Source organism: Gordionus sp. m RMFG-2023, chromosome 1, assembly GCF_954871325.1.
Source record: "Gordionus sp. m RMFG-2023 chromosome 1, tfGorSpeb1-WG-v2, whole genome shotgun sequence".
In the NCBI taxonomy this organism is placed as follows: Eukaryota; Metazoa; Nematomorpha; class Gordioida; order Chordodea; family Parachordodidae; genus Gordionus; species Gordionus sp. m RMFG-2023.
This window is the reverse complement of record NC_088775.1, coordinates 66130816-66202904: the sequence shown is the minus strand read 5'-3', so window position 1 is coordinate 66202904 and position 72089 is coordinate 66130816. Positions and strand designations below refer to the sequence as shown.

The following is a 72089-nucleotide window of genomic DNA, read 5'->3' as shown; positions in this document are numbered from 1 at the left end:
ATCTTCCATTATTATACCTTGTTTGCTATCATGTATGGCATTAATATTCTAGATAGATAAATATTAAGAAAAAGAATATAATAAATATGCAATAATTATTACCTTATTAATGGTGAATATCATTAGGTTTTTGCGGTTCCATCGCGTTGGCAGCAAGAGTTATTTTTGTTACCCCACCTCAGGATTTATAAAATTGCATATATTTAGGTGAGCTATGTAATTTAGATACTATCTGTTCTATATTTTCCAATTTAGCCTCAAAACAATTACCCTTACTATAGAATTAATGATGTGGACCCAACGATGCCAATATAAAATTGTTGAAAAATGTGATTCATAAAAATCTTGCAGAAGTTGTATTGCTTTGATCTCGTTAGACCAGTTAACATGCATATTTACAATATCCTATCTTTTATTTTGAAATCATCTAAGGATGATAAAATAATTTTGCTTATTTCATCTCCTGTGTGTGGATGATAAATTGAAATCATATCCAAAACCAGATTGTTACACACCCAATTTTTATCTATATAATGCAAAGTAAGGGCACAAAAGGACATGTTATTATTTGCTGTCCAAATATCTGTAGTAAATAGACGATTAGTTTGATTATTTAATTTTTCAATGAAATTGTTTTTGGCCAAATATACATTATGGTTTTTTTTAATCGTCTGTCTATACCATAACTTAATGTTCTTATTTGTATAATAGAATATTTTTTTGAAGGCTTGGTTATCTATTGTGTTAAAAGAAATATTTGTCTTTATTAAGAAAATTAAGATGAGTTTATTTATAGTTGTTAAATAGTCGAGTTTTTACGACTCGGAACTCAAGATGGAGTCGCAAAAACTCATTTCAAATTGAGCGGCTCAATGAGCCGCATGAGTTGGCTCGATGAGTCGGCTTCAGAGTCGGTTCGATGAGTCGGCTTCAGAGTTGGCTCGATGAGTCGACTAGAGTTTATTTTGAATTGGCCTGCTCTTATTATTTACTCCACGATGAAAATATTTAAAAAAATTAACTACCTTGTACGTGAATTTAAATATTTTTAAATTGGAAATGACTTGTGATTATTTTACGAATATGATCATGCTATCAATAATATTATCTAAACCTCGACATTTCGCTGTTAAATATCCAAACCTTTGTGCCATCTATGACCATATTTTCAAGGCTTACATAATAGCTTAGTGGATAAAATGTTGAGTTAGTCGTTTTTAAAAATTGGCTCAAATCGAGCATTTGGAACCATTTTCAAAGTATATTTTAACAACTCTGCTAATCCATAAAAAATTGTACCTATTAAGAATCTGTAAAACACGACCTGGGTTGGGTATTTTTTATATAATTTTAGTTCGGGTTAGGTATAAAAAATTATTTTACCAGATGGAATTCAAAAAATAAAGAGAACTAGCCATCAAACATTTAAAAAAACACATTTCCTTATTTAATGAATTTCAATTAGTTATTATAAAGGATTTTTTTTTAATTTCAGCCTGACTAGGATTCTTTTAAATATTTCTACTATTAACAGCTAACTTTTTCCCATCGCGTTCGATTTTTTTTAGAAATGTTTACAGCACTAGCAAAATGTAAAAAGAAATTTAACTAGCTGGTATGACAATGGATTTCATCTGCTTTTTTGCGAAACGATATGAACATGAATTATTAAAAAAAACAATACTATATCATATACTAATCAGGCAAATTTTATTCATTTAATCATATCTTTATCTATAGATTCCTTATTAACCTTATTACATTAAAATCTACAAGATAATAATTTTGGAAAATTACATATCATTTATATTACCAACTTTTCTATCTCATACATAATTAAAATTGAATTTTATACTATAATTAATATTCTTAATATTTACATTTCAAAACCTAAAATTTTAAAAAAATGATAAAACACTAAAATATTAAAACAATTATATAAAAAAATATGTAAAAATATATAAAATTACTAAATAAAAATATATATTATTAGTATCGAAGGCTCTAAAAAGATTTTTATATAATTGTTTTAATATTTTAGTGTTTTATCATTTTTTTAAAAAAATTATACCAATTCAATATTATCAAAATAAAATTTTAAAATATTATATAAACATAAAATAAATAATCCACCAAGTAACATAACAAAAACATTAAATTTATTATTAACTTTACATACTATACTTCTATATGTATATCATATATTCCTTTCTTACACACATATATCTTTAATAATTCAATACTATATAAAAATTATTTGCCCCTTACCTTCATAGCAATATTTTTATTACTATTGATTAATGGATAATAGCTTATTTATAAATGATATCATCAATATTTTCCAGAGACCTGCAAGCCCGGCCCTCCGTATTTTAAATTTTTAAAATAAACCCGGGCCGGGCCGCGCCTATTTTTTTTTTAAAATACCCAGGCCGGGCCGTAAATATTTTTTAAAAAATTTATACAACATGAATTATTATATTCGTCAATTAGATATGGTTATATTGATTATATATAGTTATGATTAATATAATGTTGGGTGAAAGTTAACACTAGCTAACACTCATAGCAGGCGCGTACGCAGGAATTTGGTCTGGGGGGGGATAATAAAAATTTTTAAGAAATATCATTGAGCATAAATTTATTAGAACTAATAACTTTTCTAATACACAATTTTAAATTAATGTGAATTAAAAAATATTAAATGAATATAACTGGCGGCATTGAAAAACTATAAAAAATTTTAAAATATAAAGTGAATATAACCACCATATGAATCACTTGAATGACTCTATTACATAATATAATTATAGTTTTCCTGCCATGGAATAAATATGCAAAAGGATAATAGGTAATAAACATTATTATATAATATCGTTATATTTGTAATCAATTAAAATATCAGTTTTATTTTTTTTTTATAAATACAATTAATTTTTATAGTATCAATTTGTAATATACAGGCGCGTACGCAGTGTGGGGGGAGTCAGGGGGACAAATCCCCCCCCCCCCCCTCATCAAAGCCAAAAAATGCAGATGCTGGATTATATTTTTCAAAAATATTATTGTTAAAATTAATTTACATTTGTTAATATTTATTCCTATCTCATATATATATATTTAATTATATTTATTTATCACATTCATCTACTAAGTTATTTTATCAATTAATTTCGATTTCAAGTTTTTCTTGGCGTAATTTACCTATTATTTTCAAATTTTAGTGACGTATTATTTATCTAAATTTCTAGACAAATAATAATTATCTCTGAAACTCCATGTCCATCAGGGAGAAAGAAATTGCAAGCTTGTTCAACGAGATCGAGTCTCCACCAGTAACAGCTTTTATGGAGTTAGAAGAACCGATTATTAATGCTATTACTGAAATATAATGGCTTGAAAAAAATATTTCCTCAGTAGCAAGAAAATTATTGGATTCAATACCTATTCCAAATTTTTTTTCTCATTGGAATGTATTATTTAATTATACAAATATTTTATGTAATACTTTTCAAAAACATGACATTGACTAGATTAAGAAGATGAGAATAGCGGAGAGCATTTTATTAGAACTCAAAGAAATTGGAGCTAATGTTGATGAAGAATTTTATATTTTATATGTTATTGTTGAGTCAAAAGCAGAGCTATACGTGTTTAATATTTGTCCCCCTCGACTTTCAGCAAGCAAGCTCTTATCAGTAGAAGAGTATTAAAAAAACAAATGTCCCCTCTCTTAGATAAATTTATAACCCAAATAAATGAATGGTTTAATTCATCATGCAACACTTACAAATCCGCAGATATTACTTCCACAAAAGCCTTTCCATCCTTTTTCAGATGGTGATACAAAAATAATATTTGTTGGATTTTTATCATGAAGATGTTAAAGTATCTTATGATGCCTTATTAGCTGAATATGTTTATAAGATTAACAATGGTTGATATAGCCCCAAAAAATGCTATGGATGCGTTGCATTATTTCAAACACATTTTAATTATATTCCCAATGTATTAAAATGGTTATATATATATATTAGCAACTGTTCCCATTAGTAAACTAATGAGAGAACATTCTCTTTTTTAAAGAATAACAGAGCCATGCAGAGGTACCATTTGCAGGGCACGGTTCAGATTTTTTTTTAAAATTTTTTTCGGCCCGGGTTTTTTTTTAAAAAAATTTTCAGGCCCGGTCCGAATTTTTTTTAAATAAATTATATTTATTTTTGATTTTTATAGCTAATAATGGAGATTTCAAATATTTGGTTTTAAAATATACAGTTCGGCCCGGATATTTTTTTAAAAATTATTTTCAGGCCCAACCCGGGTTTTTTTTTTAAAAAAAATTTGAGCCCGGCCCGGGTATGTTTAAAAAAATTAAAATACGGTCCGGCTCTGGGCCTGCAAGTCTCTGAAAAACATACCTATAAAATACAACTTCTGAAAGTTAATTGAATGATTTGTATATTTTGAATATTCATAGGCATTTAACGCCAAGCAAGGATAGATAATTGAAAAATTAGCTCAAAACATACAAAATACAATTATTCCTAAGAAACTTTTTGTGTATTAATTTATATTTCCAACATTTAAATTTTTTATACTTTATACATTTTAAAGGCTCATAAAATTCAAATTTCGGTCATTTAAGTGAATCATATCGTTATTATATTCACTTTATATTTTATAATTCACATTTATTTTATAGTTTTTCAATGCTGGTTTATATATATAATCTTTTTATAATTCACATTAATTTAAAATTGTGTATTAGAAAAGTTATTAGTCCTAAATGGTAATATACTAAATATCTGTTTAGAATAAAAAAAAAATATGTAATATGTAGTGTTGTTAAACGGCTTGTTTTGAGCCGATTTTTAAAAACAGCTAACACAGTATTTTATTCAGAAAAATATTACGCAAGCCTGAAAATTTTGAGAAGGAGCAAAGGTCTAGACATATAGTATCGAAATTTCAAGGCTTAGTCAATATTTTTCTGGCGAAAATATTGAGTTAGCCGTTTTTAAAAATCGGCTCAAAACGAGCCGTTTAACAACATTAGCTAATATGCTTGCTTATTAAATGATAATACTCGCCAAAAAATATGATAAATACCTAATAGGTGAATTTTTTGTATATACCAGGTCGAATATAATTTTAAAAAATTCCAAGCAGGGCCTAAAAATTTTTTTTTTTAATCCGGGCCAGGTCCAAAAAAATTTTTTTTTAAATATCCGCAGGGCTTAAAATTTTTAAACCCAGGCCGGGCCTTAAAAAAATTTGAAAAAAAATCCGGGTCGGGCCGTGAAAATGGTACCTCTGCAGGTCTCTGATATTTTTAAATAAATCAGACCCTGTTAACAAGGTAATCTATATTGCCAAATTAATGATTTATAAACCCACTGCATTGGCAACAACACTCTATAAAGCATTACAAATTATTTACATATAAAATCTTCTGCTTTTTAATTTTTCTTTGCAAACATAAAATCATTTGCTTTTTAATTTTTTCCTTTCAACCATAATAAAATAAATCTTAAAATGCCTCTTAAAGACAAAAAAAATACTACTTCCTTGACACACTATGGAACTCAAACATTATTTCAAAATTCATATTTTTCAAAATCTTTATAATATCACCTCTAACGTCTGATATTGAAACCTGGGGAAATAACAAATCAAATCTAAATTAACTCAAGTTTTTATTTTTATTAATAAATGTCTTAGAAATATCTAAACATTAAATATCCTATTATAATATCTAACATAAATCTTTGGCAACTATATCATATACTTCCATTAAACATATTATTAAATTATAGAAAAATACAACTATTATATCACACCTTAAGATATAATTTTTTTATTATTTAAAAATATTTTCCAGATTAAAAACTATATTTTTATTCCCCTTTCCCTCTTTTTTTCCAAAAATTAGATTGTACAATGAAGTATTTCTATAAAGATTTTATACATATTGGCCATCTTTAAAACTGGCTAGGACCAGTTTCAAGTGAATAAATTATAACGTGTTTTTATAAATTATAATGTCTTGTAAAAAAAGTAAAGAACAATGATAGACACAAAAACAAATGGAATTAATAAATGACAAACAATGAAGGAGGGAGGGGGGAGGGGCTTTGAAATAAATACTATTTATACATATTGGCCATCCTTGAAATTGGTTTGGTCTAGTTTTAAGTGAAGAAAATGAATATATCATAACAAGGTATTGTATAGTCGTATAGAAATAAAAATGTTCAAAAACACAACATTATTTTATTGCGTCTTTTATTTATATTTAAAAGAAAATAAAAAAGTTTATTTTTAATTGCATTAAAAAAATATGTTTTAATTTGTAGACTCTGATTTAAATCTTTCTTCAGACTCGCTTTTCTATATGACAGTCTAAATAATGATTTTGATGAGGTATATTTATTAAAAAGAAATTATATTGATTAAATATACGAGATAGAAATACTATTGATTTTATTTTTTTAAATGTCTAAACCCAAATCCGGTTTAATCCCACCAAGGAATTAGAAGATGAAACAACTTTTCGATTAGATAGTCTCCATTATTAAATCCAACTTTACAGATACGCCAAAAAAACTAGGAGAAAATGCAAACTTTGAGGTACATTACAAGGTTAGTACCGCAACAAGTATACTACGCTTCAATAATATATTTTTAATTATAGCTAATTTAAAAAACCATATAAGAAAAGTGCATCCCAAAGTATTAGAAAGTGAAAATCTAAAGATGGTAGCAGAAACCTTGTATGGTGCAAGAAAACTGACAAATAATAAAAATACCCATTTAAATAAACGAATTCTTAGATGTTTTATAAAAAATAACATGGTGTTTCATATATTCGATAGTGAAACCTTTGGAGATATATTTAAATATGTTAACATAAACATTAAAGTATGGTGTCGACAGACATCCTCTAAACATTTATCTAATATTTATAATTTGGCTAAAAAACAAATTATCTTAAACTTAAATAATATAAAAAACCAATTGTCGATTATCATCTATGTTGAATATGACATATTATATTTATATTTTTTGAAAGTTTTTATATTATATGATATTCAAAATATCTTTTACAAATTGTCTTTTAAAAATTGTCTTTAACAAACCTTATTTTTATTTTGTGAATAGTTAAAAAAACTCATTATTGAAAATGTATATAAAGTGTAATATATTTTTGTAAAAAACAGTCATATAAATTTAAAATGTTAAATTAAATAAAATAAATATTTTCCCTAATAATCCACCTGCCTTCCTAGAAATATCATGGTGGCAGAGAAGTGAAACGCTACAAATTATACTGAAACATGGTGAAGCTAGACGAAAGAGTATTATGGAAAATGATTTTAATATTATTCTAAAAACACGTAAGAGATGATTAAAATATAAAATTGAATAAAAATATAATAAAATTTTAATGATGAAATATTTAAAACAAGACAATAATGATAAAATAAAATTCATAGATTAATTAGAAGATTATTTAGTATAAAAATTTAAGGATGATGAAATATGATGAGCACGATAAAGGGATGAAGTCGCACGTACACAGATATCAGTGGAAACCGAGATACGATAATTATGAAGATTCGAGATATACAAATAATTATGAACCAAGATATCGGAATAATTATAATCCTAGAGTTAATAGTGGGTATAATGGACCGAGACCTTATAATAATTTTACAAGATTTAACAATAAAAATAATTATAACTACGATAACTATAGATATAATAATAATGAAAATTACAAATATAATGATAATTACAAATATAATGATAATTACAAATATAATGAAAATAATTATAGATATTATAGACATCAGAACGAATCGAGATACATACCTAGATACAATGATAATCAGAACAATAATCAGTCATACAAGAACAGATTTGACGTAAATAGAATGGATGATGATGACAAGGAAAATGATGATTACAGAGTTACAATATACCTTAACGATATACCGGTAGACATGCAGATCAACACCGGGTCACAATTTTCGATATTGCCGATTAATATTGCTAGAAAGATAGGAATCAAAGTCTTAAATAAATCGGATACGAAATTGACTGGCTATGATGGGGGAAGAATAGAGGTGCTAGGAATCGTTAAAATAAAAGTGAGATATGAAGACAAAACTCAAAACTTAGATGCTTTTATAGTCCAAAATGACAAAATTGCAATTCTGGGAAGGACGTGGATAAAAGTTTTTGGGAACATACTTAATAAAATTGTAAATGTAATCGAGGATAATGGAAAAGTAGATAGTAAAAATTATGAAGGTACATATTACAATAAAAAGCATGAAAATTATAATTATAAATTTCATAATAATAAAAACTTGAATAAAATTGAATTGTGTAAATTAAATGTTAAAAAAGAAATAAATTCTTATAAATTAGAAGAAATAAATCATTTGATAACAATTGAAGAAATAATAGTTATTAAAAACAATAATGAAATAAAAATTGAAGAAAATAATAAAATAAAAAATTTTATAATTAATAAAAAATTTAAAAAAACTTTGAAAATGAAAATTAAAACAAAGATGATTAAATATCATAATATTGAAAGAGAGATTAGGAGTACGAAATGGAGATCGTATGTTGTAGGTGGAAGGAGAAGGAGAAATTTTTTTATAAGTTGAAGAGAAATTATGATATAAAAAAAGTGTATAAATTGAAAAATAAAGGAGTAAAATTTAAAAATAAAAATAATTTAATAATAAATAAAAAAAGTATAAACAATTCCAAATATTCTATTATTCTATATTCCATGATTCTTATTCTTATGATAAATTATTTATTCCATTATCATTTCAATTAATCCAAAATTATTTTATTTGAGATCATAATATATATTTACAAACATTGATAAAAATGATAATAAATAACGAGATGAACAAGCTAATGGGAGGATGATATTCAAAAAAAATGATTATACGATAAAATTTTACTACAAACAAATAAAAAAAAATTTTAGAGGAGGAAGAAGTGAACAAGTTCAAGTTCAAAATTCGAAAATTCAAAGTCAAGTTCAAAATTCGAATATTCAAAGTCAAGTTCAAAAGCGAGAATATGACCTACGACATAGAAAATGATTGTTATAAATAAATAAAATTTTGTAAAAAAAAATATTTATATAAAATTTTGAAAGAGAAATGGGATGATCAATACAAACAGCAAATCAACAGCAATGTTCAACCAACGACGTTTCAACAATGATGCTCAACCAACGATGTTTCATGATGTTCGATAATCGATTCAACTAACGATAATCAGTTGATCAAACAAACAATCAAAGATATATGACAAATGATTAATGGAGCTATGACAAATGGAGGAAGAGTTCACTTAGAAAAAGGGGGAGATGTTGAATATGACATATTATATTTATATTTTTTGAAGGTTTTTATATTATATGATATTCAAAATATCTTTTACAAATTGTCTTTTAAAAATTGTCTTTAACAAACCTTATTTTTATTTTGTGAATAGTTAAAAAAACTCATTATTGAAAATGTATAAGTGTAATATATTTTTGTAAAAAACAGTCATATAAATTTAAAATGTTAAATTAAATAAAATAAATATTTTCCCTAATAATCCACCTGCCTTCCTAGAAATATCAATCTATATCTGGACGGAGTTAAATTTATTATCTTATCTCGCAACAACTGTTCATTACATAGATAATAAATGGGCCATGATAAGTTTTTTATTGGACCTGATCGAATTCCCTTACACACACACGGGTGAGATTCTTAGTGAAATTTTAATAACCTCTCTTAAATAATTAATAGAAGCCAAAATAATGATAACGCCTCTAACATAATATTAGCTGCCGAATTCTTGAAAGAACATTTTATTACAAAATATAAAAATTTTTTTTATAGCAATAGGTGCTTAGCACATATAATTAATTTGGTGAGGAAAGCTTTGGATTCATTTTAATCAAAATTAGAAAAAAATGATATATAAAAAAGCTACATAGAAGTTCTAAACTAATGCAAGAATACATGCTTATATGTGGTGCAACTAGAATTCCAATAAGCGTCGCAAAGAGGTGGAATAGTAAATATTTAATGATATTTGCTATTATCAAGGTAATAAATATTAAAGCATATTCTTTTGTTGATTTCATAATTTGGATTTTTTTTAATTTCTAGAATATAGAGGCCATAAACATATTATGAAGAAAATGTTTAGTCGAATTTATTATAAACAAGAAGATTTAAAATTCTTAAAGGAACTAGAGGCGTTCTTACATCCTATTTACAAGATAACTTGTGATATTAGCTCGGAATCTCTTATAACTATAGGATTAGCTGTATTGTACATTGAAAGTATTTCCAAAACTTTAGAGCGTTGATATCCATTGTAAGTGATACCATTGTTAGCAACGAGTGACATGTTGGACAAATATAAAATATATGCAGGTTTTAAATTTTTATTCTACTTTTCATATTAATCTTAATAACTATTTTGAATTCATTTTTATATTTATGTATTATATTACACAGATCACTTGAATACATTCTCAAACTATGTTGTAGTTTCTTGAGCCCAGGTATCAAAAAAAATATATTATATACCCTCTTTTGTTAATCTATCGACATCTTATTACGAATTAAAATAATTATATAATGAATACAATAATACTATTGATAAAACAGGAATATTTGGTGGGAGGAAAATCAATTTCAACCTTTTGTCTCTATTTTAAATGAATTAAAAAAGCAATGATAGATATATTATGGTGTATTCGATACTCCTAAACCCGCTGAAGAAGAAATAGAAGAGTATAGAGGAGAACCGGTTGCTATAACAACAAACGTCTTAGTTTGGTGGAGTCACAATGCAAATCGTTTTCCGATTTTGGCAACGATAGCAAAGGATTTCTTGTCCCAACAGACAACATCAGTGGCAAGTGAAAGAGTTTTTCCACGTACTGTCGACCCTGGCAAAAAAAATCACACATCTTCACGGACATTTAGGGAATGTGATTCCCTTAATTCTTGGGACAATAATATTCTAACATTAACGGATAATTTTTGGATATAATTTTATTCGTTTTTATAGAATATTTATTATCGCTATTATATCATACAATTTTATATTACGCTTATAATGTTGAAATAAAAATAATATTTATACTCTTGTTTTTTTTAAATTTTAGCGTTATAATATATATCTGGATATATATATGGGAAGGGGGGATGGAAATAAATATAGTTTTTAATCTGGAAAAATAATTTTAAATAAAAAAAAGGATTGGGAAAAATTGGATATTAATAGTAGAAATATTAAAAATATAAATAATATATTTTAAAAAAATCATACCCAGGCCAGAATTATTTTTTTTAAAAAAATCCTTTTTTTATATATAATATTATAAATAATTGTATTTTAATTTGTGATCTTGCTAAACGGCTCGATTGAGCCAATTTTTAAAAACGGCTAACTGAACATTTTATCTAGAAAGCTATTATGCAAGCCTTAAGATTGTGGTCATAGATGGCACGAAGGTTTGGATATTTATCAGCGAAATGTCGAGGTTTAGATAATATTATTAATTGCATGGTAATATTCATAAAATAATACACATAAGTCATTTCGAATTTAAAAATATTTAAATTGACGAACAAGGTGGTTAAATCTTTTTAATATTTTCATCGTGGAGTAAATAATAATAGCAGGCCGATTCAAAATAAACTTTAGCCGACTCATCGAGCCCACCCATGCTGCTCATTTAGCCGCTCAATTTGAAATGAGTTTTGCGATTCAAAACTTGACTAGAATTTAGGCTAAGTCGACTCAACTTAGCGATTAACAACACTATTTTATTATCATCATATTTTCATGGAATAAAGGCTTCCGCATCCCAGGCATCGTGCATAAATAGATCCCTGTGGATCTCCTTAAATATGTTTGGATGTACTGATTTCAGATGTTTTTTCAAATTCGCTAAATAGAAAAAATATTATTCGCACAAATTGAACTTTGCAACGTAGCCTTATAAAACGGAAACAAATTTTAAATGCATTCTTTCAAATTGAGAACATTTTTCATTTTAAATTATTTTTTAAAATACAAACTTGCTTGCCGTTTTTCAAAACTTTTTAAATTTTGAAGTGATAAAATTCCTCTAAATTGTAAGAATAATTATTATCAAATGATATAATAATAGATTTAGGTTATGGAACGATGAAATAAACAAAAGGTTTACAGAAATCCTGGACTACCATAAAAAAAAGTTTCATTGTTATGGAACATTTATCAGTTATTGGTTCCAGGTATAAATATATAAGAATATTAAATATAATAATATAATTAGATTAGCATTGTAATTCCCTGGTTTTGATAACAGTCCTCTTTATCTCAAGAAAAATTGAGAAACTTCAAGGATCAGCTGAAGGAGAAAATAGGAAATCCTACTTAATTAAATATTCATGTTATTTATTTTATTGGTAAGTTGATAATAACTACTTGGAAAATAAAGAGTAGGGCTGTGTCAATCCTCAAATTCTGTTCTGATATTATTATAAAGCCTATACAATACTGATCCAAAATTAATATTGATTTTATTTACCATCTATATTTGAATAAATCCCACAAAATATTTTACTATTCATAAAAAATTATAAGTGTATTTTGTTTCTTTATTCTCAAAAAGTTAATTTCCTCATTTAAAAATTGATAAATGTTAATTTTCATGTGGAACTCTCAACAACAACAAAAACCTAAAGTACTGAATGTTAATTGGTTGTTAAATTTTGGAAGAAAAGCCATCTGGGTTGCAGTAAAGCTAATTTTTATCTATAATTTATTTATATTTTATTTAGACTTTTTATGGATAGACTTGTATAGTTTAGACAACCAAGTACTGTTTAAAACTGAGGTTTTAAAATTTCTACACTATCTAAGACAAATGGTACCTTACCGACACCTACAAATCAATCTGTATTGACATGTTATATAGCATTATATAAATTATTTATTTATTATAAAAATATATTAAGTATTTTATATTAATTTTTATATTTACATTATATTCTTTTAATAAAATTTTTATATATTTATATTTGTCTCTATTTTCATATTTCAATTTAATTTTTCTTAACATTCAAATTATATTAGTGTCCAAATTAACATTTAGTAGAAATTAAGGGATATGTCAATTTAATTTTTCTTAATATTCAATTAATTTAGTTATATCATTTAATTACAAATTGGCTGGGAAGTTGAAGGGGGTTGGGTTGTTCCCAATTGGAATTTGTGGCTATAGAAAAATCATGGTGAGGGAGCTTAAATTTTATTAACCCTTTTCGCAATACAACCCTAAGTAGAATAAATGAAAATATTCATCGAATTTTTTTTATATTTAATATTTAGAATTTTTAGAATTTAAAAAAACAACTTTAAAAAAAACAAATCTTTGGATATAGGGCTAAAAATAGGTTGTCTACATTACTTTTTAAAGAAGGGGTTTTATTTTGTCTTACTCTCCAGAAATAGTATCGTCGTTACTTTAACATTTTTTTTAAAGGTAACGTTGGAAACACTTTAACGAAATTGTTATTATGAAAATACAAATTGTCCCTTCACCAATCGATTCATATTTGTATTATTACGTGTTGTGTTTTAACTAGTTTATAATTTATATTATGCTTTGTTTGTACGATATTCGCTTATAGTGATGTGTTTTTCTTATTACCATTTATATTTTTTTTCTTTGTTTGTACAATATTCGTTTATAAGTGATGTGTTTTTCTTATACTACCATTTATATTTTTCTTTGTTCACTTATACCGAGCCTGTTTTGATTTCATCCTCAAAACTGGTTCTAGCCAGTTTTCGAGATGGACATCGACATGAAAATAATATTTGTTTATTATTGTTTGACTGAAAAAGGGGACTATATAAAGATCTCGGAAAATGAATTGCGATCATTAAATATTTTATTTTGTTTTACTGCTTATGATATTTTATGAAATTGATGTTTTACTGATTGATTACCTATTAAAATAAATTCGTGTTTCATTAATATATGGTCTTAGTTCTTGTGATTCCATGATAAAAATGATATCCAAATCCGGTCCCTCGGTCCCTATTATCGACCATCCCGGACCCCCGAACTAATTTCTTCCCCTCTCCGACGGTGGGACCCGTCTGTCGAACCACAAAATTACGCAAATCTAATTCATATTTGTAATATTTCGCAAATCCAATTCATACAAATAAATATCTATATTATAATTTTCTGATGTCCTCACTACGTCATGTCATCGGTACGTATTTATTTATTTTTTGATTTATTTTTTGTTTATTTTTTTTTGTTTATTTTTTTTGTTTATTTTTTTTTGTAATATCTTTAGAATAACATCCACCATCTACAGCCAAGAGACGCAAATAAAAATGAAAAATGTAGTAATATTGGAAGAAATTATCAAACCAGATCATTAATGTTTATAAAATATTCATATGGTCAGAAAGATCAATAATTACAGAATCAGGCAAAAATTTTTATTTAACTATTTTTTAATTTACAGATTTCCTATTAACCTTACAATTCCTACCACTATTACTTTTTTCTCACATCCTCCAACCACAAAAAAATTAATTTAATAATCTGTTTTCTGCAATTAACAATCCAGAAGATCAAATAAATATATTTATCGATCATTGTAGGAACACTTTCAAATGTAAAATATCCCTCACTAAATCTTTAACTTCTCAACAACTAAACACACATACTCCTTTTCACTTAAAACGTGATGATATCATAAAAGCTATAAACTGCCTCAATCCAAATTACAACATCAAAATTCTATTTCCAGTTTTAAAAATATTTGGTTAACAGTAAACGTACCTCCTGAAATTTGCAAATCAACCATCATTAATTTACCTAAAATACCTTCCCCCTAAATCACCAAATGATTATAGAGATATAACACTTTCATCATTAACTTCCCCAGACCAAAGGCAGGGTTTTGACAATTAATTATAAATTTAACTATCTCAGCTTGAAAAATATTTCAAAATTATTATGAGTTTGGCTGGGCTTGGAAAATATTCCTCAAAAATGATAGAGGATTGGACCTGGCTTGGGAAAAATTTTTCAAAATTATTATGGGTTCGACCAGGTTTGAGAAAAAATTTCGAAATTATAATGGGTTGGGCTGGGTTTGGGAAAAATCAAAATTGTTAAGGTCTTTGACGCTTGGAAATTTTCTAATATATAATATGGGCCAGATATTGACCTAAAAAAAATTTTGCAGGCCTGGACTAGGCCTGATCAAAAAAAGAACCATGAAGATCTCTGATTAATACATTTTTTTTTAAAATTTTATTTTTGAACTATCAATATTATGGTCTTGAACCGGGCTTGGGGAAATTTTTTCAAAATTATTGTGGGCTTTGACCTGGCTTGGGATTTTTTAATATTAAATATTAGCCATTAGGTAATCAATAATATTTTAACAAAGAATTTTGATATGGGTTTCAAGTAAAAGCTAATTTAAATATATTTTTAATCAAAAATAGTACTCACTTAGTATTAATTGGTTGATCTTGGCCTTAGGAGGGGGGGGGGTGATAAAAAGTATAAAAATTGGATATGGTTTATAAATAAAAGGTAACATCCAATGTAAGAGAACGAATAAAATTATCATTCCCCGTCATTTTTGACGGGTTTTCTACTAGTTTCATTGAAATAGTGTATAATTTTTTTATTTTAAAGAATAATTTTTTTTTTATAATAGTAAATTTTTTATTTTTAAAAAGTGATTTAATTTAAAAAATTAAATACAAAAATCAAGATAACACTATAAAAATATATTTAAAAAACAAATTTTTTTTTAAGCAAGATTGTTACTTTAAGTGCTGCAGTGAACACCCATTCAATAGGAGCATAGGATGGAAGTGGTGTATTATATTTTGGCATGGACTTAATTATGTCATAACTGTCACTACTCTTTTTTTTTAATGTTTGATATGTGATTGCCTTTGATACATTACTTTCATCAACCCTTTTACATTATTTTCGAATAAAATGCGCGAATTTTCTATGGATCCCCCGTTGAATGGTTTATCGGTAATTTAATTCAATTTTTTAAAAAATAATCGTTTATAGGCCAAGGTAAAAAAAGTATCTATAAGTGGTATCAAATACACTAAGTCTGACGTATTGAACAAAATAATTAGCAATTTATTTATTGTTAATAATTTTAGCGAGGTAAATATTTTATGTAAAGTATTTAATCTAACATTTGCATAGCTTATATGCAAGAGTTTAGAAACAAGAGAGAATTTGATTAAATTTGGTGTTTTTAACAGTGTTGATATCAAATTTGCCAATGTTAATGGTATATTTAGATAATAATTAATAAATTAAATAAAATGTATTACATGACAAAATGCTTAAAAATACAATAGACAGGTTCTTTATAAAAATAAATATATTTAACTTTTATCTTTGTCCCTTATATTTGTTCATTTCTTGCCTATAAATAAAAATTCATCATTAAAAATAATTGACTTTCAAATTTTAAACAGTTAGGACTGTTGATTGACAATTCTATATATCATGATGATATACTATAACCTCTAGAAAATGTAAGGACAATTAAGTAATAATTTATTTATAATATTCAAATTTAATCTGATGACATATCAAAGCCTTATAGAAGAATTTTAGATCTAAACCTGGTTTTCTGGGAATTTTTTTCTGGCCTTTGTGATTTATTTTTTAAAGTTTCATGGCCCAGCATATTTCTAATTTGTAGATTGCTTCAAAGGCAAATCAAAAATATCAGTAATAAATAATTAATAAGTACTCCATTATTGTATGTTTTTCCAATTGATTAATTACACATTTTAAATTTAACTTTAAAAATTAGTCCAGTCTTGGTTTAAAAAAAATATTTTTAGACCCTACCCAAATTTATTTTTTTTTAAAAAATTTCATTACCCCCATAGGATTTGGATGATACTTTTTATAAATTGTAGACTGTTCCCATTTAAATTTAATGGAAAAATTTAAAAGAAAGATCTTCTTTTTTTTATAGTGATTTCCTGGTTTACCCAGGTAGGCTAATTTTTCCTCTGATTTTTCTTTAGTCTCATCATGGTGGAGGAGTGGCAATGTCTTATGGCAGCTAATGGAGGTCTAAAAGGTCTTCTGGTCTGGGTCTAGAATGTGATCACAGTCTCCTCGATGGGGTTGGTTGATATCAAGAAGGGCATCCAATTGTAAAAACCTTGCTACTAAATTCCCTAATCATTACAGCAAAAGACAGAGATCATTTAATATAATTTTATAATTAAAACACTTTAAACATGGTCTTCAAGACCCTCTGGAAAATTAAGGGTTGAATAACTTATTAAATTCCTACTTTTATATAAATAATTTATTCATAAATTTTACAAGGTTTTTCTATAATTAAAATTTTACTAGTTGAACTGCCTCCTTTAAAGGACAAGGTAGGTAAAATCCCTTCCATTACGATCCTGACATCTGATTTATAATATTTATACATAGATTTTATCTAATATTTTGCTCAAAGAAACCATTTTATCTTTAATTTATTAAATTAGCTAAATTTACTTGATTACCACTTCCCTGCAGAAATTTAGTTATATCCTAAGCTTCTTCATATGATTTAGTGTTGCTAAATGGCAAGATTTTTAAAAATGGTTAACCCAATATTTTAGCCAAAAATATTACGCAAGGCTGAGAATTTTGCTTATTGATAGCATAATGGTTTGAACATCTATTAACAAAATCTCAAAGCTTTCATAATTTTTTTTGTTAAAATAATGGATAATCCTTTTAAAAAAATTGGGCCCTTTAGCAACACAAATATTATTTATGAGACCTTGGTGAGGATGTAATAAATTGATAGCATACTGGGCACTTTTATTGAGATAAAAATTTAGTATAAATCTATTAAATATCTAAACAATAATGTTATATGTTATAATATTTGGAATAACTATATTAAGAAGATTTTTTTTTAATTCTCCTTCTCCTCAGAGCATTAGATTCTCTCAAGCTTGAATCTGATTGTCAACGTTATATAATCAGTATTACTATTGTCTTGATCCATAACTTGAAGAGAACTTGCTGTATTGATATCAGGTACATACTTACTTCAATTAGGAAGGGATATATATTTTTTATTCATTATTTTTGTAATTGATATTTTCTTCCTGATTTATCATCATTGACCATTTTTCTGGATGATTTTTTTTAAACTTTTTTGACCTTGTTTTTGTAGAGTATCATATGACGATTACATTGATGTATTAAATGATCATCAGCATTACATCTAAAACATCGTTTTTGTTTTGTATCTCAGGGACATAGCTTGCTTTAGTTACCAACTGTGAAGAATATTGAGAATCAAGGATCATTACATTCATAGATTATACCTAACGAATTATTTGTTATTCGATATTTGATTCGTATTTTACGAATACGAATTATTCGATTCGAAAATACGAATCGAATTCGAATAAGGAAATATATTATTCGTTGAATAATTTTTTCCCTATTATTCTATCGTATTTGAGATTATTAGACTAAAATAATTTATTAATATATGTTGAAAATTAATTATATATATATATTTGATAATTTTACTTGAAGTTATTCTTATTTAATAAAATTCCTAGTGTAATATTGCAGAAGCATTTTATATTTTAAAAAATTTAAATAACTTCATAATCCAAAACAACAAAATTCTTTTATGTACGAAGGTATTTATTTTATGGAATTAATAACACATACACAATTATAATAAACTAGTAGCTATCCCGTCATGAATGACGGGCGATGCAGACATTTATCCTTTGTTTGATGTTGGGGAAATCATAAATTTTACTTTTTGCCTAAATTTTTACCACTTTATTTGTAAAATATTGCTAGATGTGAGTTTTGTATTTTTAGATGCATAGTTTTTTGGCAATCTATATTCCCTACAATTATTTGTACTCATATACAAGGTACTAATCTATTAACTTTTTTAAAATAATGTTGGGGGTAATTTATAAATTTTATGAACCATTTTTATATTAAAACCTTAAAATCCAAATCATTTTTGTAAAAAATATTTTATAAGTAAATCTGTATAAAATTTAATATAAGTATAATAGTTTTTTTTTAAACTTATATCAAAATTCACTATAATATATATTATCATTTTAAATATAATAGTTTTTTTTAAACTTATATCAAAATTCACTATAATATGTATTATCATTTTGTGATAAATTTTTTAAAATCTATCATCTCATCTACATTATGTGATAGTATAAACTCTGAAGTATATTTAAAAACTTTGTGTTTGAAGAATTGGTTGTTGTCAGATATGTCTTATACATGATATAAATATTATATTTATTTTTCTACATTATATATAAATATACTATATGTATGCTTCTATTTTATCTTACTAATAAAATTTGTTTGTCTTTTATCGATAGTTAGACCTCGGCCGGCCACCGACCTTTTTTGGTTACGCCGAAAATGCCCCCGTTTAAGAAAATCGCGCCGCCGATTTTCATGTCGGCGGCGCACGGCCGGCACAGAAATTTCTTTTATATTTTATACATTTTTATTCTAATAATTGGTCAACATCACTCTTGTAATTTTTTAATGTCAATCAGGATTTTAATGAATTTTTATTTTCTACTATTTTAAAATCATAATTATATTGACTCATTTTAGAATTCAATCAATCAAAAATCTAAAATTCCAAAAGTTACCTTAATTTTAAATATTTTAAAAATGGATGTATCTACATTTAATAATACTATAAATAGTTTAAGTATCCTAACTCTGGATAATAAAAAATCTAATAGTCTGGAAATTTTTTGCAAAAGAATTAGAGAAATTATTACTGCTCTAAGATATAAAACTGCAGAAGTTGAATTTGAATTCGAGTATCAAAGAAATGTCTAAGTACAATAGATTTAACATCAGACATGTTAGATCTTGACAGCATTGATCCATACCCTGGTACCCGTTTTTAAATTGGCAATTCCAATGATAATAATAACAATAATTCCACGTATATGAAAACCTTAAAATTAAATGTCCCAAGCCAAACACGTTGGCAGTGTATATTAATTATGCTAGAAAGCATATCTGGATTAAATAAGGATTTAATTAATAATGTTTTTGCTAAGCTTCAGAATTTATAATAAAACATCTAAACTTATAGAGAATAATGATAATCAGGTAGTAAATATAGCTAATGAGGATGAAGATGAATTATTAAATTCAAGTTATTTGACAAAATTGGCTAATAAACACAACAAATATAAATTATGATTCCAAGTTAGGTGACTTAGAACAAGAATGCCACAGTTTTCTTGGAAAACGACATTCCAAGATATGTACGTTCTAAATTTTTGGAGAGAAAAGAAGAGTGAACTTCCCAATGAAAGAGTTTTTTCTACCGCTGGATTGACGTTAAATTCAAGGAGATCATCATTATGTCCAGAAAATTTAAATAAAATAATTTTTATACAAGATATTATAAAATTACGAAATCGATTTTGTATATAATAAGTTTTCTATTAAATGAATATTAAAAAATATGCCGAGATATCTGTAGAAGTGTATATTTATTTGTTTTTTTTAAAAAATTAATAAGCAATTAAAAAAATTTGTTATAAAAATTTATAACTACGCCGATTTACGCCGATTTTATTGACGGTGGCTAAAAATCGGCGCGCCGCCAGCCGTCGATTAGATTTTTGAAAATTGCGCCCGCCGCCGATAGTTTCGTCGGCGCACGGGTCTATCCATAGTTAAATTTTACAAAATAAATTTTATAATCGATCTTTTTTAATTTTTTGTTAAATAAAATTTTCGAATCGAATATTCGACAAATCAAATATATTTATCATTTTATTATTCGTACGAATACGAATAATGAATTATTCGATTTAAACGAATACGAATAATTCTATTATTCAATTCGTATTTTTGTAGGTATACTTAGATTAACATAATTTGCACATAATGTGTCTTAAAATTGATGAGCTGCTATTGTGTAGTGTTGTTAAATAGTCGAGTTTTTACGACTCTGAACTCAAGTTGGAGTCGCAAAACTCATTTCAAATTGAACGGCTCAATGAGCCGCATGAGTCGGCTTCAGAGTCGACTAGTGTTGTTAAATAGTCGAATTTTTACGACTTTGAACTCAAGTTGGAGTGGCAAAACTCATTTCAAATTGAGCGACTCAATGAGCCGCATGAGTCTCGATGAGTCGGCTTCAGGGTCGGCTCGATGAGTCGGCTTCAGAGTCCCTCTATATATTATACTCATTAAAGTTGTTTACCTAAAGCCGACTCATCGAGCCGACTCATGCAGCTCATTGAGCCGCTCAAATTGAAATGAGTTTTGCGACTCAAAACTTGACTAGTCGACTTAGCCGTTTAACAACACTACTATTGTGTTTCCATCATTGGAATTTAAGAAAATTTTGTTTCAAAATTAAAATATGTTTATTTTACAATATAGCGTCCTAATAAAATCATATCTGTATGGGCTGCCTGCTTACATATCGCCCCAGGACATCATTCTTGGTTATACTCAATTGATTTTTTAATTTTAATCACAATACTATTCATATTTTAATTAAAATTTTATATTATAAAAAAAATTAATATAACGCCATCTATATTGCATTTTTTTATTTATAAAATTATTAAAATTCATATAAAATTTAAAAAACAAAAATGGGTATCGAGATTTTTTATTAAATCGTTTAATATAAAGGTAATGAACATTTTTAGTGAATATTAGCACCCAAAAAAATCCCTTCCTAACATTTTTAATTTTGAAAATACTTGAAATTTTTTAATTTTTTTTTATATTTTCCAAAGTAAAATTTTAAGGGCTATAAAATGATATATAATTTGTAACTCTATCTTAAGTATTTTTTAAAATAACAAGATTTAATGAAATCACGCACTTCGCGATTTTTGACTTTGAAAGCGTATATCTTTGGATCTGGTTGAGCTAGCACTCTAAAATTTGGATTTTATTAACATTTACAACATAAATAATTAACATGCTAAGTTTCATTCATTTTTGAGATAATCGGCGAATCGCTGGTCGATTTGTCATGGAATTACCGAAATATAAAGTTTCTTATGGGACAATAGATATGGACTCGTTTAGTTGATAATAAAAATAAAAAATGGGCAAAAGATAATATAGTAGCAAATTTGGAATCTAAATTAATTAAGATCAATTTAGATAATGGGGTAGTAGTGATCATCTAAGAGTGAGATCTTAGATCTATAATTCAATAGTGATCTGTTAATCTTATAGGTTTTAAACTCATGGACTCAATTAATTGTTATAAATGAATTGAATAATTTGTATTCATAACCTAAAATACTTAATCAAATTGATGATATTTTTCGCTTTAATTATCTTAAGATAGTAATTCAATTAATTTTGTAAAATTGAATTGACTGGTATGGGTATTCTTAAACCCACCCCAACATACTTAATAAATTGTGAATATGTGACTTGTAAAGTAATGTTAAGATAATTAATGCGATTAGAGATTTAATAAGTAAATTAAAGAAAATTTCAATTTTCTCACAAGTGGTGATCAGTAAATGGTCACGAACAGTAATATAATTAATAAAAAGTTGATAATAAAAAAAGGCATATGGTTTATTGTGCAGTATTAGTATTAATTATAATACTGATAGATATATTTAAAATGGATAAAAATAAAGGAACACTATATGGATGAAATTATTAATAAAAATATTTTTTGTTAATATTATGGGACATAGTTGTTGAACGCTATGATTTAGAAGATTATTTGTAATGATAAAATTTTTTTTTATGTTTAGATATGGATAGTGTTAATAAAAAATATTTTTTTTAGTTATTTGGGATCATGTTCTCATAATATTAAATAAAACAAAAAATAATCATAATATGTGTTTATATAAAATTTATTATAAAAGTGAAGAGTTGTTAAGGAGCGGCGCGCTACATTTTTCCGAATGAGGAGCGGGAGCTAGCTCCTTTTAGGGCTTGAGTGGAGGAGCGCCGCTCCATCGCTCCTTTAAATTTATGGTATAAATTAAATTATTTTTTAAATATTAATATTTGATAATTAAAATTCGATAAAAATGAAATTTTATTTTATTTAAATTTATCCATTATTAAATGTTGAGCCGAGTTTTATATTGGGTTTTCTTCTAATTTTTTAAATATTAAAAGTTTTTCATTTTATATTGAAAATTTTGTGGAAAATCTTGTAAGTTTATAGATCATAGAAGAAGAAATCGAATTTCCATTTCCATCATAAAAATATTTTAAACTTCTAAAAGATGTTGATCTAAATGATCAAACAAATTTAAGGGCAAAATGCCTTTTGTGTTTAAGTATATTTCATTTTTAAAAGTGAGCAGCTCCAATCTAAAAAAGCATCTAAAAGTAAAAAAAAATTTCTTTACGAAATGATAACTATATTTTATAATTATTTTTGGGCAATTCATTATAGTTGAGCTTGGGTTGTTAGATATGAAGCTTTTTAAAATATTTTTTAATATTTATTTTAATTTTCTCATTAATTGTTCAACCTCATTTATTATACCTGAATTAAAAAATATCTTTATAAAATACAATACCCCGCTTCCCTCTAGTGCTCCTATGGAGCGCTTATTTAGTATTGCAAAACAGGCCTTAGGGGATAGGCATGGATGTTTGTTAGATTCTAATTTAGAAACTATTACTTTTAAAGGCTAATAAAATATTATAAATATTTTTATAGATCATTTAGTATAAATAAAACTCTTTGATAAAAAAATATGATTTTGTTTCGTGTACCTTCTAAAAAAAATGAAAATCAAAGGAGCGGTTATGGAGTGGCACTTCATTACTTGGAGCGGGATCTAGCTCCTTTTAAAAATGTAGTAGCGAGAGCGGGAGCTTGCTCCTATTGAGAAGGTAGGAGGGGAGCTTGCTCCTATTAAGAAGGTAGGAGGGGAGCTAGATCCTAATGAGAAGGTAGGAGCGGGAGCTAGCTACTTTTAAAAAGGAGCGTTAACAACTCTGTAAAAGTGTTAATAACATGTTTAAAATATTATTTTTAAAAAAAATTTATTTTTTATTTTATTAAAATTTAAAAATTTTATTAGTATTTAATTTTTAAAAGTAATATTAAAATTAATTATAAATTTAAAGTAAAAAAAAATTTTATTTCAAAATTATTTTAAATTCCAATGATGGAAACACAATCGCAGCTCATCAATTAAGACACATTATGTGCAAATTACGTTTATACCTAAGAATGTGGGTATGACCTTTGATTCTCAATATTCTTCTGAGTTGGTGACTAAAGCAAGCTATGCCCCTGAGATACAAAACAAAAAGCGGTGTTTAGATGTAATGCTGATGATCATTTAATACATCAATGCAATCGTCATATGATACCTACAAAAACAAGGAGAAAAAGTTTTTAAAAAAATTATACAGAAAAATGATGAAATAAAAAATAAAAATATGATGAATGATATAACAATGGATAAGAATAGTACAAAAGATAAATTGATACAAAAAGGAAAACCCTCAGCTCTTCCGAATAGAAGTAAGTATGTTCCAGATATCAATACAGCAAGTTCTCTTCAAGTTATGGATCAAGATGACAATCAGATTCAAGCTTGGGAGAATCTATTGTTCCGAGGAGAAGAAGAATAAAGGGAAAAAAAATCCTCTTAATGTAATTATTCAAAATATTATAACCCCTATAACATTGTTTAATTATTTTATACTAAATTTTTAGGGAATGTCACGTGCCCATAAAGGGATGACATGTCCTAGTTTTGTTAATTTATTAATATGTTTTGTTTAATTAAACAAATATATTTTTTTATAATGTCAATTAACAAATATGCTTATTGTTGATTTTGAAGAAAAAATAATGATATAAATAATATTTTTTTTACTAATTGTTGTAGAAAGATCGAAATTACTTTTCTATTTTTATGATTTTTTTAATTAACTTGGAATTATTTTAATTGTTTAAAATAAAATATGCGTTTATCTTGAATTAGTGATGAAATTATAGTTAATAAGTATTAAAGAGTTTAAGTCATTTGCTAGTAAAGTGTGTTCTTTTAAACACATATTGCGAACAATTTCTTCAATGATGGAGGCATTTAGAGCTCTTTTGCAATTTGTAGGTAACATTTTATAGAGGAAACTAGGGATGTACAGATATTTATTTTTTATTGGCTCGGATCGGGCCGATATTTCACCCATTTTAAAATATCGGTTATCGGCCAATATAAAATTTTTCGATGCGATATAAAATGGCGTCTTTAACAAAAATAAAAAGTTATAAAGAATTTTTAAAAAGTTATATCTAAAATCATTTATTTTTATAAATTAATCGAAATCCATTTTTATCTATATTGTTTTAATAATAATAATTAATTAACATTCTGCCATATTGTTATTTTTTTGCGCATCCATTTTATAAAAGTGTGCGATAATCTCTTTAGAATCTGTTTTTAGTGAAGCTGGTGATTTTGACAGTTACTATCACCTTAGACTGACCTCAGATAAATTGGAAATTTTGGTTATTCTAAAAAGAAATCTTCGATATATTAATGTTAAATATTATTTTAAATATATATTTCAAATTTCATAATATATTTGTTTATCACTTATTATGTATATAGATTAATGTTATTACTTTGTATATAAAAGTGATTTAACACTAAAAATATTTTATATACTTTTAGAATCTCAATTGAATTGAATATAAACTATAACTGATCATTATAATATATTTAAATGACATAAGTTATGGTATAGTTAAATTATAGATGTTATACTAATAAAAAGTATATTAAAAATTAAAACCATTGGTCTTTACAGAATACAAAATTAGATATGATATCGGATCGGTAATCGGCCGATATCAATTTAATATCGGATCGGCCTCCAAAAAGTGGTATCGGTACACCCCTAGAGGAAACCCACCTTGAACTAATTCTAATTATTGTAAATGATATAGTGTTTGTTTATGTCTATATTAGGGCTGTGTCAATCCACAAATTTTTTAAATCTGATATTTTTCAATATTACTACATAACTGATCCAGCAAATACAATATGATTGATTTTTATTTACCATATATCTTTGAACCAATATGATAAAAAATCAATATTTTTTTTAAAAAATAAACTAGCTTCCTTAAATGATCAAAATTATTTTGTTTTTTTATACTCCAAAATTTATTCATCGCATTTTAAATATGTGCAATACTTTATGACTCAATTATAGTATTGTTAAATGACTTATTGATTTTATAAAATTTGAAAATTATCTTTTTCCCCAAAATATTTTACATAAGTCTCGAAATTTATCAAAACGCTTTCGGCAAAATCTCCATCTTGGGCAATTTACCTTTGGCTATCGCTTTTAAAAATCATCATGTGATTCTTTAGATGTTGCAGACAATATAATATAAAATAATATCACTATCTTTTAAATTAATTTAATTTCCTTTGAAACATTACAAATAAATTGAATTTTGATTCCTTTTATTTTTATTATTATGAATTTATGTATAAATATAGCTGGCTTTATTAAAACTTTTTATTTATTGTGAAAGTGTATTACAATAATTATCTGATATATTTATCACAAAAATAAAATAACATTTTTGAATATTTGACTAGTCAAGAATATTCATTAAATTTACTAAAAATTTTCATCAGGTCCACATTAGAGATAGCAATGGGCGAGTTTTTAACCCAAACACTCGCTGGTCTCTTGTTTTAAAAAATATTAATTCACCCGTCAACCTATGTATAAAAAAGTTTACCCGTCTACCCATTCATCTAAAAAAAAAATTTTGACCTGTCCTCCCGTCTAATATTTAAATACTATTTTATTGGTTATTTATTTTAATGTATATTTACGTAGAATTTATGAAATATAAAAATAATTTATAATTCTGATCATGGCGCCTTAAAAATATTTCAAATTCACCCACACATGGTTTTAAAAATATTTTTAACCAGCTCGTTCACCCTACCAATGATTACTTTTTTTAACTTGCCCGCCCATAAAGCGGGCGAAATTTGCCCTTTGCAGACCTCTAAACTACATGAAATTTAGATATCTAAAATTTTAGTTTACTTTTTATCTACACTTCATTGTATTGCACACTTAAAAACTTAACATTGCTTTGGTTCTATAATTTAGATCACCAATATTATGGCGCACTTAACAACTATTATTTCTTTAATTTCTTAAATTTAGATCATTCCAGCAAATACGAAGTAATTTTTGACGTGGAAGAACGTGGCCCAATTGGATTTGGGGTCAACACATTGATTGGGAATTATGACAACTCTTTAGTTTAAATTATTTTTATCTTAAATTTTACCTCCCATTAATAATTTTAAAAAATAAAAAACACTGTTTACTTTGCAACATCATAAATAATAACCTATAAATATATATAGCAAACATAATTAATGCCCTTTTCTTTCTAATTTAATTTAATTGAAATGTTATTATTATATAATGTTCTGAAATAACATAAAAATGCCCGCCCCCACGTACTTCATTAAAAAAAATACAAGTCATCCTTCCTAAAAATTCCTAATGTCATGGGAAGGGGTGAAAATGTCAACCTCAATTTATCCTACAACTCTCAAAAATTCCTTGGGTTCAATGCGGGTTTGGCCAAACCTTTGTTTTTTAAGGACCTGCTATGTTCAAAGTATACTACAAAAATAATTGTTTCATTTTACTACCAAAAAAAAGTTTTTACCCAAAAATGAAAACTCTTTAGATTTGCCTAATTTTATCTTATAATCAAAGTAAGAACATTGGGATAATTAATTAAACTTTTTTAGATTTAAAAATCATATTGCAATTAATCAAATAAATATTTCCTTATCACATTTGACACTTGACTATTGTACTTCTCCACTCTTGACTTGAGCCAGTTGATTTGATCAGTATTGATTCTTATAAAACTTTTTAGATTATTATTTTATATTTTTTTTCTTGTCGGAAGGATATGAATCACCAAATCATGACGGATTACTTGATATGGTTGAACTATATTTTATAGTATGCACATTTAATAACGGCCAGTGATTTAAATTTTTAAAACTGAATAAAGATGGAATAATATTTCATTGCACTTTTTTTTTGAAAATCAATATTTTTTTCTATTGTGCCATTTTATTTTTTTATTAAATAATGATATTTAATAAAAACATAAGCTTATCCCTCAATCTATTTAACAATGCACTAGATTACACTTGGTCGAATCTATTCAAAGTAGAGAAGGGAATTAGCCTCATGCTTCAAGTTAAATGTTAATTATTTAATATTTTTACCACATTTATTTATTCATTCCTTTATTTCTTTTTTATTCCTTCAATTTAAATAATTAACGTTTACATTAAGAATAATTTAACCAAATACTTGAATTATACTCTGGGATTCGAAACATGTTGGAGGCACGCGAGTGGCCGAAAAGAATTCACCCCTTTTACCATTCGCGAACAATACGGACATTCGTTAAAAACATCTTTCAAAGTTTTAATTTTTTATGGTTTGAGATGCACCGATACCTTTTTTTAGGTGGGTACCAGTTGAATATTGACTGAAACCACCAATACCAAAAAATTAAATTATATGATTATCTGTAGTATTTACTGAAAAAAGAAATCCCTAAAGTCTACATTTTACGCCCAATATTGTTTTTTTATTATTCATTATATAGTTAATTCCACAATAAAATTTTAAAAGTATACGGAAAATAATAAATAGCCTTTTCTTATTGGATACAGTGAAGTATGTTATTTAAAACAAGTGTTATTTTTAATAATATGATTTTATGTCATAAAACAAATGAACAAAATAAAACAATTTTCGAAAAAATTTAAACCTATATGACAATTTTTATTTAAAATAATACAAGAATAATATAATAGTATAATTATATTATAAAATAACATGTTGTATTCCATGTCAAATGACATCAAATAATTAGATTTTTGACTGACCCTTTTCTTTTTTAATTAATTTAGTGAACCAAATTAGAGTAACTAGTTGTTAAAATTTTAGCCAAACACTATTTTTGGAGATAATAGGGATGAAAGTGAGAAATATACCTTTTTTAAATATCATTATTTGCCTCCATTTGGTTAGTGATTCATAAAAATATCATTGTACGCCTTTATATTTATTTTTTTAAATTAGCTTAAAACCGGCATGTCATCCTTAAAATTTTTAAAAAAATGAAAACTGGAATAATTTTATCCCTATCAGTTGGGGTATTACATATAAGATGATTTATTGTGTAAGTGAAAATATGGTGTGATAAAATATATAGTATATTTTTATAAATCAATTCTATTCCTAGAATTTGAGCAAGTGAGCCATCTCAATTTATATTTTTCAGAGATAAAACTTTATTTTTAACTTTAAGAATATTGAATTAAATATTATTAGGGCTCCACTATTTTTTCACAAATCTTTTCCAATATTTGCCAATATATTTCAAACTTTTTTGTAATTATTTTGTACTATATAGGATAATGGAAAATAAAAATCTCTGTATACATTTTTTAAAAAGGCGTTTTGATCATAATAACTTATCCCTGGCTTTTAAAAATAAAAAAAAGTCTTAAAGCTTTAAAATTCTAAAAATATGTCTTATCTTTAAATTTATAGATAAAGGTTTGTATTTATGAGATATACAGTGTTGTGATGATTTAATGAAACATATTGACCATTAAATTCAAACCCATTCATATAAAATTATAGTATTTACAAAAATAATTAAAATAATAAGAGGAATAATAAAAGAACAATAATGCTTTGTCTATATTTTAATTATTTTTGCAAAATTATAATTTTATATGAATGGGTTTGAATCTAATCGTCAATATGTTTCATTAAATCATCACAACACTGTATAATAAATATGTTTTATTTTATTATGTTATAACCCTTAAAGAATAATTATACATATATTTCCATATTATTTTTTTTTAATGATGATCATGATTTTCACTTTTCTATTTTAGCCTTAAAAATAATTATTTATTATTAGCACACTATATATTAGAGATCTGCAAATCTCGGTCCGGTCAGAAAAATAATTTCGGATTTTTTAAAAAAATTTGGGCCGAGTCGGGTTTAAATTTTCAATTATGATATCATTACATTTTATCATATAAATTGATGTTTTTAAATTCTTACAAGGAAACAAGGCGCTATATTTACAATAAAAAATGAAATTTTTCTATATTTAAATAAATTCAGGCTGGGCGGACAAATAATTTTTATTTCGGATGGGGCTTTTCGGGACAAAAAAAATCAGGATCGTGTCGGGTAACACGAATTTTTTTAAAAAAATTTTGGGACGGGCCTAGCTTGAAACATTAGGCCCTATGCAGATTACTACTATATATATATATTCATATTAAATTTTCTGTATAACAACTTATATATCTTTATATGAATAAAAAGTAAAAGCAAATTAAATATCAAATAATAAAATTATATAATAATGACAAGACAAGTACATGTTTTTGAAATAGTATTTATTTATTATTCAAGAGATATATTTTTTTAAGTTTTAAACTTTTACCATGTGATGTTTTCACGTGTAAAATGATAAATTTTGTCGAATACCTTAAAAACATTAAATCATCATAATATTACTAATACGTGACGATAAATTTATTGCCATTTTCATTAGTATTTTTAAATTTTGATAATGAAGCCCGGCTGATCCCACTATAATTTTAAAAATAAATATATAGGAGATGTACAATGATATTATTTAAAAAAATTATGGAATTTTTGGCCTGTTGTATTATAAAAATTGCGCTTCAGATCACAATAAATAGTCGACAATTTGAAAAAATTTTCCGCAAAAATACAATATCTGAAATATAGTTTGTTATTTAATATTATGTAGCTTTTTTAGTAAATCGGTAATTGAATGGAAACCAATAATGATAAGAATAGACGATTTTTCCATTTTGACCCCAAATATTGGGCAATGACCGAAATGAAAAAGTATGAGAAAGAAGGTTGCAAATGAAAAACTTTAAAAATCCTAGTCGGTCTTTAAAATTGGTATCTCTGCCGTATGCTACTTAACGTAAAATTTGATCTCTACAACGTCATATATTTTTTAACTGTACAATATCAATAACTATCAGAAGATGCCAATTAACTTTAAATAACCATATTTTAAATGTTATTTTAAACTTTGTCAATTATATATCCCTTTAAAATTTTATTTTCCAAAAGCATAGCATTAATATTGACACAAGAGACAATTTATTTTTACCCACCAGGGGAGTTTTTTTGAAATTTCAACAAGAGTTTGCCAGAACTGGGCTCTTAAAGATTGGAGCAAATTTCGTCAAAACCCAATGCGATTTCCACTACAACGTTCCTTTACCCCCTGCTTTGTTGGATACTGTATGTTAAAAAAAAGAACCTTTTCATTATTTTTTTAATGATTAATTATAATAAATAATTACAAACAATTAATTTTTATCTCAGTAAATTTTATTTATCATTTTAGTATAGTCGAAGTGCGCTATAGGATTTTAAATCAAAAGAATGAGACTCATATAATGATTTTACATATTTAAGGTTTTATAGAAAATATTATTTAAAAATAATTATAATTTAAAGTCAACGATACATTTAAATAATCTTTTATTTACTATTTGGCAGAGGCTAAAACAAATTCTTGTTTATATTTTTAATTTTTTTTATCCGAAATTTGTAAAAATTATCTAATTTATTTTTTTCATAAATTTATAAAAATTTAAAATCATTTTTATTTAGTTTAATATTTTGCTACATTATACTTGAAAAATAATATTTATTCGTTGTTTTAAACAATTAGAATTAATAAAATAAAAATTTTATTAGGGCTTTCAATGATTATCTATAACAAGGCTTCAAGCCTCCCTTAAAAGAGAGGGTTTGAGTTCAGGTAAAAGTTAGGGCTGCCCCGATTCATGATTTTTTCAAATATAACCCAATCCGATATGCTAATACTTAAAATTTATGGATAATTTAACAGGGTTACTGAAACTAGCTTTAATGTTTCGAGAATTAACAATTAATTAAATGAATATTTCTTTTTTTACCTCCCAGAAGTCGATCATTTCATCTAGAATTCTAGATATTATTAAAAGAATATTGGCTTATCCTGTTTTAACAAAAAGTTAATATAGGCTCAGATTTGATGTCAATATTCAGAATCGGTGCGACCCTAGTTAAAATCAATAAATCAGGATTTGGGTTTGGAACACAGAATAATAAGAGCTTAGAAAATTTATTTAAGGTAACACAAACACGTTATTTTAAAAAATTGTATATTTTATTTTAAAAAGATAAATTTAAGCAAGTGATCATTATATCTAACATAACTGGCATTATGCATTTTTAGAGGAAAAACCTACTATTTTATAGTTACCCAATATTCTTATTAGCTATTTTTTAAGAATCGATTATTTTTTTTATTGACTAAGTAATGTCCTTATTAGTATTAAACGGCTCAATTTCGCCAATTTTAAAATTAAGATTTTAGCCAAATATATAACGTAAGTCCAGAGATTTCGTATATAGATGGCCAAACCTTTCTGCCATAATCAAATTCTCCAGGCTTGTGTAATATTTTTTATATTTGGTTAACTATTCCATTTTTATATTTATTTTCTTTTGTCATTTATTAAAGAATATTCAATTTTGATACTTCATTAAAAAAGATATCGATTGCTTCTAGTTAACCCCAACCATGTAATTGCTTTCTATATATATCGCATACTTATAATTTCACAATTATGGCAACAAAAAAAGATAGGTAATACAATTCACTTTAGGAAGCGGGATTATAGTGCAAAGTAATTACAATGCAAAATCCGAAGCCAACTTTAGACCCGTACATTTGATGGACAAGTTTTTCTTGGGCGGTCCTCTGACATTTAGAGGCTTTACACTTGGTGGTTTAGGTCCTCATGCTTATGGTTAGCGATGTTTATTTTATTCTTAGAATTCTTTTAAAGGGTAAGATAGGGGAGAAAAAAATGAAGTGTAAGTATAAGTAGTTTTGTTTAATGAATGGATAAAGTTTTATATCATGTGAGATCATTGATGCCTGATTGAAATGTTGTCCTTTTGTACTTGTATAATATGAGACAGACATTTTATTTTGAAAAAAGCGTTAAAAATAGAAGAGGGGGTTCTAACTAATTTGTCTCTGATCCATACAGAAGCATGTGTAAACACATTATTATAGATTAATTTTGAACTTATGAAGGTTAGAAAAAATGTTAAATTATTATTTTTGTATTTAGTTATTGAGACTTATGATTTTACTATGGACAATTACTATTTTTTAAGTTGTTTGAGATCTATTTTTATATTAATTTATTTTAGACTTATAAGACACATAAAAACGAATACATTAATTTTTCTTCTATTATCTTTATATCTTGTAAAAACAATAATAATAATTGTATTGTTTCTTATAAATAAATTCTACATTTAAAAAAAAACAATAATATATTCCAATATAAATAATTTTAAAAAAACAATAATACATGTGATGGATCAAACGTATCGCCAAGTAATTTAAGCTTTAATATAAGCAACCAAAGCCATGTTTTTGCCCAGTTTAACATTATATTCCATATTTACTATATAAAAGCCTATCTAAATGTCTCGAAATACTTAAGTAATTCTTATTATGCTTGCCCAAGCTTTGTCACGGGACCCCCCACCCATTTCGGCCTCAAACCTGACTCTCATCAAAATTTTTGGCCCCCACAAATGGACCCAAAATTTTCCTGTATTCAAATTTAAAATATTCCTTAGCAAAATAGTGTTGACGAATTTATCAGTTCCCATGATGATTCTTCTCAACATGGTAAGTCAGCCAATAGCGAGATTTAATTCATTGAACAAATAAGATAAATTATAAATATCACGAGGTGATACCTAAACTTTAATTAGACCAATTCATGTCATCTATTAATTTAATATTTAAAAAAATTGAAAGGACGAATATAATTACCTTTAAATGACAAATTCTTTTTCAAAATAAGTTAAAGATATTAAAAATGGCAAACTACTTCCAGTCTATCACGCGATCAATACATAATAAATATTAAAATAGATCCAAAGAAGAAAATATAATTAGAAAAATAGAAAACTTTAAGAGAGTGGAATATAAAGGGTTTTTTGATAATGGGGTCCATACACTTTAAAATTGAAGATGTGATATAGGTAGATATTGAAATTATTTGAAGGTTGATCACCTTGTATAGATATTATTATAACTATTTAATCCTATGTTTTGTATCAGGTTTCTCCTTTCGACATTCAGAATGTCAATAAAAGTTAATTTTAACCTTGCCAATTTCTTTTTACTTTTATTTAATAAGGCAAGGGCTTTTATCCAATTTTTTTTATTTCCCATGGATGTTATAAATAAGTGCTTTTGCCTATTACCTGCATAGATAACTGTAGCCACCTAAAAACTGTTGATGAGCTTCTTGTGTTGCCTCCTTTTTAACTTAATTAGATGGAATTTGGAAGAGTTCAAGTGTAGCTCTGCATTTTTTATAGCGAAAATTGCGATTGCATTTACTATGACGTAAATATTAAAATAATATATAAACTTATAGAGGACAAAGATTTTAGGACGAATATTCTTTTAAACACCTAAGTTATTCAATATTGACGTTGTACTTTCAATTGTTTCGAGAGTTAATGAAAGATAGAAAAATTTATGTTTTCGTCTATCTTTTAATTCATTTATAATTTAAAAATTAGAATCGGCGAATTATATTATAGCATTATTTTGAATATTGATATTTATTTTTACAAATTTTTTAAAAAAAATAGCATAAATTTTCTGAATGTCTAACTATTGGTTTTATTCCCAAAAAATGTTGGGCCTTACAAATAAAGAGCCCTCCCTCTAACTGGAAAACTACCGCCCCGCTCTTGCCAATTTATAAATCGAAAATACGGGGTATATTATGTTTAATAATAACATTGTATGAAAAATTTTCTATATGGAATATAATAAACCAAAAATATGCAAAAAAATTAAATATACAAAAGAGGCTATTCAAGTTTGAAAATAATAATTACTGTATTTTTTTTAAAAAAATTCATGTTTTAATATTAATATGTGTGATAAGATAATTTTAACTTGCCATAATAATATTGGGCTATAATCGATATTCTTAAACGCGAATGATGGAGCCAACTCTCTTATATTTAAAAAAGGTAGGTACATTCATAGTAGTTTTTGGAAAGTTATTGAGTCATAAGAAATTTGATACGACAACGATAGAAGATCGTCAACCTACTATTTAATGTCTCCTTTAACTTAATAACTATCCAAACAGATACGACAAATTTAGGAAGAAGAGCTTTAAAATTATAATATTATATTTTTTTATGGTATTGTATCATTTAGGGCAAGCCCTAGGGATCGATTCTTATTGGTCGTCTGGCATTCATGCTTATACTCCTCTGCCTTTTATCAAAAATAATTACAAATTGTTCTCCCATTATTTGAGGATCCACTCATTTGCCAATATTGGAAGCATTGGAAATTTCATAATTCCCCATTTGATTGGCGATGATGGTAAAATAAAATTTTATCCATTTTTTATACCATTTTATTTAAAAAATAACTTTGACCCGCGATAAATTATTTCTTTTTTAGAAAATTACAACAGCACTGTTTAACAAAAAATGCGATTTTTTAAAATAATTGCATATTATAATTCGAAAAACAAATAAAAACAGATATACCTAATAGTTCACTAACTTCGCTCGAAAGCCCTAAAAACAATGGTTTTACGAATAATAATAATGGTGATAGTTTGAACAACGTTTGGGGTCAAATGCATGATAACATAAGGATCAGTGTAGGAACCGGCCTAGTCCTGAATTTCGGAAATATGGCTCGATGTGAATTTAATTACACGCTTTATAACAAAACTGGGAGAACTGACAAGTTGAGTATAATATTTCCTTATTACCATATAGTAGTCCTCTGCGTTGAACCTTTGGACCTATTTTTTCATTTTCGGCTTGTTCCGATAATTTTTATATTTCATAAACTCGACCCCATTTTCTTAGAACATTCGTTCCAGCCCATTATTTTGCGAAAAAAATCAAGGAAGTTATAGAAAATTTTGCTATTTATTTTTTAAGGAAAGCGAGAAAGTTTAATATAAATTTTATAAAAAATATTTGTTCGAGTCCTACCTTGCCCGATTATAATTTTACCAGAATAATTCTCCATGAACCTAATTCGGACTCAGGCAGATTTGTACAGGGCTCTACTATATCGTAAATTAAGTGAATGCTTTCTAATCCAAAATAAATCTGTAATTATATATTCTATATTTTATTATTATGTTCTATGTCGTTCCTAATTTTTGTATTTATAATTCCGGCCAGTGTGGTTTAACTGCTGTGATTAATTATTTATTATTCTTAAAAAAATCATGAACCTACGTCTGCAAACATTAAAATTGCAGGAATTGAAATCTTCTGTTTACTTAAAATTCAGTGCATTTTGAAATTTTTTAGTTTGCTTATTCCTGAAATTTTAATGTTTGCAGAGGTTAGTGACACATTGCGTAAAAATTTGGCAGGAGGGCTATACTTTTTTAAATTAAAATCAGTAAATATATATATGAAAATTTTTTAATATTGCAATATGAATTAATCAAATATTACCTAAATAAAATACAAAAAAATAGATTATAAATTTATAAAATTTCCATATTAATCTTTTCATAGTTTTCTTTAGGTTGGAATTTTTTAAAAATATTTCATTAACACTTTGATGGTATGTGTGAACCAGGTCCAATCTGCTACGAAGACCATTTAATTTTATGAAAATCAAATTTGCCATATTATTTTCTTTTTAAATTAGCTAGATGCCAAAAATTAGTAAATTCAAGAGTTAAAAAAAACTTTCGCGCACTCATGAGTGCGGAAATATAAAGTATCCAAACAGTTGAGAAATTAAAGTTGCCAGTTGTAACATTCTCGATCAATTGTTACCCAATCATTTAATTCCAATCCTTGATAAATTCTTATTTTATTTTCACAAGATCTCATAGCTTAAATTATGATGCCCTCATTTTCAAAGGCATTCTTTAGACGGGCCCCCATTATATTTTACAGAGAAATCATAAATAAATTTATATTTTTTTAAAATTATATATTTTTAAATATGAAATTAGTTTTTAAATCGAATAATATTTGAATTTAAAAAATTCTAGACATCTTTAAACAAATGAATAAATGTCTCCTTTGATAGCCTTTTGTGCTTTGTAAACATGATAATATTTTTGCGCAGTAACAATGCTCAGCTTTGTAAAGACATCATTCATTAACCCTAAATCCTTGCTTATCGAATAGGCCTCACTTTAAAAAACACTATAATTAAAGGTATGTTATAAAGAAATAAATTGATTTATAAGTTGTTCCTTCAAATATCGATATTTTATTTATTTTTTAATATAATTTTTGAAATATTTTTTATGCGAGTTATTTTTAGCCAACATATCATTAAAGTGTTTAAAATGCATCATAGGAATTCCATATAGCTTATAAGGATTTGAAGACACTTTATCGTAACACCTTATTAATCGCTCATTTGATAACGCGATATACTTAAAACTGATTTTAATATATTTGAAAGGTTAAATTTTGATAATATCTCATTTTTTGACTTTTCCGTTTAGATTTCTTTAAAAATTATAATTAATTTTTTTTATTGAAAAACTAATATTTTAATTTTCATAAGTATCGTTTTTAAACTTAATTATCATCTTATCTAGGAAACAGGTAACATAAGCAATAAGAGTGGTTCTAATTTATACTTTTTATTAGTATTATAAATCAATGTATCACAAGTAAAAAAATATAAAATATTTAATTGCATGAAATATGGTTAATAGCTTTTAAAAAATATAAAAGAATCCGATAATCAATTCAGAATTCGAAACACATATATTAAGTGTTTTTTATATCTTCATATTTCTTTGAAAGGTACGGTGTTGTCTTCATTATGACGTGAAGATATAGGGCCTTCTATTTTTGCATATCTTTTTAAATCCCTTCAAAAATTTTCAAAGTGTTGTGTGAGAATATTAGTACAGGAATTGAATTCCATAATGCCAGCCTTCAACACCATTTGTTGTTCGGTGGCACCATCTTTATTTCGTTGCTCTATTAGACCTGTGCGCTGCCGGCTCACGCCGGCGCCGTCGGTAATTTTATTCATGCCGGAAAAGCCGCCGATTGAGACCAGCGCCCCAAGCCGGCTCGCCACCGACTTTTTTTATGGCGGCAACGTGGCGTGTATAATCTTTAGAAGTTTAATTATATTTATATATTAAATTGTTATTATATTAATTTGAATATTAAATTGTTATTATTTAAATTGGAATTTAATAAAATGAAAATATGAATTGTATTCTATAGCTATATATAATAGAATAGTGTATATCATTTACATTCATTCCTACATCATATTTCATTTCCACAAACAATAATATATTTTTATGGACTTGCATGTTTTAAACTACCCTATATTCATTTATGAAATAACAACTCTCTCTACTAATCATAAATCAAGTTATGTCTGGAGGTACTTTGGAAATCTTATTTTGAAGAATGAAATAAGAAAAGCACAATAATGCCTGATTATAATTATTGTGAATCTTGCATAAAATTCGGGAAATAACGATAAGGAAGATTTGGTTAAACATAATCCATTTTCACAGTAATTTATTTTAATCTTAGACTTATATTTATATATAATTTATTTTAGTTATGAAATAAAATGTTTTAGTAAAAATATAAATACAAGTAACCTTTCTCGGCACTAAGTAAATGTTAATAAAATATCAGAAAAATTAATAATAATAAATCCATTAAAAGTCTAAAAATGTTTTTAAAGCCAACACAAGATGTTGCAACAATATAAAAGATAAAAAATGGCTCTTAGGTTAGTATTAAATTTTTAACTGGTTTATTAAATTAAATTTATTAAGCTTTATTTTGAAAGTTCAGATATCAACATCTAAAATTTCAACTAGTCTAGAACAAGAATGGCATATTTTGCTCAGCCAACATAATATCCCAGAAGAGGATGCATTAACCTTTTGGAAGAAAAAGCGACTAGAACTTCATAGGAGTGCTAATTTAGCTAGGACAATTCTGTATATATCTGCAACCAGCACACCTAGCGAAAGTATTTTTCCCATTACTGGATTAATTGCAAAAAGGACTTATTTACGGATCTTGATAAAATACTATTTATTGATGACAATTACAATTTTGATAAATCAAATTCTGATTTATTATATTTCATACTTTATATATTGCTTGCATTCCAAATTTATATTTTAATTTGTTATAATAAAAATCAATAGAATATTATTTATATGTGACTCTGATCTTAGTAAAAATGGAATTTCTTAGTCGACTTCTGAGAATGAGAAGACACATAAATTTAATTGAGACAGGAAATAATTTAGAAATAAAGAAAAGAGCTACCAAATAAATTATAAAAAATCTAATACATTGATTTATAAATTAAATTCATTAAAAAATTTTTTTAAATAAATATCGCGCCAAAATCAGCGCGCCGCCGAGCGCTGATAAGAAAAAATTTAAAAATGCCGCCGCCGTCGATTGAGATATTGGCGCACAGGTCTATGCTCTATAGATATATAGATTTGCAACAAAAAATTATTTTTTATACTAGGATTTCTATGTCCTCGGATATAAGTAGGAAATAAGCTCAGATGAGCCATTCAATTCTGTAAATATATCTGTCAAGGTATCAAATGAATTTCTAACATTATCTCCTGGGACATAAGCAAGGGCTGAAAAACATGACTCATAGAATTCTTTTAATACTAAATCATTTATTTTTCAATTAATAATTTGTTTCAGATGGAAATAACATTCAAATATATCTGCAAGTGGATATCTCGCCCTAAATGCATTTAACGGTATCTATTCAAAATTCACCGATATCTTCCTCGGATGTTACCCTGGTAAAAAATTGTTTTAGCTCCTAATATAAAATTTGGTTATATCTCTACTAATATATAATGTGATTTACGAATAGAATAGCATTATTCGTATTTGAATAAATCGAATATTTCCTTATTTGTAATCGTATGAATAATAAAAACATTATTCTATTTTATTCGTTCTTATTTTCTGATATTGGTTCAAAACCGATTCGATATTTATATTGATTTTTCACCACTCCCCTTTGAACCAAATGTAATTAAGAAATCAATATTTTTTATGCATATAATCGAATTATGCATTTAATTTAATTTTTTTATTTCTACAATAATTATAAAAAGTTTACGGATATAGGTATGTATTAAATAAATTTTTCATTATTCCTCCCCGTGAAATTAAAATTCTGCAGATAACGCATTTTGCAAAATTAGTTGTCTTTTGTAAAATATTTTAATACAGATACCTATTTAAAAATATTCTATTATTTAAAGTATAAATAATAAAGGCGTTATTATTTAAAAAGATTTAAAATAAATAAAACTTTCGGTGTTCCTTTCTATTTTTATAAAACTTTTAAAATACTATAGATCTATTTTAAAGAATAAATAAAATTTAAGGGGTGTTGTGCATTTGCATTTTTAAAAAATAATAAAAAAAAAATATTATTAATGTATATAATAAATATATATAAAATAACAAAAGAAGAGTAAAAAGATCGGATCGGTTTTTATAGGTATCGGCCCTATCCGATCCGATATTTAATATCGGCACAACCCTAAAAATATGAATATTTTTTTAAAAAAATTTGTGAAAAGATTTCTTGTTCATGAAAATTATAAAGATTTACTTATAAAAGTTTTTACTAAACATATTTGGAATTTTAGGTAAAATTTGATCATAAATCTTTCTTTTATAAAAAAATCTTTAAAAATTTTTTTTCAAGCTGAGATTATTAAAATTTAAAAAGTGATTTATAGATGTAGAAATAAAGCTTAAAAAGAAAATATTCCTTAAGGAACATGTTAAATCCTTACAAATAATTTTAAATATTTATGAATGTTTTAATATTTACGAATAGTTTCGAATAATATCAAATGTATATGATAAATTTAGAATAATATGAAAAAATCAAATTTTATGAATAATTCGATCGAATAGTGGGTAAAATAATTTTCGCCGAATTATATAATTACCTTATTTCGAATCCAATAATATGTTTATTCGTATTTGTAAAATACGAATCGAATCAAATATTGAATAATTTGTTTTAGGTATAACTAGGTTTATTATCCCTGCATATATATGGGCTGTTTTGTTTGATAATAAGCAATATATACCAATAGGATTAGCGCTCGGTGGAGCATATTCCTACTACATTCCGGATATATTTAAGTGAAATCCGTCGGGATTGGAGGCAATATGGTTGAGCCTTATTTTTTGCCGCTGTGAGGGTCGATAAAGGGCTGACTTATTTGGTATTATATATTATCATTATAAAAAAGATTTATGCCTTTTACAGCAAATCACACAATAACTCTAAATATAAATAGAATTTCAAAGAAAGTAGAGATAAAATTATTGGGAAAATCTGCCACTTTGCTGGGGTTGCTTGTACCTTGCAAATGGACCATACAAGCGCTTAGTGACATATCACGCGACACTTTATTACGGCGTCACTTTATCACTTAGTCATTTGATAATTATAAATAAAAAAATTTAAGTGTAATAATTTGGTATGTTTATTATTAACAATAAAAAATTTCCCATATCTTAAAATTCTTGAAAAAATATATAGATTTTTTTAAACTCAATCTTTTTTTCAACAAAGATTTATAATTGTTAAAAAATAAGCACTGTTATGTATTTATCCATAAATATAATAATATATTTTTCTCTATATTTAGCTCAATTTTCTATATTATAAAGAATATATTTTTATTTATAATGTTAGAATTTGGATTTACATCAAAAAATCCAACCCTTTTATAATCAAAATTATATTCAAAATTTAGAACAAATAATAATAAATGAATATGCTGGAGGTGCGCCAAAAATAAATCTTAAAAATGCAAATCTTTTATAAAAACACAAGTAAATGATATTTTAAGAAGCCCCTTGATCATACACATGAAGTTGAAGTCAGAAAAGCCCGAGATTAAATCAAAATTAAGTAAGTTTTCTAGTCCTTCGTTGGCCCACGCAACTACCTTATTAAATTATAATAATACCTTGATGATTATGCCAAATAAATCAATCCTTTCTTTATCGATCATTTATATCAAGCTCAAATATTATATTACTTCAAATCCCGGCGGATCTCACTTTTATATATCCAGAATGTTACAGGGATATGCTATAAATTTCTTGGCCTGGGAATGAAAATTTAGGATTTATAATATTAAGCACGGACGAACTGCTCGAAAGATTATCAATATCCGATATATGGATATGTGATGGTACCTTTAAAATTGTTGAAATATTCTTTCATCTTTATACCATCCATTTTCAAATTGCACCGGGCACGAATCCTGTTGGTATATTTTGCTTATTACCAAATAAACAGCGCCTACTTATACAAGGATAATTAACTTAATCATATTATATATTTTAAGAGTTATAATTCAAATTTTATTTTAAGAGCTAAAACAATTATTACCAGAGGCACATCCGAGTAAAATATTGAGGGATTTTGAATGGGCACCTTTAAATGCGTTTAGAGGTATATCTGGCAGTCTTCTTGGATGTTATTTCGATCTAACAGAGCGTTAATAGAAAAATAAATGATTTGGGGTTAAAATAAGTCTATGAGTCTAATGATGGGTTTGGATTGTATATCATGTTTTTATAGGTCTTGCATATGTCCCAGAGGTGATGTTGAAAATTCATCTGAGACCTTCTCACAAATATTTGAATTGAATGGCTTTTCCGAGCTTATTTCCTACTTTAAAAAAACATATATCTGAAAACGTATAAATATTTTAAAAGAAATTTTTTTTGTTGTAAACTTATATATTTATAGGGCAACGAAATAATTTTGTAGCTCCTCTCTATAATGTAATCTTATGGAACAAACACAATTCTAAGTGAGAAACAACTGTTTTCAAAGCTGTTATTATGGAATTCAATTCCTATACCAATGTTACCACCCAGCACTGGAAAATTTTGAGGGATTTCGAAAAGATATGCAAAAACATAAGGCCCTATACCTTCAAGTCATAATGGGGACCGCACCGTACCTCTCAAATAAATATGAAATGTAAAAAAACGATTTCATATATGCGTTTTACGAATTATAGACTATCGGATTCTTTTACATTTTTAAATTCCATTGCCCATATTTCATTAAATTAAATATTTTCTATATTTTAATTTATAATTACTTCCTAAAAATAAGTATGAATTAAAACTAGGGACAATATTTTTATCGGATCGGGCCTATATTTTGCCCATTTTAAAATGTCGGTTATCGGCCAATATTATAAAATTATCCGATCCGATATAAAATGGCATCTTTAACAAAAATAAAATGTTATATAATTTTTTAAAAAAGTTATATCTAAAATCATTTATTTTTATAAATAAAATCGAAATCCATTTTTATGCATATTTTTTTATTAATAATAATTAATTAAACATTCTGCCATATTGTTATTTTTTTTGCGCATTCTGTTTATAAAAGTATGCGACAATCTCTTCAGAATCAGCTTTTAGTGAAGCTGGTGATATTGACAGTTACCATCGCCGCAGGCTGACATCTGATAAATTAAAAATTTTGGAATTTTAAAAAGAATTCTTCGATATATTAATGTTAAATATTATTTTAAATATTTATTTCAAATTTCATATATATTTGTTTTTTACTTATAATATTTTTGATATAAATTTACAGTGGAGAGCGTGTCTCCCATACGCATCTGCCGATTGATTACATTTAATGCAAATATAATGGTTTAGGAAAGGTACGCCCAAGCGTAAATTGATTGCATAACGAAAAGCGTCGTTATCTATTAGCTGATTATTTAAAATGCTGGGATATGAATCTAACCATTCAGAGTTGTTGAAATTAAAAGATCTTAGGAGGTATTTATATTGGTGATCATCGCTCAAGTTGAGGTAAGCTAAGGAACGAGATACCAATCCTTGATCCCAATCTTTTTGTTTCGTTGAATCTGGTGGGGCTGTGTTTGGTAAGACATTAATATTCCAACAACGTAAGAATTCATCTAATAAATTATCTTTATCGATGGTAATAATTTGCGAGGTAATATTTTATTACTGATAAGGTTGATGAGATGAAGAAAACAAGGGCTATACTTAATGCCGATCTTAGACCTAGTCTTCTGGATTTACTGGGGAGAGTTGCTTGAAGCCATGAGTTAGAGTTTGATGTTTAATAACTCTCATCATTTGTTTGTTCATATTCTTTTAAAAGAATTTCAAAAAAAGCTTGCATGAGAGAGCAATATCACTTATTAGGTTTTTAAGGGTATAGCAAAAAAGTAGTGGTCCTAAATGGGTCACCATGTTGGAGGCCTTCTGCAGAATTAATAATATAATCATTAAATTTGACTAAGGAAGGAATGCCATAGCTAAGATGGATGTAATTGTGGTAGTCAGGGAATGTTTCCAAGAAAGTATCGATCATTTTATTCCTATTAATTGAATTAAAAACATTAAATATATCTAGTTTTGCTATATAATCTCCAGGTTTGAGGTTGGATAAAACTAGTCGACTGCAATGAATTGCGGTTTCACAGCCTCCTTTTCCTCCAAATCCCACTTGGTAAGCAGCTAAGCTTAAGGTTATTGTAGATTTGAGTCGATTACAAATAATTTTTGAAATGGTTCGTCGATAGAAAATTCGAATAGCTATTGGGCGCACTTTTCAGCTTTTTCTGTGGTAATTTCCCCGTTGATAATAAGATTAAAAATTTTCGTTAAAGAATTAAGTAGAAATTCGGAACTGTCTTAACCCAAGAGGTCAGTAATAAATGAAGGTCGAAGGTAATCCAGTCCTGGAGCAGAATCGTTTGGAAAAGATTTAATAGCGGTTAAGGCTTCTTCGGGAACGAAATTTATCTTTGAATTTATTATAGGCAGTATTTGAGGAGTGTATTTGGGGCTCGGATGTTTTTCTAAAAGTTGATTTCTTGTGGTGATATTATCGGGTGCCAAAGTGTTTGCGTTAGCAAGAGCTCGGAGAGCTCCTTTTAGTTTGAAATTATTAATCCTATTATATATTAGTTTGTGTGAGGGGTTACTTAAAGTCTTTTTAGCAGGATCGTTGATATTTGGTGTTAATTTTTCAAAATTAAGATCAAAGTTTCTATTCTTTCTTTGATGGTTTGGCATAGTGGGGTTGGGTTAACTTTTGAGGGATAAGATAATATTAATGTTGGGAAATATATCATTTCTCCAATTTAGATCTTCTAGATTTTGTAAAATATTATAAATAATTTTGATATAAAATAAATTAATTTAAGGGCTGCTTTTGGGATTCGTGATATGGTAGGGCTAAAATAGCTTGTTAAAAATTTTTGGTATTCCAAATCAGGAATTGGATATTTTTTTATAAAGGTCTTTTCCTGTGTTGGATTTTCATTTGGTGGATTAAATAATTGATAGTCGTTTGGGGTTGAAATTAAAGGTGGTGGTATATCAGGTGAGATGCTAAGTCATGAAGGTTCAAGCAGGAAGGCTGGAAGTTTATTACTACCTGGGCATCTTGAAGTGAGTGGACCATGGATGGTTATTAAATTGTTATTTTTTATGTTAATAATTCTAAAGCAATATGTGCAAGTTCTCCTATTGCTCATGTTCTAGTTTTGTGATATAGTTGGGTTATCTGAATTGCCTTTATAATGATCCAAGTATGAAATTGTGATAATGTTAAATTATAAGATACTATTGTAGTTTATAACTATTTTCTTGGCAGCATCGTTTTTTTATTACATTCGTTTATAAGTTCTTTCTAGAGATATACTTCATAATAAACCATAAGTATTCAATATGAGTTCTATATCATTATTTCCATTGCATGTTTTTATATTGAAAGATTCATGATGTTATTTGTCGTTTTAATTGATTAAAATATATTAAAGCTTAATTTTAGTAAACTATTACGAAAAAAAATCATAATAACAAAAAGACAATATTGAGGCATAGATCATAAAATAATGTAATACAAAATAAATAAAAGCGAAAGCAGCAAAATTATTCAAAACCTCCTTCACCCAATCATCAGGAGAGATCGAATTAATAAAACAAACATAATTAGCCTTAAGAATATATATATATCTTGTCAACAATTTAAATATGTTTAAATAAATCAATAAGTATAAATTTTTTATTTATTTTTAGCTATTGATTTTCAAAATTGAGATTGCTTAGTTCCCAACGCAGCTTTCGCTGTTCTAAAAACACGTTGGCGCAGAGGATGGGAGGGTTGTATTGTATTAATAAATAAAAATTTGGGTGAATTTATAAAGAACATTTAAAGAATGATCATTTTTTTAAAAAAATTTATGGGATCATTTTCAAAAGAATCTTCTATTTCATAAAAGTTTTTTTATTATCTATCAAATTTTAATCTGAATTCATATTTTTACCTTCATATGTTTTTGATTTGAGCTACTGAACATTGAGGTTGAAATATTTGAATTAGGGCACAATTTACACTTATAAAGTGTAGACTTAGTACCCTTAATTTTCTTTGTTTAAAAAATGTTTCATTCTGGGGCAGAGTTAAATTCATTGACATATATTCTTTATAAAATAAATTTTAATATTAGAGAATATAAATTAACATTGATTCAATATTATCTTGACGATATAAATGTATCCCTTTTAGCAACTCATAAATCTCTATTCTTAATTGCAAATGTCTTTACATTCCAAAATTTTTACATATATTCCGTTCTTAATCCTTCTTTACAAACAGCAATTTCGTGGCTAAAATTCAAAATATTCGTTGGATATCACCATTCAACTGACCATTCGCCTAATTTTCTGCTAAATCGGGTTGTCTATATTTAGTTCCTCTTAACCTTTTAACATTATCATCCTGAATTCTTATCATCCAGATTAATAAACAACTATATCTCAGGCTTCATCCCCCATCTAATATTTATTTGATGAAGCAACAAACAGATGGGAAGCCAACACATCTCCATCCTTTCCCATCACTCAAAAACCTTTTCACACCCTGTCTCTTTCAATCATCAGTCAATCCACCTTTAAACTATCCATTCAAAAGACAGATTTGGTGATCATGATGGCTAAAGTGCTGTCTAGGTTTAACCTTGGTAATCTCTTACAAGGTGAACAATTGAGAGTCGTCATCGGTTTACGCCTAGGTTGCGATATCGTCCAGCCTCACACTTGTGTCAAATGTAATATGCTAGTAGATTCGAAAGGCAGACACGGCCTGAATTGTTCACTTCAACAAATGTTTAACAGCCGCTCACATACCTAACCATATTGAGTTCACCAACTTATCCCCCGCCCATGAAATAATTCCATGGCCCCTAGGTAAATCTTTAAGGGATTTGACTTGTGTCTCATCATTTCCTTTTAAAAGAAACATACATTTATTCCCCCGAGCAAAATCAAAAAATATTAAAAAATACAAAGATCTTAACAATTTTATATTTACACCAATAATCATCTCCACAAACGTCCACTTTTCGCCTTAAATTTTTAAAAACTCTAGGCTTTAACGAGGCTAGGGAATTCTTTTTTATCCTGCAAAAAATTAACTTGATTCCGACTTGGGATCGCAAATAGACGATATTTATAATTTAATTTTTATAGCTCTTTAAATAATTTTATATAAATTAATATTGATTATTAAAAAATAAATGATAACACGAAAAAAAATTAATAAAATTTAAATAAAGAAATTTGTTGGTTGATCTGATTTGAAAACTTGGCTTAAATTATTTATAAAATTTAAAAAATATTTTTTTAAAAAAGAAAATATTTTAACCAACGAGTGACCTTCCTTTTCCTCAAAAAGGTAACGTCCTTAGTTAGTTATTAATTTCTTTATTATTAGTAGTATTTTCAAACGGCTCGATTTGAGTCGATTTTTAAAAACGGCTAACTCAATATTTTAGCCAGAATAATATTATATAAGTCTCGAGATTTTTCTAATAAATGTCCAAACCTTTGTGCCACCTATGAGCAAAATCTTAAGGTTTGTATAATATTTTTTCTGAATAAAACATTGAGTTAGCCATTTTTAAAATGAGCCTTTTAACAACACTAATTATTAGTGATAGATAAATAGGCTTTCATTTTTATATTTTAATATGAATTTTTATTTATATTACAACTTAGTATTCTAGTAGAAATTCAAAAATTAGCATTTAGAAATACTATTTTTTCTAATGTTAATAAATGGGATAAAATATAATCACATATCTTTGACCCGTGGGTATTTCAAGTCATTACGTAAGACTTCTGATTCTGATACCCATCTTTCTTGCTTACTGCACTATTATAACCAACATTTATCTATACTCTATCCCAATCTACTAATATTCCATCAATCCTGTATTTGTACTTAGCCGATCCGAGATCGATATTTAGAATGATTTTTATTTACTATCTACCCTTGAACTCATAAAAAAATATTTTCTCTGAATGCAAAAAAATATTTAACTGTAAACTATTGGTAAAACAAGTAACATTTTGAAATTTTCATTATCACAAGTGCATATTTAGTTTTTTTTACTCCCCCATAATTATGGCTGAATCGCTCGTTTTACATTTTAAAATCTTTTTCCTGTTGCAAATAATATTACAAAAAAACAATATTACCATTATATTCTTTCTCTCAAAATAATTCAATATTTTTTAACATTAACTAATGTATCCGTTAATTTCTTAAAATAACATGCCCTAAGAGACGTGAATATTATTCTAAATGAAATGTTAGACTCGTAAAATCGTCGGATCACTAATATAACATAATATTACCGAATATGTATCCATAGATATAATACGGCTAAAAAATATTAGAATCGTCGTTTGGAAAATTTTAAATATATATTTTATTTTTTAGAATTAACTCAGGCCTACAAATGGGAATAGGGATCGACTTTTCGTAGTATGCAACAGTCAAATCGATGAGAATTTACGAATTATTATTTAAATTTTGTGCATTCATTTTTTTAAAAAAGAAGATTGCATTCAATCTTTTATAATTTACCTATAATAATTTGTAGAATATATAATGTTAATAATTGAAATATGAATAAAATATTTTGAATTTATGATGTGATGTCGGTAAATAATTGTAACTGGAAATAAATTAATTTGTTTTTAAAAAAATATTTTATCTATTTTTAATTAAAAATAAGCCCAATGATTTGATTCATAATCCTAGTAAAATAAATTTTTATAATAGGATTCTGCTCCCATCTATAATAATTGTTATAATTAGGGGGTGCATTGATACCACGCTGATACTGAGGACCGATATATATATAAAAAGTTTACAAAAAACAATAGTTTAGTCATATTTTAGTAAAATTGATCAATTTTTTTAATATATATAATATAATTTTGATGAAATAAACTAAAAATTATGAATTTTGAAATTTTTTCTTCTTTTTTTCGAATTATGACTAGTGTATTTTTTTAGAAATGTTTAGTCAAACTGAAAATACCATTTATAATGATATTTAAATTTATTAGAAGACGAAAATTTAGTTTAATAATTAAATTTCAGTGTGAAGAATAATGGAATAACTAAATGATAAAACTTACGATTTTTATATAAATCATTAAATTTTAGATTATTTAGAATCTTTAGAAGGTTGAATAATTTGGTATCGGTCTATAGTATTAGCAAAAATTAAAGAGTATAAATAATTTTATTTTAGAGATTTTAAAACTTTTTCATAATTCTTTATTTAGAAAACCATTTGCAATATTGAATTTATTAAATACAATTTATATTATCAATATTATTTAATATTTGCTGGACAGTGTAATGTTGCCAGATTCTTCAACCTGAAATGACTCACTATTTAAAAAATGTAAAATGGTATTTACTAAAATTTTTCAACAATATTTAATTTTCTTACGAGAATAAACGAGGCAAGAAGTTGCCGTACATAATAAAAGCTGTTTTAATAGCTTATAGAAAAGTATCATGTCTCTTCCTGTAAAAAGTCTATGTTAGGCTAAGTGGTCTTTTTGTATTTTAATTAGCTTGTATTATATTCATAAAAATTATTTTGAAATACACTTTAAATATTTTTAATTAAACCATTATATCTTCTACTTTTAAATATAATATAAATATTAGAAAATATTTTGAGGGAAAAATTTATATGGCGTTAAAAACCATTTAGAAAAGAGTGTCTGCCATTTAAAATGGAAGAGATTTATAAATGTGACCAGTCGTTATGCATATATCATTAAGCAGAAACAATTAATTTATAGCTTTATGAAAATTATAATATGATTTAAAAAGAATAATTGCAAAAAAAGAAGCATTCGTTATGTCATTGCTAAATAATCCATTTTAAAGATATGTTTTAATATTTTGTTACTTATTATATAATAATAAATTAAATTTATATATAATTACCGGCGCTATGTGAGGATAAGCCTTGCATAATTTTTGTGAACTCTACTGTAGTTTAAAAACCCGATTCGGGTCGATTTTAAAAAACTACCCTATTCTAAAATAACATGCAAGACTAAAGATTTTGCTCATAGCTGGCAGAAATGCTTGGACATCTATTTGCCAAATCTAGATGCTTACAAAATATTATTTTAGCTAAAATCTTAATCGAGCCGTTTTAAAAAATCGACCCAAATCTAGATTTTTAACAACACTAGTAAACTCTTATAAGGCGGGTCATAGAACAATGTGCAAAATAAATGAATAAAATATTTTGAGGATATTCAATATAATGTGATGCAAAGTTATCAGTTTCTATATATTAATTGGATTCGGTCGTTCCCTTATATTAAAAAAACATTAATGAACTTCAGTAAAGCACAAGATTTGATGCTCTAATTGAATAAATTGTCGTTTTAGTATTAATATTGTTTAAAAAAAATTTCAGGCATTCCTTTCTACATCATAATACAAAATAAAATTGATTCAAATAAATTTTCTTCTTAAGCAAAACATTTTAATTAAGAAACTTTCTCTATTTTATTCCGCGTTGATATTAAAGCATGGAAATAGTCTGCAATCCAATTTGATCAGCTTTTGAAAGAACCAAACGTTCTGTTATAATCAAAACTTATACGGCTAAGGGTTTAGTATCCCTTAGAGTTCTGAAATTCGGTCCGGACATGATAATTAGAATTTATCTATGATATAGACAAATCAGTGTATTATTTATCTTAGTAAAAATGCTAATAATTTATGCCTTTTAATTTAAATTTCCAAGTTCAATGTCAAAATAAAAATTTGAGTCGGACCTGATCTGGTTCAAGCAGAAAAAAATTCAATTTGCAGGGCTCTACCGGAAATCACAAAATATTTTTAATGAAACTAATGTTAATACACATAGACGGAGAAATTATAACTACCAAATGAAAGAAACATGTCATATAGGGAAGAGTAAATATGGTCTTCCCCTTCCGGTTAAATATTTCGGAGTAGAGGGTCGATATTACTTGGGGAAGGAGTGGTCGGTAACTATTTTAGCCTTAATTTAACTGCATCTTTATTCCAAATATAAATAAATGTAACGCAGAATGTAAATCATTTTATTATGATCCATGACACGTTTGGATAATTTAATGCGCCTATTCTTTAAATTGTTTCCGTACACATAAAATAAAGAAAAATATTTATTTAAGTTATGATCAATCAGTAGGAAATAATCAATGGTGGGATTTTGTGCTCTTAAAAACAAAAAAATGATTCAAAATAAAGATTAAAATGGCAAATGGATAACATAAACGTTAGAGATATTTGTTAGCGCAATTAAAGAGAAAGCATATTAATTCTAATGAATTAATATAAAAATACATTTTATAAGGCTTAATACATAAACATTTTATATTTATAAAAATACATATTGATAATGTAATTAGTTATTAAAATTGAACTACACAAAAAACAAGTAGCGAATAATTGTTTTATGGGATATTCGCTTATCCTTAATTACTACGCAGCTAATTAGTGTTTGCAGTGGTCTAGTCGGCGTTTCATTGAATTCATTCGTCAAGTAATTTAATTTAGTAGGGTAGGTAGTATTATATTTTTATTTTTTGAAATTAAAATCATATAAGTTGATAATACTAGTGAACCATCACCCTCTTCAGGGGGTGAAAGAATGACATGATGTAAACCAAAAAAATCGATCAAATTCAAATTTGAAAGATGTTAAAGAATTATATAAGTTTTTTACAAGGGATAATTCTGGGAAAACATATAAGGTATGTCTAAAGATATTTTTCAATTCTTCAAGCACAAGTAAATTATGCAAATATATTAAAATGAGAGTTCAAAATTTTAAATATATGAATAAAAACTTCGTCAAATAAACCTACTTATAGTTATGATTAGGTTAGTTAAACCCAAGATTAACAAAATATTGCATTGATATTAGATCTAAAATATTGCTATTGGTTTAAATTATATTTTCTATCACTTGTATTGATATTGGTAAATCAATTTATTAATTAAAAGAATAGAAATAGTAATTTAAAAAACCCGCAATTTGTAGTTTTAAATAATCATGATACATTACCATCAAAATAGGGTTGAGACTTGAAAACCAACTCTCAAAATTTTTGAATCTAAATTCTTTTAAACTAGAGTGATGTGAAATCAGAATTTATTTATATCAACAAACCAATCAAATAATAAACGTATTCATTTTGGAAATTTTTATTTAGCAGTAGCACAAAAAATATGGCAAAAAGCCTACACTAAAATATAATATAACTGCCTATTTATATATACAGTGCAAAAATTGATATAAATTTAATATAAGGGAAAATAATTTATATCTTTAAAAAGGAAGGTCTACAATATGCTATTAAACAAAAGTGATATCCTCAAACATATTATATATATTTACTAGCACTATTTGGTCTTCACTTCATTCATTATAATATCCTAAATGAATAGATAAAAATTGATATCATTTTAAAAATTTACTTCCATAATAAAATATCACAAAAAAACCAAATAATTATATATATTTATTTTTAATATTGCATTGGTTAATATTATATTTAAGCAGAATATCAAACCCACTATATTTATTTAATTAGTATTGGTTGTAAAACTAATATCAATTGGTATTGGTCTCCCCTGGTCATGATCCCTTCTCTCTTAGATATTGATATTTTTTTAATTTAAATTAAAGAATAAGAGACCTTCGTGGGTTTGGTTGACCTGTGCTAAGCTTAGATTTTGAAATATATTTTTTAAAGGACTAGACTTGGTCATAAAATCAAGACCCATAAGATCTCAGATTCACATATGTGATGAATAATTTTACCTTACTTTGATACTACTTATGTTTCTTAAGCATAATAATGTTTTCATAGGAAAAAGTATTGTTCAGAAGGAAATACTTTTTTCTTCAGATTATATATATATTAGTAGAATTATAACTGCTCAAAACAAAAAAATTAATAAATACATTTCTGAAATCATTATAACGTCCACTATCCCCCTACATGCCCTTATAAATGATTGAATACATAAATCCTAATATTAAACTGTTCGCTTAAAATACCTTTAAAAAAATATTCTAAACAATTACTTAAATAAAAAAAGTCATGTTATATCCAGGCTAGCAAAATTGCCAAGAAAACTGGCTATTACAACATATTTATGGACGTCTGTTCAAAAACTTCCATATATATCTGTAAGTGGCCACTATATTGATGAAGCATGGAAAATGAAAGAAATAATATTGGGTATTAATTATATGTCTTATCCTCACAAAGCCGAAAACATATATAAATGCCTCTCTGAATTAATTGTTGAATACAATTTGAAAGAAATAATTATCAGTTTAACAACGGATAATGCTGTAAATATGCTTAAAACTCAGAGACTAATGAGAACTTACATGAGTACAAACCCATTAGCAACATATGGCTGTATGACCAGGGTTGCTATATCTCCCCCCATCAGCGGGAGACTCCCGCAATTTTTTAGTTTACACGCAGACACCTCTCTCCCACAAAACTACCGCAATTGGAAATTTTCCGCAAATATCTACCGCAATTTTTTAATATCTCCCGCAATTTTTTTTTTTAGTATTTTAACATTTTTAATATATAAATAATAATTTTGAGAGACATTAATTGTTGATTTTTATTTAAATTTTAAATATTTATTCGAAAAATATGTCTAGTTTGTAAATTTGTTTCTATCCTATTTTATTTTTATCCAATAATAAATCAACATCATTTCATTGTCAGTACAGGGGAGTAGTGTTGTTAAAACGCCGCGAGTCGCGACACCGACCCAAAGCTCGGGTCGTTTTATTCGACTCCGGCTCAATGTTTGGGTCGTTTTTTTCGACTTCGACCCGAGTTCAAGCCGAAAAAAACGACCTCGACCCAAAATATGGGTCGTTTTTTACGACTCCGACTCAAAATTTGGGTCGTATTTTTCGACTCAAACTTGAAATTTGGGTCGTATTTTTCGACTTAAACTTGAAGTTTGGGTCATATTTTTCGACTCAAACTTGAAGTTTGGGTCGTATTTTTCGACTAAAACTTGAAGTTTGGGTCGTATTTTTCGACTAAAACTTGAAGTTTGGGTCGTATTTTTCGACTCAAACTTGAAGTTTGGGTCGTATTTTTCGACTCCAACTCAAAGTTTGGGTCGTTTTTCTGACTCAGACTCAAACATCGGGTCGTTTTATTCAATCCGACCCAAAATATGGATCTTTCTTTTTAAAGACGACTTAAAGTTAGGGTTGCTTTTTTTCACCCCTAACCCAATATCTAGATCATTTTTTTCGACCAAAAGTCAAATAACATTTAGTATATATTAATATTATAGGCGGGAAAGTTACTTAAAGCTTCTTTAAATTATAATGCTCTGATTAACTATTCATCATAGTTATATTTTAAAATTTTTAAGTGATGTACCATAGAAAAGTGCCATTTGTCATGATAATTATTTTTGAACTTTTTTAAATGAAATAGATAAAAATATATATTGTAGACATGTTAAATCAAAATTTCAGTGATGATGTTCCATAGATAAGTGGTAATTGTCATAATCGCTATTTTTGAACTTTTTTGAGTTTTTTTAATACAAATTGCTAAAAATATATATTCTAACCATGTTAAATTAAAAATTCAGTGAGGATGTATCATAGATATGTGACAATTGTCATAATCGCTATTTTTGAACTTTTTCAAATTTTTTTAAAGGAAACATCTTAAAATATATATTCTAAACATGTTAAATTTAAAATTCAGTGAGGATGTATCATATATAGGTAACAATTGTCATAATCGCTATTTTTGAACTTTTTCAAATTTTTTAAAGGAAATATCTAAAAATATATATTCTAAACATGTTAAATTAAAAATTCAGTGAGGATGTATCATAGATAGGTGACAATTGTCATAATCGCTATTTTTGAACTTTTTCAAATTTTTTTAAATGAAATAGCTAAAAACATATTTTCTAAACATGTTAAATTAATATTTCAGTGAGGATGTATCATAGATAGGTGACAATTGTCATAATCGCTATTTTTAAACTTTTTCAAATTTTTTTAAAGGAAATATCTAAAAATATATATTCTAAACATGTTAAATTAAAAATTCAGTGAGGATGTATCATAGATAGATGACAATTGTCATAATCGCTATTTTTGAACTTTTTCAAATTTTTTTAAAGGAAATAGCTAAAAATATATATATTTTTAGCTATCTCCTTTAAAAAAATTTGAAAAAGTTCAAAAATAGCGATTATGACAATTGTCACCTATCTATGATACATCCTCACTGAATTTTAAATTTAACATGTTTAGAATATATATTTTTAGATATTTCCTTTAAAAAAGTTCAAAAATAGCGATTATGACAATTGTCACCTATCTATGATACATCCTCACTGAAATTTTAATTTAACATGTTTAGAATATATATTTTTAGCTATTTCCTTTAAAAAATTTGAAAAAGTTCAAAAATAGCGATTTTGACAATTGTCACCTATCTATGATACATCCTCACTGAATTTTTAATTTAACATGTTTAGAATATATATTTTTAGATATTTCCTTTAAAAAAATTTCAAAAATTTCAAAAATAGCGATTATGACAATTGTCACCTTTATTTGATACATCCTCACTGAATTTTAAATTTAACATGTTTAGAATATATTTTTAGATATTTCCTTTAAAAAAATTTGAAAAAGTTCAAAAATAGCGATTATGACAATTGTCACCTATATATGATACATCCTCACTGAATTTTTAATTTAACATGTTTAGAATATATATTTTTAGCTATTTGCTTTAAAAAAATTGAAAAAAGTTCAAAAATATTGATTATGACAATTGTCACCTATCTATGATACATCCTCACTGAATTTTTAATTTAACATGTTTAGAATATATATTTTTAGATATTTCCTTTAAAAAAATTTAAAAAAGTTCAAAAATAGCGATTATGACAATTGTCACTTTTCTATGGTACATCTTCACTGAAATTTTATTTTAACATCTTTACAATATATATTTTTAGCTATTTCCTTTAAAAAAATTTGAAAAAGTTCAAAAATAGCGATTATGACAATTGTCACCTATCTATGATACATCCTCACTGAATTTTTAATTTAACATGTTTAGAATATATATTTTTAGATATTTCATTTAAAAAAATTTGAAAAAGTTAAAAAATAGCGATTATGACAATTGTCACCTATGAATCCCGGAAAATAATTCCCCGGAAAAAAAATCCCGGAAAAAAATTCCCGGAAAAAAAATCCCCGGAAATTAATTACCCGGAAAAAAAATACCCGGAAAATAAATTCCCGGAAATTAATTACCCGGAAAAAAAATACCCGGAAAATAATTGCCCGGAAAAAAATTCCCCAGAAAATAATTTCCAGGTAAATAATTCTCCGGAAAAAAAATCCCTGGAATAAAATTCCCCTGGAAAATAATTTCCCGGAAAAAATTTCCCCACTATACATTGAATTGCTAATGCATTGCTAAACTGCATTGCTAAAAGGCAATCAATCATTATCAATTATAAATCAATCAAAAATTTATTACGTATATTTTTTTAATGATAATTTTTTAAACTTTTTTTAAAATATATTTAAATCATTTTTTTATTATAAATGAAGAATACTGATTAAATGATATAGTATATAATTTTATTTTTATTTAATATTATTAATAAGAAATTTATTTTTCTAGCTTATTAAAACAAATATACATTTTATTCAATTTTAAAAATTAACAAATATATATCCGTAAGAGGGCGTTATATGTTTTAATATGTATCATTTTAGGAAACCGGAATGATGATTGGATAGAATTTTTTTTATATTTGGGTATATATATACATATGAAAAACCTAAAAATTAAAAATTTTTTTTAGGTTTCTTTGATGTTTAATGAGTAGGTTTAGAATAGTAAAACAATGGAAATTTTTTAAAGTAAATATTGCTGGCGTTATTTATCAAAATCTCTTCATTTTTGTTTTATACGTGTATATTTACGTGCTAAGCATTATTCTAAAAAATATTTTGAAAATAATTTGATTTGACCGATTGCCGAGCTCAAAACCGATCACTCACTAAATATTTGATTGATCAAATTTGCTATTAAGATAAATTGAAAAATGTTGATTTTTGTTTTATGTATCTATAAATACGTATAAAACATAATTCCAAAAAATATTTTAAAAATATCGTGATTTGACCCGAAAACCGACTGAATGACCAAATACTGCATTGCTGGCGTTATCCATGGAAAAAGCTTCATTTTTGTATTATACGCGTATATATATACGTGCTCAGCATTATCCTAAAAAATATTTTGAAAATAATTTGATTTGACTGATTGCCGAGCTCAAAACCCCACTTACTAAATATTCGATTGATAAAATTTAATATGATTCGAAAAATGTTCACTTTTTGTTTTATATATCTATAATTACGAGTAAAACATATACGAGTCGGTTATCCGCCAAACCACGATATTTTTAAAATATTTTTTGAGATTATGTTTTATATGTATTTATAGATATATAAAACAAAAATGAACAATTTTCAAATTATATTACTAGTAAATTTGAATCTAGGAAAATAATTCCCCGGAAAAAAAATCCCGTGACCCGGATCTGCTCTGCAGTATTTAATTAAATAGAAATGTTTTTTAAAGTCAAATTTCTTCGAGGATTTGAGATTTTAAATAATAAAACGAAAGTTAAATAAATCTAGTTCACCTTTACACACTTTCATCAACTTTTAGGTATTTATTGAAAAATTATTTTTACACAAATTTTAATCATTTTTTTAGAAATATGATAAAAGGCTTTTCACAGTTTACTGACTCTTAAATAGCGCCCCTTTTTGTTTTTACAAGGATAAGCTATTAAATAATATAATTTTATAAATTTTGTGGCTAAATAGGAAATTAGCAATTCAATCTGATACCCTCTATTTGATAAATATTATTTTACTGAAGTATTTACCTACTTTAAGAATTTAACTGACTGAATACAAAATCACTATAAAACTTGCAAAATTATATTTTTTACTGCCCAATTTTAATTAAATACTGCCAAAAGTAATGAAAAATGCTGACCACTTTAATCAAAATACATCCAGAGGTGATTATCAGCAGTGAGTATTATATTTTTCTAATCTAACAATTATTATTTTGCTTATGAATTTTTTTCAAAAGTTACAGAAAAGAAATAATTATAATTTTATTAAATGATATATAGAATAATAAATTATATTATTCAAAAGAAACAATTCTAGAACGTATATGTTCTCCAATTGAAGAGAGAAAATTGGGCAAGTCCCTTCTCTCTTCTAAATAATCAATGCATAAATTTTTTAAAATAGTTTGTTTCGTTGCATAAATACGATTTTTTTTGGGAGTGTATGTCCCAATATTCCATTGGACGATTTTTCCCATATCAACCGCTATTTCCATCCTTATTTTTTCGAGTAGTTCCCATATCTTCGGTTTTTTGTTGCCTACAATATGCTTAAATCGGTTATTCCATCCTTCACATACATTGTTTGTTCGATTTTCCCCAGCAATCGTAACATTGAACACATTCCATGTTTCTGGTGGGAACAATGGCTCTACTTGCCTTTGAGAGTTTTTCCCATGTCTCAATTCTCCATTCACATAATTTTTATCAAAATAAAACAATAATTCATTGTTTTCATCCGATACAATGGTTTTTAAATACTCCATACCTCGTTTGACATCGTGTATAGGTAAGAATGCTAATCCATCGATCATAGCTGCAAATAAGCATAACATTGGATCATTCCGATATGATGATTCTAACCCCAATTAATGAATCTTTCTATGAGTTGATTGAGTTAGATGATAAAAACATCCTTGGATGTTGATATCTCTACCTAAAAGTTGAAAAAATATATATTAAAATTATTGTATAGGTTTTATTTAATATTTATGTCTTTATCAATTTTTATTAATTGTACTGTGTGACAAGAAAAATGGGAGAAAAAATAAATAAAAACAAGTTTTGGTGCAGAATTTGACACTGAGTTCGAATTCGTTTTCTAAGTTTTCCCTTCACGTCAAGTTTTAAAAATATTATCGTATAAAGGCAACTTTTCGAAATCTCAAAAATGGTAATACGGATATATTTTAAAAAGTATCAAATGAAAATCCCTGAAAATTGGTGATAGTGTTAGATTTATATTTCCTTATAAATTTATTAATTTTTATAATTTTTTATCGATTGCTTTTTGAGAAAAATGGTAAAGAATTTCGTTTTGGGGGGTCTTAAGTTTTCAATTTAAATTCCCGGCAAGAATCGTATAAATATGTTGGCGGACTACTGCTGGAGTATCTTTTTTGAAAATAAATCATTAACTTCATATTCGCGGAAATATATTTAGATTTACCATTAAATGTTTTTAAATTCGATAAATTTTATGTTATTGTTTAATTTGTTTTAAATTCAATAAATTTATTGTATATTACAAGTTAAATCCTATATAATAATGAAGGAGGGGGTGAGACAACGGACCGATAAAAGGTTTATTAAAAGTAAAATATGAGATAGGTTAGCTTAGCATAATATATTTATTTAAATATGAGAAATGTAACTATTTCATTTAAAATAAATTGTTTGGGAATCGTACCTTGTGCAGTGTAGCGAAGAGAATGAAAGCTACAATAAATATATTAAATGTAAGCTATATTAAAAAAGAATCTAGAAAAATAATTCCCCGGAAAAAAAATCTCCGTTTTTAAGATAATTAAAATTACAAAATTAGGAGAAAAAATTCCCTATAAATAAATCAACGAAATAATAATTCTCAAATAAAATATTTAAAAATTTTGATAAAATTAATTCTGAAGAATTATTAGGATTATGTTTTATACGTATTTATAGATATATAAAACGAAAATCAACATTTTTCAAATTATATTCCTAATAAATTTGGTCAATCGAATATTTAGTGAGTGGTCGGTTTTGAGCTCGGCAATCGGTCAAATCAAATTATTTTCAAAATATTTTTTAGAATAATGCTTAGCACGTAAATATACACGTATAAAGAGATTTTGATAAATAACGCCAGCAATATTTACTTTAAAAAATTTCCATTATTTTACTATTCTAAACCTACTCATTAAACATTAAAGAAACCTAAAAAAATTTTTTAATTTTTAGGTTTTTCATATGTATATATATACCCAAATATAAAAAAAATTCTATCCAATCATCATTCCGGTTTCCTAAAATGATACATATTAAAACATATAACGCCCTCTTACGGATATATATTTGTTAATTTTTAAAATTGAATAAAATGTATATTTGTTTTAATAAGCTAGAAAAATAAATTTCTTATTAATAATATTAAATAAAAATAAAATTATATACTATATCATTTAATCAGTATTCTTCATTTATAATAAAAAAATGATTTAAATATATTTTAAAAAAAGTTTAAAAAATTATCATTAAAAAAATATACGTAATAAATTTTTGATTGATTTATAATTGATAATGATTGATTGCCTTTTAGCAATGCAGTTTAGCAATGCATTAGCAATTCAATGTATAGTGGGGAAATTTTTTCCGGGGAATTATTTTCCAGGGGAATTTTATTCCGGGGATTTTTTTTCCGGAGAATTATTTACCTGGGAATTATTTTCTGGGGAATTTTTTTCCGGGTAATTATTTTCCTGGGGATTTTTTTTCCGGGGAATTAATTTCCGGGGATTTATTTTCCTGGGATTTTTTTTCCGGGGAATTAATTTCCGGGGATTTTTTTTCCGGGATTTTTTTTCCGGGATTCGTTAATCAGAGCATTATAATTTAAAGAAGCTTTAAGTAACTTTCCCGCCTATAGTATTAATATATACTAAATGTTATTTGACTTTTGGTCGAAAAAAATGATCTAGATAATTGGTTAGGGGTGAAAAAAAGCAACCCTAACTTTAAGTCGTCTTTAAAAAAAAAGATCCATATTTTGGGTCGGATTGAATAAAACGACCCGATGTTTGAGTCTGAGTCAGAAAAACGACCCAAACTTTGAGTTGGAGTCGAATAATACGACCAAACTTCAAGTTTAAGTTAAAAAATACGATCCAAACTTCAAGTTTTAGTCGAAAAATACGACCCAAACTTCAAGTTTGAGTCGAAAAATATGACCCAAACTTCAAGTTTAAGTCGAAAAATACGACCCAAATTTCAAGTTTGAGTCGAAAAATACGACCCAAATTTTGAGTCGGAGTCGTAAAAAACGACCCATATTTTGGGTCGAGGTCGTTTTTTTCGGCTTGGACTTGGGTCGGAGTCGAAAAAAACGACCCATATTTTGGGTCGAAGTCGTTTTTTTCGGCTTGAACTCTGGTCGAAGTCGTAAAAAACGACCAAAACTTTGAGTTGGAGTCGAAAAAACGACCCAAAATTTGGGTGAGCTCTGTTCGAGCCGACTCGGCTAAGCCGATTAACAACACTACAGGGGAGTATATCAACATCGATTGCAATACAAAAATATTCTCAAATAATAAATAATACAGATGCAATTACATTTGCGGAAATCGTATACATCTATCATGTAGTTCATCACAGAGCTATATCATCACAATGTGGGTTGAATCTTTTTTTCATATATTTATCTTCTCCAATATAAGTGCAAACCTTACTTATGGCAGAACAAAAATGAGCAAGGCTATTACAAGTGTTTTAGTACCTGAATCCTAGAGGTCAATTCTAGACGATTTGAAAGATGGGCATCCATATTCAATTCTAACATATGCATCTAATAAGGGAAATATTAAAACATTTCCCTTGATCCTTCGCTATTTCAACAAGAATAAGAACATTTCCATAAAACTGTTAAAATTTTTCCTCGGATAGTGAAAAATCCAACGATGTAGCTAGCCACGTAATGGTAAATATAGCTGATTCAGGGTTATCAATTATTTGCATGTCAGCTTTCTGCGCTGATAATGCCTCTGTAAATTTTGGCAAAAACCAAAGTTGCTGAATTGAGGCAGCACAATAATGAATTAATACCAATTGACTGAATATGCCATATACTACATAATTCTTGCAAGAAAGCAATAAATGTACTATCTGTGGATGTCGAAATAATTGTGATGAAATGTTTTAACGAATTTAGTCATCAACTAAAAGAGTTAATGAATTAAAAGAGTTGGTGAAGGGGTCTGACTTGGAATGGTGTGAGTTGTTGCGATATACCTATCAGGTGGTTGTCATTAATACCTGCCATCGATAGAATTTTAAAATTTTACAAACTCTTAAAAAAATACTTTTCTTAAATAAAGATTTTAAAAGCTGTCCTAAAATTTTGAAAAATATTTTCGAGTGTGAAATGGCAAAAGCATATTTGGGATTAGTTTCACATATAGGAAATCTACTTCATGCAGTTAATATTCAGTTACAATCAGAATATTCTTTATAAAAAAGATTCACAAAAATTATTGTCAATTTTTAACTGTAAAGATGAACACATCTGCAGCATAATTTTGTGAAACTTTGTTAAGATTCTTTTGATTGCAACTACACATTAACAGCATGTAGTAGATTTCCTACATGTGAAATCATTCCTAAATATACCTCTACCATTCATTATTGAAAACATTTTCAAAATATTAGGACAGCTTTTATTTTATTTAAGAAATATTTTTTTAAAGGTTTATAAAATTTAAAAATTCCGATGGCGGGTATTAGGAACATATCGCAACCAACATTGTGCTGACTCAATTCTGTAAATACACTCTGTTTTTACCAAATTCACTGAGACATTATCAGATCAGAAAGCTGACAAGCAATTTATTGATAATCTCGAATCTGATATTTACCATTATATGGTTAGCTATGTCTTTGGATTTTTCACTATTTGAGGATAAAAAATTTAATAGTTTTATTGAAACGATCTTGATTTTGATGAAATAGCGGAGGATCAAGGGAAATATTTTAATATTTCCCTTATTAGATGCATCTGTTAGAATTGCATATGTATGCCATTTTTCAAATCGTCAAGAATTGACCTCCTGGATTTAGGTCCTAAAACATTGATGATAGCCTTGCTCATTTTTGTTCTACAAGTATAGTTTTCATCATTTATATTAGAGTCGTTAAATATTATGGGAAAAAGATTCTACCAACATTGTGATGATAAGTATCTCTGTGAATGTTGTACTACAAGATAAGTGATTACAATTACCGCAACTGTAGTTACATCTGTATTATTTCTTATTTTTGGAGTACCTTATTATGTATTTAAACGTGATAAGTGATAATTAAGTGCCTATCCCTATAATGTTATACACACACACGGTAGATTTCCAATTGCGGTAGTTTTGCGGGACATTCGCAAATAATATATTTTAAATTGTAAAATTAAAATCGTTTTATTTAAAAAATTTATCTTGTTTACATTCTTTTATATTTATAAAAAATCGTTGGTTTTTTTTAAAATTAATATATTTTAATAAATCAAGATGTTATTTATTTTGAAAAATAGTTACCGACTTTGTATTTATATAAATTAAATAAAAAATAATAGGCGGATAATTAAGTCAATTCAAAATCCCGGCCGAAGACCCGCAAAGAAATTTTTTTAGCAATTTTTATATTTCTACCACAATTTTTATATTTCTCCCGCATAATACCAAATTTCTCCAGCAATTTGAAAATTTTGACATGACAACCCTTTGTATGACACTCACACTGTTGTAATATTATATTTTTTTTATGTTTTTTTGGGTTTATTGATTTTTTATGTATAATGTTCTGATTCATGTTTATTTTATGTTTTTTTTTTGAATTATAAAAAAATTCGAATATTAATTAAATTTTTATAAAATTATATTGAAATTTTGTGTTTTGTTTTAAAAAAATATATATTAAAAAGCTAATTTAAGTTTAAATCGCGACTATTTGGTCACGACAGGCACATATGTTCAACATCATTTGCCAGAATATTCTAAAAAATATTGATGAAGTTATTGTGAAAGTAAGATCAATTACAACAAACATTTCTCAAAGTCCATTATTACTTCAGAAATATAGATCACTACTTAAAGATAATGAAAAAATTCCAAATGATGTCGAAACCCGCTGGAATTCAACATATTTGATGTTTATGAAGGTCCTTACAGTAAGTTATCTATTTTTTCTCTTTTTTAAATAGAAAAATATATTTTTTACTATTATGATTTTGAGACAATAAAAACGGTGTATTATTCTGAATACGAAACCCTTGGCAAGATTGCCTTAGCAAATGATGATAAAAATAAAATAGAAAAACGAATTCCTTTATTAAAGCCATTTAATGAAACTACTTTGGGTTTATTTGTATCCTCCTATCCTACCAATGGTTCAATATTTTATTTAATATTTTTAAATGGTTTTTCTATTATTTAAGCATATGTCTTATGCTGATGGAGAACATACAAACTCACATTGGAAGTACTTTTGTTACTAATTCTATCCCCTCTTTTTGATGTGCCTTTTGCAATGAAAGTCGCTATAAAAGTTAATCGCTACATTCATAAATTTTTAAATATAGAGTCCTATAATGGTAGTTTATTAGACCCCAGAATTAAAAAAGTTATTCCTAATTCTTTGTAATATATTATAAAATTTCTTTTCATTACGGTTCACATGTATAATTTATTAAATACTCCTGGAAATTTTGTTCAATTTAGAGAAATATATGAAAAATAAGTGAGTACTTTATCAAGTGGCATATAGACAAACAAAGTATATAAAAATATTTATTTATTTTATCGATCATTATTATTTAAGAAAATATCTTTGAGGGAGAAACCAGGTATAGGTTCATAGGGACTGTGACATCAGAGAAAGCTGAGAAAAATTATATAAATTAAATCCAAAGCTATTTATCTGATATTTTATATCCAATTAATTCTAACATACTAGATTGGTAGGAAGGGAATCAATATCGATTTCCAATACTAGCCAAAATAGCAATAGACTATCCCACAGCAGGCTACATCAGTGGCATGTGAACGGATCTTTTCTAATGCTGGTGATAAAATAACAAAAAAGCAAAATAGAATGAATCTAAAGATGGTTCAATCTCTAATGACACTTGAATCATGGATAAAAAATGGAATAATTTTTGATTTTTTAGAAGATAATTAGAATATTTATACATAAATCAGTTTTATTTTATGACCAAATATCTATCGCATTATATATATCAAAACAAAAAACTAATTAAATAAGCAAATCAAATTGATTTAAATTATATTCAATAAATTTGTATTGGTTTAATATTCTTTTGAAATATTAGGCATTATTTGTATTGTATAATATAACAAAAATGATTTCATGATATAATTAAAATATTGATTATTTAACACTTTTCATTTTTAATAAATTTAACTCAGAATAAATCTTTTATAGCATAATAAAAAAACATTTTTTAGATGGGACTGGACCTACGGTCCCACGGTTTTGTCTCACCTGACTTAAAGATCCATCGGGTTAATCTCATTTTGGAAAAAAGGATCGGACCGGACCAAGCAATTTCTTTCTGAGAGGCTCAAAACGAGTAGAGCTAATGCTACGTTTGACTGGTCAAAGTACAAAATTAAAATACCTTTTTCTGACTTAGTAGTGTTTAAATGTAGTGTCATGGACCAAGCCCTCTCAATTTTTTAGAAAATATCTTTTAAAAAAGGTAATTTGAAAATATATACACAAAAAAGAGGTATTTTGATATATACTAAAAAAAAGGTAATTTGGAAAACATATACTAAAAAGATCTAAAAATATGTACTAAAAAAGGTAAATTATTCTTTATTAAATAGCTCCCAGAGATTGTAAAGGCTAGTGACGTAACAGGTTTTTAACTATATTATCCATAGACAATTCGAGCAGAAAAAATAGGTGTTGTCAAAAAAATTAGTCTTACAGGTTTAAATCAATCGATTGTTCAGTATTTTCTCCAAAATGGACAGTATTTTAAAATTATTTTACAGTTTTTTTGAAATAAAAAAACTATCCCCATTGCAAATAATACTCCTCTAAAAAAACGGTCAACTAGATTCAAAATTGTAAATAGCAATTAAAAAGGCGTGAACATTCACCAACTCTGGAATTTCAGTGATAAACCTTGGAACAATAAATATCTTAATAAAATACCCCTCATCCCTTGGCTAATGGGCCGGCACCTCTCTTAAGACTAGTGTTGTTAAACGGCTGAGCCAAGCCGGCTTAGCCGTAAACTCAGCCAGTTTTTGAGGCGAAAAATTGGCTCAAACCTCGAGGTCGGAGCCAAAAATTTTGGCTTAAACCTCGAGGTCGGAGCTGAAAATTTGGCTTAAACCTCGAGGTCGGAGCCGAAAATTTGGCTTAAACCTCGAGGTCGGAGCTGAAAATTTTGGCTTAAACCTTGAGGTCGGAGCTGAAAATTTTGGCTTCAACCTCGAGGTCGGAGCTGAAAATTTGGCTCAAGCTCAAGCCGGCTCAGGAGTTGGCTCAAACTCAAGCCGGCTCAGGAGTTGCCTCGAGTCTAATTTTGAGCCAAAATTTATTTTATTTATATATTTTAAAAGAATATAATAAAAATCTCAAATTCGTGTTATTTTAGTAAAATAACTTTTTTTATAATATTTTATTATCAACAAAAAAACAATATTTTTGATTTAATATTTTTTATTTATATGAAATGAAATGAAATTTATATTATATTATGAAAATATGATGTTTTTTAATAAAAAAAAATGATTACAATAACATAAAGTGACTTTCAAAATATTTATGAAAATAATTTTTGATTGAATTTTAAATCTCTTAAATTTTATTATAAATAAACAATCTTTTAGGTGAAATCTTTTATTTATTTTTATCATTTTTATAAAATTATCTAATTTTTAAGGCTGTTAAATGAGGTAGTTTTTTATAAATAATTTAAATATTTATATTAAACTTTTTTATGTTATTTTATACGATCGTTTTAAGGTTAATATTTTAATGTGATAGATGTCATGTTCATTTTTTTAACATTTTTGAAATTTTTTATCATAAGAGTGTAATATATTATAAAGATGATTATAATTTAAATGAAGATGTTCTTTGGAAATATTATAATTATATCGGTATTTTTAAACGTATTTAATTTTTTTTGACGCTAATTGACAAAAATAAGTATTGCAAACATGTTTAATTAAAAATTTAGTGAAGATGTACCCTAGATAAGTGACAATTATCATTATGGTTATTTTTAAAATTTTTTGAATTTTTTTGACGTAAATGTGTAAAAATAAATATTTCTAACATGTTTAATTAAAACTTTAGTGAAGACGTACCCTAGATAAGTGACAATTGTCATAATAGTTATTTTTAAAGTTTTTTGAATTTTTTGACGTAAATGGACAAAAATAAATATTTCTAACATGTTTAATTAAAACTTTAGTGAAGATGTACCCTAGATAAGTGACAATTGTCATAATAGTTATTTTTAAAATTTTTTGAATATTGGGCAAAAATAAATATTGCAAACATGTTAAATTAAAATTTCATGAGGATATACCTAAGATAAGTGACAATTATCATTATCCTTCTTTTTAAGGTTTTTTAAATTTTTTTGACGTAAATGGGCAAAAATAAATATTTCTAACATATTTAATCCGTGCTTTATATATTCAGTACCGGCCCGGTATTTTTAAATTGTTGTTTTAAGTTCTAACCACCCTATTTCAATCGTTTTAGTTGATTATCTATATTTCTCTATTAGTTTACTTTTTATTGTAAAGATCACTTTATCATTTTTAAAAACATTTGATAGGTTAATTTATACTTTAATAAGAATAAAAAAATAGAAAATATATAGTAAAATTTAATCAGATTAACACTATCAGAGGTGATACTCTTATTCAAATAAAATATATATTAAAATTTTCATAATTACATATGAATAATTCACATTAGCGCCTCCTATTTTTATTATTATGTGACAAACTAATTATGTAATTGAGGTAATATCCCTGCTACTTTCGTATTATATTTATAATTTATAAACATGCATTCTTTACCTGATTCAATTATTATGTAAAATATATTAAAGAAATAGATGAAACGGCACTAAAGAAAAATTAATCTTCGATGCTTTTGTGTTTAATATTTTCTTAAAATATATAAGTTATTTTAAAAATTAAAATATTATTCATAAAATTATCCAAAATTAAGTATTAGACTGAGTGGAAGAATTTTAAAATATATTTATATTTTTACTTAAAAATAAGTACGTAAGCTACCTAAGAGATCTGGAACCCCTGATGTGGCTCAACTAAAGGATTTTCCTACAAGGGAGAGATTATATATATATTATAAGGTTAAATCCTTGTTGATTGAAGATAGAAATTTACATAAATCCAATACAGTGAATAAACAAATTATATAGTAATGTGAATTATTCAGATGTGATTTTGAAAATTTTATTTAAAATTTTATATTTTATTTGAATAAGAGTATCACCTCTGATAGTGTTAATCTGATTCGATTTTACTATATATTTTCTATTTTTTTATTCTTATTAAAGTATAAATTAACCTAACAAATGTTTTTAAAAATGATAAAGTGATCTTTACAATAAAATGTAAACTAATAGAGAAATATAGATAATCAACTAAAACGATTGAAAGATGGTGGTTAGAAATTAAAACAACAATTAAAAAATACCGGGCCAGTACTGAATATATAAAGCACGGAATGTCACTTAAGAATACAACTTCACTGAGGTTTTAATTAAATATGTTAGAAATATTTTTTTTATACATTTATTTAAAAAAAATTCAAAAAATTTTAAAAATAACTATTATGACAATTGTCACTTATCTAGGTTACATCTTCACTAAAGTTTTAATTAAACATGTTAGAAAATTTATTTTTGCCCATTTACGTTAAAAAAATTCAAAAAACCTTAAAAAGAACGATAATGATTATTGACACTTAGGTACATCCTCATGAAATTTTAATTTAACATGTTTTCAATATTTATTTTTGCCCATTTACGTCAAAAAATTTTAAAAATAACTATTATGACAATTGTCACTTATCTTGGGTACATCTTCACTAAAGTTTTAATTAAACATGTTAGAAATATTTATTTTTGTCCATTTACGTCAAAAAATTCAAAAAACTTTAAAAATAACTATTATGACAATTGTCACTTAACTAGGGTACATTTTTACTAAAGTTTTAATTTAACATGTTTGCAATATTTATTTTTGCCCATTTACGTCAAAAAAAATCAAAAAATTTTAAAAATAACTATTATGACAATTGTCACTTATCTAGGGTACATCTTCCTAAAGTTTTAATTAAACATGTTAGAAATATTTATTTTTACCCATTTACGTCAAAAAAATTCAAAAAATTTTAAAAATAACAATGATAATAATTGTCACTTATCTAGGGTACATCTAAACTAAATTTTTAATTAAACATGCTTGCAATACTTATTTTTATCACTTAGTGTCAAAAAAATTAAATACGGTTAAAAATGCCGATATAATTATCATATTTCCAAAGAACATCTTCATTTAAATTATAATCATCTTTATAATATATTACACTCTTATGACAAAAAATTTCAAAAATGTTAAAAAAATGAACATGACATCTATCACTTTAAAATATTAACCTTAAAACGATCGTATAAAATAACATAAAAAGGTTTAATATAAATATTTAAATTATTTAGAAAAAACTATCTCATTTAACAGCCTTAAAAATTAGATAATTTTATAAAAATGATAAAAATAAATAAAAAATTTCACCTAAAAGATTGTTTATATATAATAAAATTTAAGAGATTTAAAATTCAATCAAAAATTATTTTCATAAATATTTTGAAAATCACTTAATGTTATTGTAATCATTTTTTTTTATTAAAAAACATCATATTTTCATAATATAATATAAATTTCATTTCATATAAATAAAAAATATTAAATCAAATCATATGTTTTTTTGTTGATAATAAAATTTTATAAAAAAAGTTATTTTACTAAAATAACACGAATTTGAGAATTTTATTATATTCTTTTAAAATATATAAATAAAATAAATTTTGGTTCAAAATTAGACTCGAGCCAACTCCTGAGCCTGCTTTAGCTTGAGACAAATTTTCAGCTCCGACCTCGAGGTTGAAGCCAAAATTTTCAGCTCCAACCTCAAGGTTTAAGCCAAAATTTTCAGCTCCGACTTCGAGGTTTAAGCCAAATTTTCGGTTCCGACCTCGATCAATCGATGGCTAATTAGATCTATAGAATAGGTAACAATCCAAGCGCCACTTCTCTATGCGAAGCTATTACTACGAGGTTCAGGAATAGTTTAATCAATAATATTTTCGAGCATCGCATGGCTCTAATTAAGTAGGTCTAGATCTTGACATTTTATTTTTATTAAGAGAAAAATATCTACTAGATTACCACAGAAATTTTAAACTCTATTTAACGAAAATTTTGATAACATGAACTTAATCGAAAACCGATTTTTTAAAAGAGGTTCGACATAACCCCCCCTCCCCCCCCCTCCCAGTCTATATTACCATGGATTCAATGGATTGCCCATAAATCGGTCTCTGTTTGGTCAGGATCTTAAAATTCCCAGCCAAATGATTTTAAATTTCTGAACCCGAATTCGGGTTTGGATTTCTAAAGGACTATTTAGCCTTCCTTGTATCTTGGACGATTATATCTTTTTATAACAATTGGAAAAAACTCAATTCTACATTATTTTTGGAAAAAGTAATATAAAAATAATATACTCCAGAAAAGTAATTAATATTATTTTCTTTCATCGAGGCAGGGGAGGAAAAAAAGGAATAATATATAAATATAAAATCTAAAAAAATCGTCTGGGCGTATAAAAAAATGCATTATAATTATTTTGATTGTATATTCCATTTTATTAATTTAATATTATATATAATATATAATATTAAAATATAGGTAAACTGCAAATGCTTAGGTAAAAATTTTTGTTATATTCTCACTTAATTGGAGCGAGGTTCATTTTCTTATTCTATAAATAACTTATAAAAAATTATATTCTTAGATACATTCAATAATAAAGGAATAGACATTAATACTTGTATTTCCTTTTATCTCATAATAAAGTGTTAAAATCCTTTAGTATAATTAAATTAAGAATAATTATAATTACATTTTAAATTTCCTTAATATT

At 26.2% G+C, this 72089-nt stretch overlaps 2 protein-coding genes across 5 annotated transcripts; both read left to right on the top strand.

Annotated features, from left to right (window-relative positions):
• Window positions 1-7821: 7821 nt before the first annotated feature.
• LOC135922174 (uncharacterized) lies at window positions 7822-9350 on the top strand. The gene is made up of 2 exons (XM_065456602.1): window positions 7822-8319; window positions 9194-9350. Exons 1-2 carry the CDS (start codon window positions 7941-7943, stop codon window positions 9259-9261), a joined length of 447 nt encoding a protein of 148 aa, XP_065312674.1. The 5' UTR covers window positions 7822-7940; the 3' UTR covers window positions 9262-9350.
• A 6706-nt stretch (window positions 9351-16056) lies between these two features.
• On the top strand, window positions 16057-49363 carry LOC135931402 (sorting and assembly machinery component 50 homolog). Of its 4 annotated transcripts, XM_065468477.1 has the most exons (14): window positions 16057-16132; window positions 16172-16273; window positions 16316-16403; window positions 27359-27456; window positions 27685-27824; window positions 28336-28423; window positions 28523-28654; window positions 31388-31561; window positions 32961-33123; window positions 35589-35759; window positions 35924-36134; window positions 40103-40206; window positions 43206-43442; window positions 49254-49350. In XM_065468477.1, the coding sequence occupies exons 1-12, from the start codon at window positions 16091-16093 to the stop codon at window positions 40110-40112; spliced, it is 1419 nt and encodes a 472-aa protein (XP_065324549.1). In that variant the 5' UTR covers window positions 16057-16090; the 3' UTR covers window positions 40113-40206; window positions 43206-43442; window positions 49254-49350. The 4 variants fall into 4 exon arrangements, with proteins under 4 accessions (XP_065324549.1, XP_065324548.1, XP_065324551.1 ...); XM_065468476.1 differs by lacking the exon at window positions 40103-40206; XM_065468479.1 differs by lacking the exon at window positions 43206-43442.
• Window positions 49364-72089: the final 22726 nt, after the last annotated feature.

Bases quoted from the DNA above. Each gene is read 5' to 3' on its own strand.
- LOC135922174 (XM_065456602.1), top strand. From the start codon at position 7,941: ATGGATGATGATGACAAGGAAAATGATGATTACAGAGTTACAATATAC. The intron at 8,320-9,193 runs GTACATATTACA...AAATTTTGAAAG, and splicing joins AGATAGTAAAAATTATGAAG to AGAAATGGGATGATCAATAC.
- LOC135931402 (XM_065468475.1), top strand. From the start codon at position 16,091: ATGCGCGAATTTTCTATGGATCCCCCGTTGAATGGTTTATCG. The intron at 28,424-28,522 runs GTTAAATGTTAA...GTTTACATTAAG, and splicing joins GAATTAGCCTCATGCTTCAA to AATAATTTAACCAAATACTT. The intron at 35,760-35,923 runs GTAAAATAAAAT...AAATAAAAACAG, and splicing joins CCATTTGATTGGCGATGATG to ATATACCTAATAGTTCACTA.